Source organism: Dermochelys coriacea, chromosome 1, assembly GCF_009764565.3.
Source record: "Dermochelys coriacea isolate rDerCor1 chromosome 1, rDerCor1.pri.v4, whole genome shotgun sequence".
NCBI classification, from domain to species: Eukaryota; Metazoa; Chordata; order Testudines; family Dermochelyidae; genus Dermochelys; species Dermochelys coriacea.
Window position 1 is genome coordinate 111,215,516 of NC_050068.2, and position 60,948 is coordinate 111,276,463.

Here is a 60,948-nt window from a genome sequence, read left to right on the forward strand (position 1 = left end):
GGGGGGCGGAGAAGCAGAGCGGGACGGTGCATTCAGGGGAGGAGGCGGAGGTGAGGTGAGCTGGTGCCTGGGGTGGGCTGGGGCGGGGAGCAGCCGGTGGGTGCTCAGCACCCACCAAATATTCCCCGTGGATGCACCAACCCTGGAGTACCCATGGAGTCAGCGCCTAAGGCGCTACTTTTGGCCAGTTAAATTTAGAAGCCCTTTTAGAACCAGTTGTCCCTTGCAAAACAACTGGTTCTAAAAGGGCTTCTAAATTTAACAACTGGCTCCAGCTCACCACTGGAGGTAACTGTCCTGCACTAAGAAAAGGAGTACTTGTGCCACCTTAGAGACTAACAAATTTATTTGAGCATAAGCTTTCGTGAGCTACAGCTCACTTCATCGGATGCATTCGGTGGAAAATACAATGGGGAGATTTATATACACACACAGAGAACATGAAACAATGAGTTTTATCATACATACTATAAGGAGAGTGATCACTTAGGAGGAGCTATTACCAGCAGGAAGGACGGGGGGGGGGAAAGGAGGAAAACCTTTTGTGATGATAATCAAGGTGGGCCATTTCCAGCAGTTAACAAGAACGTCTGAGGAACAGTGGGGGGTGTGTGTGGGGGAAATAACATGGGGAAATAGTTTTACTTTGTGTAAAAAGAAAAGGAGTACGTGTGGCACCTTAGAGACTAACAAATTTATTTGAGGATAAGCTTTCATGAGCTGCAGCTCACTTCATCGGATGCATAATGACCCATCCACTCCCAGTCTCTATTCAAGCCTAAATTAATTGTATCCAGTTTGCAAATTAATTCCAATTCAGCAGTCTCTCATTGGAGTCTGTTTTTGAAGTTTTTTTGTTGAAGAATAGCCACTCTTAGGTCTGTAATCGAGTGACCGGAGAGATTGAAGTGTTCTCCAACTGGTTTTTGAATGTTATAATTCTTGACATCTGATTTGTGTCCATTTATTCTTTTACCTAGAGACTGTCCAGTTTGACCAAGGTACATGGCAGAGGGGCATTGCTGGCACATGATGGCATATATCACATTGGTAGATGCGCAGGTGAACGAGCCTCTGATAGTGTGGCTGATGTGATTAGGCCCTATGATGGTGTCCCCTGAATAGATATGTGGACAGAGTTGGCAATGGGCTTTGTTGCAAGGATAGGTTCCTGGGTTAGTGGTTCTGTTGTGTGGTTGCTGGTGAGTATTTGCTTCAGGTTGGGGGTCTGTCTGTAAGCAAGGACTGGCCTGTCTCCCAAGATCTTTGAGAGTGATGGGTCGTCCTTCAGGATAGGTTGTAGATCCTTGATGATGCGTTGAAGAAGTTTTAGTTAGGGGCTGAAGGTGATGGCTAGTGGCGTTCTGTTATTTTCTTTGTCGGGCCTGTCCTGTAGTAGGTGACTTCTGGATACTCTTCTGGCTCTGTCAATCTGTTTCTTCACTTCAGCAGGTGGGTATTGTAGTTGTAAGAATGCATGATAGAGATCTTGTAGGTGTTTGTCTCTGTCTGAGGGGTTGGAGCAAATGCGGTTGTATCGTAGAGCTTGGCTGTAGACAATGGATCGTGTGGTGTGATCTGGGTGAAAGCTGGAGGCATGTAGGCATGCAGTGCTACACTAATCAGCACTGGTGGAAATCTCAGCTGGAGTACACTGTCCAGTTCTGGGCACCACACATTAGAAAAGATGTGACCAAATTGGAGAGAGTCCAGAGAAGAGCAACAAAAATGGTAAAAGGTTTAGAAAACCTGACCTATGAGGAAATGGGCATGTTTAGTCTTGAGAAAAGAAGACTGAGGGGGGACCGGATAACAGTCTTCAAATATGTGAAGGGCTATTATAAAGAGGACAGTGATCAATTGTTCTTGTCCACTGACGATAGGACAAGAAATAATGGGCTTAATCTACAACAAGGGAGATTTAGTTTAGATATTAGGAAAAACTTTCTAACTGTAAGGATAGTTAAGCTCTGGAATAGGCTTCCAAGAGAGATGGTAGAATCCCCACAATTGGAAGTTTTTAAGAATTGGCCAAACAGACACCTGTCAGGGGTGGTCTAGATTTAATTGGTCCTGCCACTTCGCAGGGGGCTGGACTAGATGACTTCTTGAGGCCCCTGCCTGCCCTGCATTTCTATGATTCAATTATTATTGCTAGTTCCACTCCATTTACTTGCAGCATGCTATATAAATTAGACCTCAAGATGGAGCTTTTCCACTGTGGCCAGTGGAGAGCTCCAGGATTTGACTGATACCATCATTGGTCTAGAGAAGGGTGTTCTACTGAGCTACTGAAACAGCACATACCTCTTGGTATCTGTTGCCTGTATAAGCCAAATGCAAAAAAGGCTAAAAGTGTGAACAAATATTGTATTTTTAAATCTGAGATATATATTTACTCTGTTGTTCTCTTTTATTGTCTATGATGTCATCTGAAAAAGCTTGATGGGGAAAACTTGGGGAGGAAAATCTTAACAAGCAATGTAGGGTCTCAGGCCCCCATCTCCTTGTCATTTACAGTATTTTAGAGGTTGTTTGAAAGTCTTAAGAGATATACACACATCAATATGTTATTTTGCAGTTCAGACACAGACATGTTCCTCCTTGAGTTCATTAAATGTTCATTACATTGGAACCATTTTTATCACATAGTTTCACATGTACTTTTTTGGCTATTTAGAAACCTGGAGAAAATTATGGAACATGTTTCCGTTACTTTTCCTAATTTGGTGTTGGACTGGTGTATCACATAGTGTGGCTTCAGATGCCTTGCTTGGCTAAAACCTACCCCTTAAGCCCTTTGGGCTAATTTTTGCAGTGAGTAGCTGTATTTTATATGCTTTCTCTGAACCAATCAGAAAAGAATTATTGGTAGCATCAGGAAGTGACTTTATGCTGCAGTGTTATGGGGATGACCATTCATCCTTCTTCCCCACCGATCATCTAGAATTTGAGATAGGCACTTGCTCTTCCCGTCAGCCCCTCAGAATTACTGGGGGGGGGAGCAAGCGGCCCATTCACTGATGATGGTGGAGGAAGGTAGTACTCATTGCTCCTGGCCAAGATCAGTCTGAGCTGACTCAGCTGCTGAAGATTCAGGAATATTATAGCAACATTCATCAAACTCTTCCAGAAAATAGTGGTCTCCTTTTATGAAGCTGATTGATAAACTCATCTTGAAATAACCTAGATGCCTGTCTTGCAAAAGGGGAACTTTTTTCTGAAACAAAGCTCAAACTCTGAAACTGACCAGGGTGAATGGATTTGTCAGAGATGGTTTGTTACAGGGTGTAATGGGTGGAGGGGGCCCATAATGGGACAAATGGCCATGTAGCATGGGAGAGGGGGAGGGGAAATAAGATAGATATGCATTCTAGATTTTTATGTGTTTTTGCTCTAGTGAGACTGGTTTACTATGTGCTCTTACACTATATGTAGTTTACTGATGTTAGATGCTGGGGCTTGCATGTGGATTTTATTATATTTTAAGAGTACAGGGCATGAATATTTTGTAGGATGCTGGTAAAAAAAAGGCTGGTTTAATCTTCTCCTTACCACCACTCCCCTCACTAACCGCCATGTGATCACTCTCAATGATTTTAAGGTCAGATGGGACCATTGTGATCATCTAGTCTGACCTCCTGCACATTGCAGGCAACAGAACCTTGCCCACCCACACCTAGGTATAGATCCCTAACCTCTGGCTGAGTTACTGAAGTCCTCAAATCATGGTTTAAAGACTTCAAGTTACAGAGAATCCACCATTCATACTAGTTTAAACCTGCGAGTGACCCATGCCCCAAACTGCAGGGGAAGGTGAACCCCCCCCCTCACAGTCTCTGCCAATCTGACCCCGGGGGAAATTCCTTTCCGACCCCAAATATGGCGATCAGTTAGATCCTGAGTATGTGAGCAAGACCCATCAGCCAGACACCTGGGAAAGAATTCTCTGTAGTATTTCAGGGCCCACCCCATCTAGTGTCCTATCACTGGCTGCTGGATATATTTGCTGCTAGCAGTTGCAGATCAGCTACATGCCATTGTAGGCAGTTTCGTCATGCCATCCCTTCCATAAACTTATCAAGCTCAGTCTTGAAACAAATTAGGTTTTTTGCCCCCATTGCTCCCCTTGGAAGGCTGTTCCAGAACTTCACTCCTCTGATGGTTAGAAACCTTTGACTAATCTCAAGCCTAAACTTGTTGATGGCCAGTTTATAGCCATTTGTTCTGGGGTGCACATTGGCACTTAGCTTAAATAACTCCTCTCCCTTTCTAGTATTTATCCCTCTGATGTATTTATAGAGAGCAATCATATGTCCCCTCAGCCTTCTTTTAGTTAGGCTAACAAACCAAGCTCTTTGAGTCTCGTCTCATAAGGTAAGTTTTCCATTCCTCAGATCATCCTAGTAGCTCTTCTCTGCACCTGTTCCAGTTTGAATTTTTCTTTCTTAGACACGGAAGGCCAGAATTGCACACAGTATTCCAGATGAGATCTCGGCAGTGCCTTGTGTAATGGTAACAACATTTCCCTATCTCCACTGGAAATACCTCACCAGATGCATCCTAGGACCACAGATGCTGGAACAATTTGTATAGTGGAGGTGCTGAGAGCCATTGAACCAAATTTAAACCCTGTATATGATGGAAACTACTTCAATGGAGAGGATGCAGCAGCACCTATGCCTACGGCTGCATTAACCTTTTTCATGATTGCATCTCATTGGCGGCTCATAGTCATCCTGCGATCAACCAATACACCCAAGTGTTTCTCCTCCTCTGTCACTTTCAGCTAAATCCCCAGCTTATAGCAAAAATTCTTGTTGTTAGTCCTAAATGCATGACCTTTGCACTATTTAATTTCATCCCATTCCTATTACTCCAGTTTTCAAGATCATCCAGATCTTCTTGTTTGGTATTCCAGTCCTCTTCTCAAGCCTAATTCTCTTACTCCAAGTGCCCCAAACCCCTAGTTTAAAGTCATGCTTCTTGACTGCCTTCTTTTTCATGACCTTTGATATTCAATTAAAGCAAAGTTACAAGGACTCAAAAACAATGCAAAATGCACCGGAGCATGAAAAAATTGTCATAACTTTTGCTTGGGGTCCTAGCAAAAATAACTGCATATACAAATGAGGAAGATGCTATTAACACTGGAAATTCTAAATAGTAACACATATGCAGGAATTGCTTTGACAAAACCCTTTGCACTCTTATTTCTTTTCATTTGCAAGAAGGTTGTTGTGGTTTTGCTTTGTGTGTATCTAGGTCTATGTTGGGATTTTCAAAAGCAGCATAAGGGAATCAGATACCTAAATCCCATTGGATTGGATACCTAAATCCCAATGAGGTCTGAATACTTCATTCCCTTAGGTGAATATCTAATTCCCTTATGCCCTTTACAAATCCCAGCCCTAGTGAACTATAGTAGAATATAAAACAATAACATTGTACAGTAGCAGTACTGTATATGATTACATTAGTAATTCAAATATAGAAAAGCAAACATAAGATGTGCCAACAAAAATAGCAAATTACTTGTTTGGACAAGGTGAGCAGCAGTCTAGAGAGGGTTAAGGGATCCCTGCCTACCACACAGCTGGAGGCAACAAGAGAAAAAAACCTCTGGGGCTTGCAGCCAGCAACTAAAAGTTGCTTTATTTTGTGTCTTTTGTGTTCAAACAATAAATGGTGCTCTGAGCCAAGGGCCTTAAAGGGAGTTGGGTGTGGTGTTCCCTTCCCTTCCCAAGCTAGTGATACAGCCCCCCCTCCCAGCTTACACCTGTTTTTTGTTAAATACCTAGGCTCAGTTTTAACATTTCCTTAATAATTATTGATACTAAAACACGCAGTTTACTTTACTGGCTCCATCACACATTAGTCTGCAGTAGGTGCAAGTGTCTGCAGTGTTTTAAGCTTACTTGTGATAGATGACAGGGATGCTGGAACAATTTTCATAGCAGGGGTGCTGACAGCCATAGAACTAAACTGGAAGCCCTGTATATAATGGAAACCACTTCAAGCCAGGGGGTGCAGCAGCACCCCCAGTGCCCCTAGTTCCAGCACCTATGGTAGATGATCAGTTGATGCTAATGGATTTATCACTTTTCTAGCCCATATAGATTGACACATACAGAAATGCAAAAATCACCCCCTAAAAATTACTCTACCCCACTAATATCTGACTTGTACTGAAAGGAAAGTGTTCCAGAATACTATGATAGCACTTCGGCAGTATCAAGAGAAGCAGGCATGTAAGATATACACAGACAGGGGTTGGGCTTCCTGGTACACATAGATAAAATGCCCTGTGCATTGCCCAAGGAATACTTCACCAATTTCCAGACAGCTAGTAAAAGCTCCCTAATTCTTGCTGGTGATTTTTCCAGCCACGTGAACTGCAGGTTTTTATTACAGAAAATAAATACTCTTTTTTTTTTTAAATCATCCCCACTTCAACCAGATCTATCTGCAATTTTTAAAGCCCAACTAGAGAACAGGCAAAGAGAGAACTTGCTATTCTAGTTTGATGTGATTTTTTTTTATGTTACAGGGCACTTTCAGACTAGGTCATGTAATACTGAATAATAATATCAATCATGCTTAGTTCAGTTCTAAGGAGCCTCCATGGCTGCTGGCTCAAAAAATCTCCATGGATGAAATTCCCCGCTGTGCAGAGGTCCAGTATTATACAACCCATAAATTCTACTAACTCCCAATTTTGTGGCTTTAAGGGGTGCACTGGCCTTTTATCTGACCCTCTGCATGGGGTGGGGGGGGGTGGGAATGAGGAGGGGAAGATTTCATTCCATGAGCTTCTTGCTGCCAGGAAGGCTAATGCTATGTCTTCAAGGAAAAATTTTAAAATAATCACCTTCTTTAGCTATCAGGGAACACTGTGATCCATGTCACCTCTCAAAGCAGTGTCCCCGGCCTGCCCAGCCCAGCTGTCGTCTATCTGTGCTCTTTACACTGTCATCAAAGGGATTTGAATTTAGCATGCTGCCAGTGTGCCCATGTCATCATTCTCTTGGCTGGAGTCATAGAGGAGCATTCTGCCAATCTGGGAAACAAGCAACAGTCAGACCTCTAAAACATACTGCATAGCTGCTGATAGTCTCCAACATATCCAAAGGAACGTGGTGCAGTGGACTGTGGGTAAAGAAGAGCTTATTTGCATAAACTCCACCCCTTCTAAATTAGCTCTGCAACTTTCAGAAGCTTACTGCCACTTAAAAGATTGAGGTTTTATTTGGCTTTTCAGGCAGGCTGACCTTGGCTGTCAAAGAGCCAGGATCTGTGTGCAGATGGCTGTGGATAACATTTAATGAATCAAAGCCCTTAGGAAGTGCCCTTTAAAGAAAGGTCTTTTTTAATTAGAAAAGGCTTCTCTTCACGGTACTGCCCAGCTTATGAAAACAAGGCAGATATGCTGGCACATGTGAGAGTTGACTTTATTATATTAATATCTGCCTACCTACCACAGGGTGTTATGTGGCATTAACAGCAAGATTCCATTTTGCAGTTACATTCTGTTCAGCAGCTGGGCAGAAAGAAGCAAACATAACAAACCGATCCTGTCTACCAAAGCAAAGCCTGGGACACACAAATTTTACGCAGAAGTTGCTATTATTGTCCACTCTGAACATCACATTCCACTGGCACGTTTCAATGACATTGGCTGCTCATTATTATCAAGTTTCATATCGTACTACAGTAAACACTTGCTATACTTGACAGGAAAGCACGAGCAAGATAAGACTTTCCAATGAGTAACTTTAATATCCGTGGCAATGCCTGCCTTGGGTCTGTGTGCCCCTGCTATGCCACAAAGGCAATTTAACCCCAGTCCTGATGAATTCCTCCTGCAGCATTCTCAGCACCCTGTTTTCATTGACCTGCTCAGCACCTTACAGGACTGGGCCCTTTGTGAGTACTTGTAGTTGCTGCATTATAGCCCTTTGTGAACACAGGAGTAGCTATAGAGTGACATGCATGAGGAAATAACCTCTCTCTACAAACATACATCAATACTGTACACACCCAAAAGTGTAAATATCTTGACAGAAGGTTCAATCAATATTTTCCCAACATTTACACGACAGAACATAAGTGCCCAATAGTAAATTATTTAATATATTGTCCTTTCAGGACTTTCCTGCAGATAAAGGGAGCATCTACCTTTCCGCACATTACCCCTGAAACATTATTCATGTTAGCAAAGGATCAGCCTTTGCGTTTACAGCTTTAAAGCTAGAACTTAAGAGGTCATTTTTGACCTAATGAAGTCTGACATTGTCTAAAGCCATACCTAGAGGGAGTAGTAACAGCGTTTTATTAGAATGAGTAAATACAAAGGAATGTTCGTCCTCAAAATACCCTAGGTACAAACAAAATCGAGCATTTATCAAGGAGAGATTGGCGCAGGATTACATTTTTGATGATCTCTCTGCCCCTCTCATAATAAATTGATGGTTAATCTGATGATATATTTGCAGTGATCTTCAGGCCAGTGTTTAAGAAAGGGAAAAGAATCCCACCCTAACAAATACCCATCACTATCCATGCAATTACAAAGTGATAATTTAATTCAAGTGTCTTGAACATTAAAGGAAAAAAGAAAGATCTGATTATACAAATAATTGAGGCCATTAGTTTACCTGTAGAGATATTTCAGGTGTGATGCTTAAATGTATCACTTACTCTAACTATCATTGGTTTAAAAGATGAATTTAGGGGTCCTTCACTGTAACTTTCTGCTATGTATTTTGCTTGTGCTGCTGTTCTAGTGCAGTCCTGGAGTTCTGCTTCTCTGTCATTTGGTTGATCAGACCCTGGCCTCCTGGCCTTTCCTTCAGCAGCAACATTTTCATCCCTTGCTAAATCATTTGATGATAGTTTACGGTACTTCTCAAAGCCAAGCTGGGTTTTCCTCTTTTCTACAGTATTTTTATCATGTTTGGATACATCATTTGATGGGGATAATTTTTGGTAGTTATCAATGTTATGCCAAGTATTCTCCTCTAATGTTGAATCACTTTGATGCGTCATGAGATCACTTGGCAATGAAGCTTGATATTTCTCAAAGTCACACAAACTATTTTTCTTTCCTGAACGATTAGTTTCATGCTTCTCCAGTTTACTTGAGGAGGGTAACTGGTATTTCTCAGCTTTGCGATGTGGATTTTTCTTTTCTGTAGTACTAATTTCATGCTTCCTAAAATCATTTGATATTAGTGTTTGTTGCTTCTTCTCTACTGCAGTATTTTTTCCATGCGTCACCAATTTATTTGATGCGGCTAATTGGTACTTCTCAGAGCTATGATGTTTATTCTTCTCTTCCACAGTGTTAGTTTCATGCTTTCTAAAATCATTTGATTTTGGTATTTGTTGCTTCTTCTCTACTGTGGTATTTTTTCCATGCTTGACCAATTTATTTGATGAGGTTAACTGGTACTTCTCAGAACTATGATGTTTATTCTTCTCTTCCACAGTTTCAGTTTCCTGTGTCACAAAATCATCTGACAATGGTGTTTGTTGTTGCTTCTCTACCGTAACATTATTGTCATGCTTCACCAATGAACTTGATGATGTTTTTTTATTCTTCTTAGGGTTACACAAGGTATCTCTCTCTACTGCAGCTTTCTTTCCATGCTTCTGTAGTGCATTTCTTGAGAGTAACTGGTACTCTTCAAAATTATGAGGGGTACTCTTCTCTTGGACAGTTTTGTTTTCATGCTTCCCTGTACTTCTTGATGATGGCTTTTGGTAATTCTTAAAGTTACTCTGGATATTTCTTGCCTCTGCAGCATTATTTTCATGTTTCATTGATTCATGGGATGAGAACAGTTGGTATTTCTCAGTATTACAACAGGTGTTTTCATCTTCTGTCGTATTATATTCATTTTCCACTAAATCTCTTGATGGCATTTGGTATTTGATGTTACACAAGGTATTTCTCAGTCCTGGAATGTTAATTTTATTCTTTGATGAGGGTAATTGACATGTCTCAAAGCTAGAAGAAGTCTTCTCTTTTGAATTATTATCCTCATGCTTCATAAAATCACCCGATGTTGGTATTTGGCACATCTCAGAGTTACACAAGGTATTTCTCTCTGCTGCAATAGCTTTCTTCTCTACCATAGTATCATTTTCGTGCTTCAAGCCATCATGTGATGACAGCATTTGGTACTCTTCATATTTATGTAAGTTATTTCTCTCACTTGCACTATTATTTTCACGTGTCACCATTTCATTTAAGGAAAGAAACTGGTTTTTCTCAAAGTTCTCATCTCTCATCTCATTTTCATAATTCAGAGTATCATTTGAAGTTGGCAGTTGGTTCTGCTCCAGATTACACCAGGGTCTTGTTTTTACCACAGTATTATTTTCATGCTTCTCTGATTCATTTGGCAAGGGTAGTCGGTACTTTTTCCAGTTAATCAAGGGACTTATCCCTTCTGCAGTATTATTTTCACACTTCCCCAGTTCATTGGGTGAGAGTAACTGATTCTTCTCAAAAACATGAAGGATATTCTTCTCTTTGGCTGAATTATTTTCATGGTTTATGACATCACTTGATGATGGTAGTGTCTGATAATTCTCACTGTTATACAGAGCATTCTTTGCTATAATATCATCTTTATGCTTTGCTGACTCATTTGAAGAAGGTATTTGATACTTATCAGAATTATGACAAGCCTTCTTATCTTCTACACTATCGGTTTCATCTTTCACCAAATGTTTTGATGATGTGATCTGGGGCTTTTCAATAGCATGCCAGAGTCTTTGTTCTGTAGCATTGTTTTTGTGCTTTGTTAAATAATTTGATGATCGACGTGTCTCAGAATTAGGCCAGGGATTCTCTTCTGCAATGTCACTTTCATGCTTCATGAAATACTTTGATGGCATTTGATAAGTCTTCAGATGACACAAAGTACTCCTTTCCCTGGCAGTATTGTTTTCCTGACTTGCCATTTCATTTGATGAGGATAATTGGTCCTTTCCAAAATTCTCTTCTGGAATATAACACCTGTGCTTCACTAAATAACTTGACAATGAACTTTGGTCCTTTTCAATATCTGAGCAGATATGCTTTTCTTCTACAATACCACTTTTTTCCTTCTTTGAATCATTTAATGAGTGTACTTGGTATGTCTGATTCATAGTCAGATTTGATACATTAGTGCTGAAATTATCAATGTTATTTTGTGGGCTGAGCATTTGATGTGATTGTGATTCCTGGGTTATTTGTTCAGTTTGCATTTGACAATCAGACACCTTGTTTGGGTTTATCACTAGCTCCTCTTCTTGCTTAGCTGTGACTTTGCAATCATTTTTTCTAGAACTAGGAAATATTTCCTGTTTATAGTGAAATTTCTCTCTTTTTACAGCTGCTTTTGAATGTTTTCCTTTAAAATCTGATGCATTTTCTTGCCTTGGCACGAGCGGTGGCATTTTGTCAGTAACTGGTATTTTGACAGTTAACTGCATGTCATCATTTGGAGGCACTACATTCTGCGACGCCTGAGCTACTGGGGAGCAAAATGATGGAATATTTTTCAATAGTTTCTCCTCCGGGAAACATTTTTGGCTTGCAAAGAGAGGATCCTTTTCTGACTCTGAGAACTCTATTTCTGTCTCCTTTGAACTGCATGCATTCACTGTTATTTTAGGAGTCTCAACCTCTTTAATATCCTGGGGACTATGTGCACTGGATCCTTCAGCTACACCCGAATAAGGCGAGTCAGTAGATGGATTGTCTTCACTAACATTTTGAGCAGCTTTATTATTTCCTAATGTGCTATTCTCCATGTGAGATAGGCTGGGTTTAGATAAGGTAGGAATGCAGTCTGCGAGGGCTTTATTTTTACAGAAAGTAGAAGAGCTGTCTTGATTAGGAAGAAAATCAGGTCCTTGGTTTGTGGAATCTATTTTAGTCTCAGCACTATCCTTGTCGTCAGTCATGACCTTGGGCCTGACACATTGTACAGTTTGCATTTGTCCTTTGTACTCTCTGTCTTGTGCCCTATTTTTTGGCATTTCATTCTTACCAGGCTTAATATCATGTTTGCTGTCAGAGTCACTCATCTCTCTCATTTGAGTGCCATGATCAAAAGGCTGATTACTATCAGTGTTGTTGGTCAACAAACTCCAAGGCTGGCTAATTTCAGTCACAACACTGAATCTAGGCATTGGAGCAGACATACACACTAAACAATGGGACTGAGGGCTATTTAGAACTGTGGCTGTCACAGTGTGTAGCACTGTGACCTTTGGTTTGTGAATAGCTATTCTATTTGGGACCTTTGTATTATTTTTCTCACCTTTGTGCAACAGCAATGTTTTCATCTCTGTGGCTGAACAAACAGAACTAGCTTGTTCAAACTTTTCCTTCAGTTTGGAGAGAACAGAATTCTTGCTGATTATTTTTGGCAAATTGCTGCTTGGCTCTTTCTTTTTCCAGACAGAAGCTTTCTCCTTAGTTTCTTTTTCCTCTGCAGCTAAAAATTTCTTCAGAATGTTTTTCACTGTATTTTTCCCACTTAGGCCATTCCACTTGACCCGCTCATTGGGCATTATCTTTTTGTTCTCTTCTGGTGCTTGACCACTTCCTTTTTTCTCCTTATTTTTGTCTAATTTGTTAACAGTGGCATTTAGACAGCCCCTGTTTGCCCACTGCTTTTCTTTAATGATTAGTTTGCCAACTTCTCTAGTCTTCTTTATGTAAGGTTCACGATTGTTGTTCATGAACTTGGACTGCAAAAGCTGGAATCTTGTGGGGCGCTTGCTGTTGTTTGTACTTTGGCAGTCAGGATTACAAATCACCTTATTTCCTTTGCCTTCTGCCCATTTTGCCTTCTTCCTCGGCATCTGTGGATCACAGGCCGCGAGGTCTGTGATGTAAAGCAGCAGGCTGCTGAGGACAGCAAAAGCCCCTGGTTCTGTTGCCATCCTATTTAGCTTCTTCTTCAGCACCATCGGCTCTATCAGCAGCTTATCATCACAAAACTTTGTACATTTAGTGCTGCATAAAACAAAATGAATGCTCTTTTGAAGTCATCAGTATTGCCTCTACTTCCTTACTCTGTATTACTTTTATTTTATTTATTAACAGATCCATTCTTTTATAACAGAAATCTTCTAAAACTTGTTTTACAACTTAAATCAAGACAAACTTAGTATTATACACAAATATACAAATAGAAATTGGTCTGTGGAAGTCCCTACAGCTGTACTGACAAGACCCAAGACCAATCACTTTCTTCTAATCTTATTCTTTTTAATTACATATATAGTGCATTAAACAGACTAACTTAACCTACAGTTCTTAACTGAGTCATAGTTAGTTGCCTGTTAACAGCATGCAAAATATTTTAGAAGCCTTATGAAGCATCTTATGGGGTGTGTGTGTGTGTGTATGCAGGTTTTTAATAACAATCCTACATTGTGCAGCCTGCAATTTCTCCCGTGTTTTGTGACAATTGTTTTGTGATAATTGGACAGTAACTGTCAAATGTTCATGAGAATAAACAACACTAACAATGGTGAACAAAGCTCATCTGTGCCATTCCTCACTCTCTTTAAGTACTTTTGTCCCCTGATATGCAAATGTTACCAAACATTTCCACTCCTGATAAACAAGAAAGAAGATGAGAACACACTCAGTATGGAAATACAGCTGTGCCTCTGGCTTAACATAAAAACAAAACCTGAAGGCTGAAAAGTGTAGATCAGCCACAGACTCAGGTTTCACTGTAGATACAATTTAGAAATTAGCAGGAACCTTTCCAGTTAACGAGGGGTCTAATCTAATCTGGGACATTTGGCATGTGGGAAATGCCCCCTTAAATCTATTTTCTGAAAGGATCACACTAATGGCAAGTAGGACAGAACCAGAGATAGAGCACTTTATGTAATGACAGCCATGGCAATGTCGCTTGACTACTGCACCCTTTCAGTATTTAGCCTGGAGCAGGAACTCTGGCATGCTGTCTCTACAGTTCAGTTTGGAGAATTAAGCCTTCAGAGAGTTGAGGATTTAAAAAATGGTGCTGATTGGTTACTAAATAAAATACAGAACTTAGTGCAAAAGCTGCAGAGTGAAGTCAATAACATAAGACAGTGCTTTGGAAAAAACCGCAAGAGGTGTCAGCTTTCTAGCACCCATGAGAAAATGGATTACTTCACTGTGCAGTAAAATAATGTTGTGAATAGAGTCCAGCCAACATGCCAGGCAAAGATTCGGAGTATTCATTTTTATGTCCTCTTCATTTATGAGCAGAAGTGGGACAACAAATTCTGTAAACTAAACCTGATGTACATGCATAAGGTGCATAAATAGAATGAAGAGAAGTTGCAAAACTGTTCACATTTTATGTAGTATCAATCTTCAAAACTGTATTCTTATAGGGCCAGATCCTGCCACTTTTACAGACAGCAGGTTTGTACACTATTGATTTCAATGGATGGGAAATTAAAACCAAACCTATGTTGTGATTTTAATGGGGCTACCTGCAGAGTAAAGGTACTGCTCCTTGTCAAAAAGGGTGGCAAAATCTGACTTTCAGGTGGCTACATTTCAAGTATACTGAAGAGAAGGCACTTAAAAATTACATACAACAGCATGGGTTCTATTTATAATGACCTTCCGGGTATTTTAAAAGACCAAATCAGATTTTGACAACTGGCTGATGTCTGTATAACAAACAATTAGGCTCTGGGTTTCAACTGTGAATGACTACATTTCACTATAGCACAGGTACCTTCCCCATTCACAGTACATGGTAACACAGATTAAATACCCCTTCACGTAAGCAATAACACACACAAGGACAGAAATATAATGAAGCCAGTTCTGATGTCATATTGAGAGTTCCTTTGTTACAACTGGTGTTTATTTCAGAAGGATGCCCTCATTGGCTATCATTGGATTGCAGTTCCCCCTCCTATTATGGAGAAGGGCATTTAAGGTAGGAGGAGATTAAGTAACGTCACTCTTTTAAAAGGATTTTTTTTGGATTGCAATGGGCAGAGAAAGCCAAATGTTCAATGTATTTCAGTCAAGAGTTCTGATGGATTTATAATTTTGAAAACTCTGTTATGAGGACATTTGAGTTGATTGTTACCAGTTTAATTTGAATTTTTTTGTGAGAATTAAGAAAAAAAAGAAAAACTCTCTCAAGAAAAACTTGCTCTAGCCCTGCCCTATTTTTCTGTCTATCTGCCCTCTGACTGCAAGCTTGCCAGGGTAGGGGCTGTTCGTTATTCTCTCTAAAAAGTGCCTACCATACTGTGGACATTCCCATAAACATACAATAAAGTATGGGCTAACCTGGCTTCCACTAACATCAAAAGCAAAAACCCAATTGATTGCAATTGGAATAGGATCAGACCCTCTTGTTATTGGTTTGGAGTTCGTTAAAATAGCATTCATCAATCAGCTGAGGATTATGACACAATGATCATGAGGTGGTAAAAGAAACAGTAGGGAACTCTATTGAGGGTTTACCCAGAAGTCAAATCAATAGGATGTATTTTAGGGTGTTTTCGACAGGGTGCATTTTCAGAAATATTACACTGTTTTATAGGTACACAAAATAATGTTGTGTATGTCGACTGTCTGGTCTATAGTCATCAGCTAGTAACAGAAGATGAACAAGAGCTACTCTACCTATTCAGGGCATCTGACCTTTTTCCAAGATGATCTCACCCACAAACGAGCATTACAATGCATTTGTGAAAAAGTCTGCTCTCTTGGATGACCATGTACCATGAAATATAAATCCTGGGTTTGCGATATGAAGTTGTTTCTCTAAAATAAACACAGGTGTGTGGGGACATGGGGGAATGCTGAAACTTTTGTCACAGCATTAAACACCCCCAATGCATTTCCTAAGGGAGAGTCTACTGCATGAAGTCCTGCAGGAAAATCTTGACCACATTGAATGGGAGTTTTGACCTTGATTCCAATGGGGTCAAGATTTCATCTCTAATATTATCCCAACTCCTGTCCTTCACTCCTTGGACTATAACCACCTGTCATTACAGCTGAGAGGAACTGGGCAGAATGGTCCCTTAGGGTTATTGTGCATACTGGGAGGCTGTTAACACCATTTCATAAACAGTCAGAGGGTTCTCTGTTGAGAAGTGCAAGGCACTACCCCAGGCTATGAGCTAGGCCAAGGAATGAGGTAATAGCATTCTGGAACCTGGAACTCCCCCATGGCAGTGGGCAGCACTAATGCATACAGTAGAACGTCAGAGTTACAAACACCTCAGGAATAGAGGTTGTTCATAACTCTGAACAAAACGCCCTGGTTGTTCTTTCAAAAGTTTACAACTGAACATTGACTTAATACGGCTTTGAAACTTTACTATGCTGAAGAAAAATGCTGCTTTCCCTTTTATTTATTTTGTAGTAGTTTATGTTTAACACAGTACTGTACTGTGTTGTGTGTGTGTATGTCTGCTGTTGCCTGATTGCATACTTCCGGTTCCAAATGAGGTGTGTGGTTGACTGATCAGTTCGTAACTCTGGTATTTGTAACTCTGAGGTTCTACTGTACCTGGCTTCTCTTCCCTCACCGCAAAAACCATTTTTAAAAAGTATGCTGCCATCCGCCTTAGGAGATCTAGATAAGCTGTTTTCTGGATATTTTTATCCTAATTACATGATTTTAAATGTCAGAATGGGTTGATCACATGTATGTCCAGGTGATCTAAGACCAGTTTCAAAAGAACTTGTTTGTTTGCTTATTTTAAATGAACTCCCTTCACCCCACCCACTCAGCAATAATATATTTTCAAGAGGCAAGCAGGCAATTTACTTATTTATGCATAGTTGTTTGCAGTGGTGTTATAGATATGTTGGTCCCAGAACATGAAAGACACAAGGTGGGTGAAGTAGTAGTTTTTATTGGACCAATTTGTGTTGGTGAGCTTTCAAGCTACACAGAGCTCTTCTTCAGGTCTGGGAAAAGTACTCAGAATGTTGCAGCTAAATCCAAGGTGAAACAGATTGCTAAGCATAAGAAGTTAACACATTGCAAGAAACCATTCAAAATGAAGTGGGCAATTAACACCTCTGCAGTTACAGGACAAAGGTGATTTAGTAGTTTACAGATTGTCCTAATAAGACATATACTTCATGTGTCAGTATATTATTTATGCCTGTATCTGTAATTTTCACTCCATGCATCTGAAAAAGTGGGGGTTTTTTACACATGAAAGCTTATGCCCAAATAAATCTGTTAGTCTTTAAGTTGCCACCGCACTCCTTGTTGTTTTTGTGGATACAGACTAATACAGCTACCCCTCTGATACAAGCCATACACTAGTATCTCTATTGTATCCATGATTTCTGGTGTCTATCAGAGTTATGAATTTAAGCTCCCAGGCTCGCCTCTTGAAGGTATTGTGCCAGTTTCCTTTGAGGACGTAGACTGAGAGGTCACATATGGAGCTATTATTTTGTGACAAGAGTTCACTCATGGGTGATGTTTTTGTCTTTTATAATTTTTCTATATGAGTTCATTTGAAAGTGTAGTGATTGTCTTGTTTCACCCGTATAATGATTGCTAGGGCATTTGATGCACTAGATGAGGTATACCACATGTTGCCATAGGTTCTTGTAGTACCCATGGATCTTGAAAGGCGTCCTGTGGGGGATATTGAACCATTATAGCAGAGGAAATATGGCTGCAGGTTTTGCATCTGTTCTGGCAGGGTGTGGTACTGCATTGAGTTGGTGTGTCCTGGTCTGTGGGGAGCTTGTTTCTGATGCTGAGTTTGGCAAAGTTGGGGGGTTGTTTGAAGGCCAGAAAAGAGGTTTGGTAAAGATTTCTCTCAAGATGTGGTCCCTATCAAGTTTGGGTTGTAATTGTTTGATGTTACCTCATATGGCTTCCAGCGTGAGGTGATAGGTGACAACTAGGAGTGTGTGGTCAGTGGACTTTTTTTCTGTATTGAAGCAGGTTCTCTCAGGAAATTAGGATGACCCATTCCATGATGCGATCTAGTTCTCTGGTGGAGTGTCCTTACTTGGTGAAGGCGGTTTTATGTATGTTAAAGTGTATATCCTGGACTTTCTCCTCAGAGCATATTCTGTGGTATTTGAGTGCCTGGCTGGTATACCAGATTTCTTGGTGTGTTTGGGGTGGTTGCTGGATCTGTGGTGGTAAGTGTGCTGATGTGAGGGTTTCTTGTATATAGTTGTCTGTAAGGTTTCTTGCAACAAGAGTTAACTCCTTATGCTTAACTATCTGTTCCACCTTGTTGTTAGCTGTGACACACTGATTACCTTTCCTAGACCTGAAGAAGAGCTCTGTGTAAACTTGAAAGCTTGTCTCTTTCACCAACAGAAGCTGGTTCAATAATAGATATTACCTCCCCCACCTTGTCTCTCTTATGTATTCACAGGCACTTGTGTGACACTCATCACTGTACTATGTGAATGCCAAAAGCCTGATACACTAGCAGGCTGAAATGCAATCTAATCCCAGTGACTGGGTTAGCCCAGTAAAAGCCTTTGTAGCAGACATTGTCATTTCACAGACCTGAGGACAGTCAGATCCTGTGCCTATGGGGTAGAGGAGATGTGTTGAGCACCTGAGCAGGAAGAGCTGCTGGAGGTAGGGCGGGGAGAGGGAGCTCATACAAATGCATTTACTAACCCTCTGAACAACCCCTGGAGCCTGGCCCCTTCTCGCCTCTGTGCTGGGATTGTGGGGGTTTCTGGAGCCCTAGACCAGCAGTAGTGCCTATGGGTACTTTCCAGCAAACGTACACTTTAGAGGCTTGGGGAGCTCTCCTTTTTACCATCAGTAGGTGGGTGCTGGGCGTTGCCCTTCTTAGTGCTCTTCAGCCTACACTGAGCCCAGTCTCATTGGCTGGCATGCACTGGGAGCACCATGGTTTGCCAGCGCTACAAGGGAAGGCTTGTGTTAACAACAACAACAACAGTGTGTCCAGGGGTTGTTAACAACAGCAACATCAGAACTTTTACGAAATATTCATGGTAGATTTTGTAAAAACCTTTTGTAAAAAGAAACAAAATGAATGCTTGGCCCTCAACTACTTGGGTTTCCGTTTAGGCATTATTGTTTCATTGTGTTGCAGAGAGGACCAGCTGAGCAGGGAGTGCAGAACAGGGGCAGTGCAGGTTTCCCCCAGGCCGCCTTGCTGACATGGCAGGACTGCAGGGGTACAAATGGTTTCATTTTCTCAAAGAGGCACTCAGCTTTTAAGAGGCCAAGTAATGCTGTATGAGACAGTGTGAAACTGTCATCTCAATTAAAGAAGGCTTCTTGACATGACAACAAGTATTTCCCACTACTCTGTTCCATTCTTCCCCCCACTACACAGTAGGCAGCACCAGCCATTCTTGCCAGGGTCATCAAGCAAGGGCTACAACACCTCCAGCCTGGGCAGCCAATCAAAACAAGCTGTTTCACTATGAGTCACATGATTGGTCACCCCATTGACCCACATAAAGCTCCCACTGCCTGGCTAAAGGCGGCTATAGGTAGGGGAGAGAGAACACCTGACAGGAGCTATGCTGCTTCTCATGCCCACTTGCCCCTATTAGAAGGCTTTTCCTGCTTGCTCACACAGCAATTTTCAGAGAGGCAGGCCTGGCCATATGGTTTGTAACTGCTACATGTGATTTAAGTTCTGATAAATTAGGATATTTGCATCCTATTTGCACTAGCCAGTTGTATTTTCTTTTCTCTACATTGGATAATGTTAAGTTATTGTCTGGTCATGAGTACTCAGTGAGTTGGCTCTTGTTTCAGCATCTTTTTCTTAGTGTTAGCAAGTTTTAATACATTGAGTGAAGAGAGTGTTCAATAGTAACACTGGTTCAAAGTTTGTTGGGAAAGGTGGTTGGTGTTTGGTTACTAGGAAATGAAGGTTAGTCTGTACCACAAGATAAACCCACTTATAGAAGTTTCCAGGAGTTGACTATCAGCAACTCTAACTTATTGTTAGTTGAATCTTGGCTTGAGTCAGATGGCCATGACAGGGGAGCAAAATGGTTGTTTTAGTCTTGGGACCACACGTAGTATTTTGAGGTCACCTGGCTTTGCATGTAATTTGGTTCAAAGAATAGTCTACAGTAAGGGAAGGCAACAACTGTGTTCCTTTGCGGTAGTGGTTACTCTTATTAACACTGATGTTTAAACCTTGTTACATCTTTAATAAAGTGGTGGTCAATGGCCTGTTTTCCTCTATAACTATAGAAACAATGCTTTGCTAGTATTTGCCTGCTTTATAGCTTCTGTCTATCTGAACCATCTTTGCAAAATTAGATTCGCTTTTCTGTCTCTGAAATTAAGTTTGGTCCTTCTCCATCATGAATGTAAGGTAAGATGAATAACGGGATAGCTGTGATACATTCTAGAAGAACAATATGGACAATTGTTATCTTTAAAAACACAGCAACCATATGTTTAGTTCAACCTTTCAAAGGCTAATGATGAGGCATGCTGTCTTTGTGGAATGATGATTTCTTTTCCACTGGAGATTTTTTCCTGGGTAAAGGAAAAGTTAGATGTACAAGAGAAAATCCTACCTTATGAGAGCTACATTCTTCTCTCTTCTTAATTGTTGAATTTATTATGGGAAATGTTAGAGGCATCATAAACTAGAAAGAATGTTTTCAGAAAGTCTTGATGTTTTCTTATATAAAGTCATAAGTTACAAACAAATATCGTTCTTTGTTTAAACTTTAACATATGTTCAAAATGAGAAAGCAGCAGATAGCAAAGATGCAAAGAGAGAGCACGCTAAAACAAGAACTCAACGTTGTTTTTTGTGTAGCCCACATTTTAATAAAAAGATTGGCATGTGGCCCATCTCCCCTACTAACCACAGTGACATGGATCACCTGCTCCCCTTTCTATCATATAACATCCCAATGGCAATTGCTTATATGGAAAAGCAATAGGAAAGTATTTATGTATTTTTAGCTGCCTTTTTAAATGCAAGTCAGCAGGTGGAAATAGAGAGGCGAAAACAGGACCACGTGACCGGTCAGCTCTCTGTGGACCACAGTTTAAGAATCTTTGTGCTAAAACATGGAATCAATCACATGGGGCTAAATTCTGCTCTCAATTACTCCAGAATTAATACTGGTATAATTCCACTAATGGAAGTTATTCCAGATTTATGCCAGTATTACAGATCAGAATATGATTCATTAAGTTCTACTGTAGCAGCCGTGTTAGTCTGTATTCACAAAAAGAAAAGGAGTACTTGTGGCACCTTAGAGACTAACAAATTTATTAGAGCATAAGCTTTCGTGAGCTACAGCTCACTTCATCGGATGCTCACGAAAGCTTATGCTCTAATAAATTTGTTAGTCTCTAAGGTGCCACAAGTACTCCTTTTCTTTTTTATTAAGTTCTACTATTAGTTTTATTCAGATCAGATACTAATTTTTAACTTTGCCATATAGTTAGTTGGTTTTCTGTTTTAAAAGCCAAAGTAACTGTTTTCTCTCCAGGCCTCTTTGTGAGAGAAATCTCAGTCACATGAAACACATTACAGCCTGACTGGTGACGTACTCCAGCTCTTTAATGGCCTCAGACAAAAATTCTGATACTGATACAGCAACATATAAGTACGATCTAAAAATGAAGAAATGATGCTTATGAAGAGCATAAGATTAATTTATTTACAAATATTTTAGCCAGTTGACTTTTTAAAAGAGTTTTGAAGAGTCTAGAGTGAAAAAAAACATAATAATGCAGAAATGTTAAACACAATGATGCTTTGCTGTACCTTGGAAGTGTTGCTAGTGTTGGCCTTTCCTTTCTGGAAGCTTCTCACCTAACAATACCATATATATATGGTAACAATATATACCATAGTGCTGACAAAGGGTTAACATTTCATTAATGAATAATCTGTGACACATTAGAGTTGCAAATATTACAGAGACATTAGATGGGAGGTGGAGGAAAGAGGGAGGTGGAAGAATTGTTAAAAGTTTAAAATCTACAGGGAATGGAACACCCTCACAAAAGGATCATACTATTAGTTCAGCAGAAAAGCATTAGTTTTAAAAATTAATTATATATGTGTTCAAGAGACTACTGATAATAGCTTTTTAGGGGTGGCATAGTAAGGTAGGCAGAATTTTGATAATAAGAGGGTTTTAGTTATTTATATATTTTTATTTAAAATGATTTCACTGACCTGGATTGTACTTTAAGAGCAAGTTTGATACTCAAAAATCCCTGTATCTATGAAAAACTGAACATTTACAGTGTTCAGTTACTCTTGAATGACTCAGCTAACTGCACTTATACACATTCCACATAGCCTTTTAGAAGTAAACCTCACCAGCCTAGAACAGTGTTATTATAATTAGTCAGTTATCTACAGTGTTTGACAGAGTCTTTATAGAAAGAGAAAAATGGCAGAAACTGCTTTACTTTTCCTCTGTGGATCGTCGGTAAAGAGACTCGCCCAAGTATTCTAACCTCTCCCTCTGTTCAAGATCCTGGTACAAGCCTTTGGGAACCTTGTTCAGGCCGTAAAGCAATCCATACAAGCAGCCTGCAATAGATCCAGTAGCTGCGCTCTCACCTGTAAAATTAAACACAATCGTGTGCAGTTCTGTTGTTGTGAAAAATACACTCTCCTTTGCAGATATATCACTACACAGAGAAGGAAGCTTTAAGCCACTGTAGGAGAGATTTTTACTTATATGTGACAGGTTTCAGAGTAGCAGCTGTGTTAGTCTGTATTCGCAAAAAGAAAAGGAGTACTTGTGGCACCTTAGAGACTAACAAATTTATTTGAGCATAAGCTTTCGTGAGCTACAGCTCACTTCGAAAGCTTATGCTCAAACAAATTTGTTAGTCTCTAAGGTGCCACAAGTACTCCTTTTCTTTTTACTTATATGTGGTGTGCCAAAGAGACTCTCAGAATGGTAGCTCTAGGGAGTTCACCAACCAACTGGAATTTCAAGTCCCCACCTTTGCCAGCAGTAATGGGTCATACTGCATAATGTACTCCTGGGGGAATTCTGCTGCAAAAAGTTGAAAATTCTGCACACAATATTTTAAAATTCTGCATATTTTATGTGTTAAAATAATCATGCCGGTTTCAATTATTTTGGTAATTTATTTAAACTACAATACAATGGATGGAGAACGGGAATAGGGAGCATTGGAGGAAATCCCCAAACCCCCTCTGTCTAATAGCAATGTAGCGAGCGTTGACCCTTTACTTCTAGTTATTAGTCAACAAATATATGCAGCCATATGCTCAGTGTTACATCATAGGCAACGGAAGACCAAGCAAGGGCTGGGTATTCAAACTCACAATTTATATTGGCTACTGACCAGCTTCAGAAAGGTCAGTAGCAATCAGTTCATGGAGCACATTTTGCTAGGAAATTTTAAAAATTTAGACCAGTTTTACTCTCTGAAACACCATAAGCATTTATAAGGCCACACTGTCCTTTACAATAAGGCTCCTTTACACCACTCTGGCAATGTAAAGGAGCCTTCACATTTTTACACCTGTTTTACACTCTTGGGGGAATTCACTAAGAACAATGGGAACAATTCATTAAGCAGGCAGGTTGCTACTGCTCTGCCTGACGGGATAGAGCCTGCCCCATGCCTACCTCCTCAGAATCACCCCAAAGCCCTGCCCCTCCATGCCAAGCATGCTGCAATACTGATTGAAAGGGATAGAGTGTCTCTCTCTCTCTCTCTCATACACACATAACTGCCCAGCCCCCCCCAGTGGTGATTTACATCTCTACCGGATGCTCCAGGAGGCCAAACCGACCTGCCTGCACTGCCGGGGAGGGGCGCATGACTGCTCTTGTGCCTTCCCTTTACTTCCCCATCAGAAATCATTTTCCTGCAGGGGAGTAAAGAAATTTGCGGGGGCCATGAATTCTGTGCATGCGCAGTGGTGCAGAATTCCCTCAGGAGTAATAACGCTGTGTCTGAGAAGAAAGACCTCTTCTCTGCATCTTCAGGGCTGGTCTGCAGACCACTGCAAGAAAGTTCACAAAAGCAGGTAGGCCATGCTTATATGTCTCTTGCCTATTGGCAAAAAAAGTAAGAGCTTGTCTTCACTGCTGTGGTAGCACTAGCTATAATTCAAGTTTTGCCCCTACCCCAACTCCCATCCACACGCACAAATCTCTAGATTAAGTTAAGTGGTCCTTTAAACTCCAGCTAGCTAGCCCCCTCCAGGGGCATGGGTTGAAGCTTCAGTGCTGCTGACCCTTGATCTAATAATGCAGTGGGTATGCTGTAGCTTAAATGACAACTCCTCATCAGCTGTTAAATCAGTCACTCTGCTACTCAAACCATGCTGCGTGGCTCAAATGTTATTTTGCAGTGTAGGTGCTCTCACTGAGCTAGGCTAGCTCACGTGGAGTAATGCATGTGTACTAACTCACACTAACAGCTGCAGTGAAGACAAGCCTTAACCGTGAGCTTAATATGTACTGACACATTCATTGTAATACCAAATGAACACTTGGGTTGGCCCCAATATTCCATTTAGTGCAGACGTGGTGGGGCAGAATCCCTGCCTTGCTCGTGTGCTAAGTGGCAAAAAGGGATTGGAAACCTGTCGCTCCCTTGCTATGGATACCCCCTTCACAGGGGAGTCTCCAGTAGGCAACAAGCTAACAGTACTGTCTCCTGCTGCTGTAGAGAGTGTACAAAAAACCTAATATTTTCTGCCCGTGCTCCCTCTACCTCTAGCTCACTGATTATGTTGGTTCACAAGCAAGGAAACCTGTGTGCCATTAGAATCATGCTGGGAGGGCAACAAGTCCTTTTGCCAAATGGACAAAAGTCAATTCAGTAAGCAGCAATGCTCTCCGGCTGCTTAAAGGGCAGCACATTGCATCATTTCGATTGGAAGGGACTTTTCGTGGGGCATCTAGCTAATGCGCTGCCTCACAAATACAGGATCAGCAGATTTTATTTTACAATGATTTTTAAATGGTGAAAGCAATATTCTTTACATTTAAAAGGTAATAGTTAATCCAATGAAAACAATATATTTGATATTGTTTCAGAGAAAGAGAATGTGGTTAATACAAATAAAAAGCAATGATATTTGATCAGATGAGCAGCTGATAAGAGAGCTATTGGTGGGGGAGGAGCCAGGGAACAGAGAAAAGCCAGATCCTCCAACCCCGAAGTCCCTGACTTACTGTTCTTTTCCTTTTGGGAGGAAGCCTCTGCAACAAAACATCCCCCTTCTCTTAAATGGCTCTCAGGGTGCAACAAACCATCGCAGTTAACCCAGTGCTAGAAAGGAAGAGTAGCTACAGAAGAAACCACTAGATTGCAAGATCTTTAGGGCAGGGAATGTATCTTATTATTGTAATTAATCATTTAAAATCACATAATGGCTGTGTGTATGTATCCAGGGTATCTTGTGTTGAGATTAACTCTCACAAAGCTAAGTAGGTGTGGGCTGGGTCAGCAGCGTAGACAGAGAGTCTCCATGGAATGCCTAGGTTGATTGTTGATGGCATCCTGCTGGGCAAATCTGCAGTGTTGGTGATTCAGCATGAAGGTAGGGGGCAGGGCACAGTGATGTTGAAGGAGCTATCTTTGGCATGAGTTGCAACACAAAGATATTAACCACTTGTGTCCCTTAAAGAGTACTTGGTGTTTTTTATAAAAGTAAGGATGTTAAACCAGTGTCCCAGACAAACTACTGCTTAAGTAATACATACTACCTGCCTGAAAACTCCCTGCAGTTTTAATTGCATTCAGTATTCTTTTTCTTCCCGCATCTTATACCCTTGTGTTGTTTTTCTGTGTGTGGTTCTATAGCAGCCATCCCAGACAGAGGTAGCTGTTTATAAGTGGTCATAAAGTAAACCATATACATAGATATTCTTAATTTACTTCACAAGCATGTTGTGAGGCTTAATTCACTAATGTTTGTAAAGCACTTTCCGAGTCCTGAAAGGAAGGTGCTATTGACATAATAACAACACTGATCATGTGACACTGATAAGGAATTAATAATAGGCAATATGGCAGATTTAGTCAGGAACTTTACTGCTGAGATGTCTTTTTCAACAGGAGTGAAATTTGTGACTTAAAGGTTGCATCTCATACAATAATGACCATTTTGCCATTTAAACTCTAGGGGATTCAAACACTCGATATTATAAAGGAACAACAGGATTACTCACCCCCGTGGAACATTGCTCGGTTGCAAAGTTCTGTCCAGTCACCACCACATCCTAAAAGAGCATCATATGCAATCATGGGAGCATCATGGCCTCTTCTTCCACCCCGGCCTTCAGAACTCCACCTCCTGTAAGTCTAAAAGAATAGCTGTCGAGTTGGTCGCAAAGTGTTGCAAGTGCTCACCACTTTTCACATGCAGAGTGATATAGTGTTAGACACTTTTACCCTGAGATGGTTGATAAGGATCTGCATTCAGGGGAAGCTCACTCCTATGTATTTGTGACATTTCGTATGGAGCAACGGAGGGGCGTCTCTGATCTTCCCATTTACAAATGCAACCACAATATTAATTTGTGTTGATATTTTTTCAAAGCCTCCTAACACTGACAAATTCCCTGGTTCCTCTGCTGAATAATCCCCCCTGAAGCAGCCCTGACTCTCAGGGACAGACAGAGGCTTTAATGCCAACAGTCATGTAGGCCAGAAGGAAACAAAATACTTGTAACTACTCTGCAGGCTGGATCAAGAGCAAAGGTCTCTGGGATTCAAGTGAGCCAGGAATTTCAAGAAGCTCATCAAGTCAGAGTCTCATTTCACATCTTAAAAGTTCACACTCATAGAAATTAGAGGTGGAAAAAGACTTATTAGGTTGTCTTGGTCTCCTCTCAGACAATGAGGAATTGTTCTCCATTCCCCCAACCACATATTCTCAAATGTTTTGTCCAGCCCAGTTTTAAATATGTCTTTACTGTGTCCTTTTCCACATTTGTTCAAATGTCTCCACTTCTAGATATTTTATTTCAAATAATTCTTTCTCACCTTGTCCTGCCAGGCTTCCCTTCCTCTCAAAGACTGCTCTGAACAACAATAGTGAAAATGATCTTCAAATACAAGAGGCAGAATACTTCCTCAGCAACAAAAACCCTGGGCATTGTGCACTGGCCCATCAAACAGGCCCTAAAATAGGTACATCCAGACTTCACCTTTTTTACCTGCCCCAATTTCCAAACTACACCCAAAGTGCATGTGTTATGCTTGAAGTAAAAACATTATTTTGATTAACGATTGGCCTGCAAGCCTGTTTTTTAATCCCTTCACATATAAAATACAATATAGCAACTTGAGTTGTACCTCCTTCAACTAGGGCTATATTTGGCCCCGAGCTTCTTGACACATGAGGCCTTTCCTTGAATTTCAGTCTATTCCCTTTATGGTTTACTGAGGACTGTGTTGGAACTGCAAGCTATCGTGTTAAGAGCAGTGTCGGTGTATTTGTCTGTCTGTCTCTAGTCCCATGTGCAGACTAGTGGGCTCTGTAGCACAGTGTGGGAGCATTCAGCAGAGTCAGTGTGCAAACTGCCAGCTAGAGTAAGGTGAGATGAGCTGTACCTCTCTGCTTAGGGAGCAGCCAGTTTTGTTTCTCTCTGTTTTGGAGTTCTTGTGTGATCTGAGAAATAAAGTAGTGTTACATTGCAGCCTTCCAGCAGGACTATTATACGTTTAATCTTACTTCTCTGTTTGTATGCTATGAAAATAACTTTCACTTAAGCTTTATATATTTATATACTGTGCACCTACACATATACCAAAGGGGGAGGGGTCTCAGGCTAGACTGTAGCATCACTTTCTCCTTACTTTCATGTTTGCAAACAATAGGAAGTGCCTATCTGCTTCTGCTGTCATCTTACACAAGTATACTGTAAGGCCTTAGTTCTGCATCCCTTATTCATGTGAAGTAGCATTGATTTACACATAAAGTCCCATTGGGATTACTTGTATCAGTGCTATTCTGGATCAGGGCTGCAGACATATGTCTCAAGTATCCTTTACTTTGAGAGTTGTCACTCATTTTACTCCTGACGATACCTCCAGATTTGGTGTCTCCCAGCTTTGTTGAAAATTGTTTATCTCAGAAATAAAGAATCTTGAAACTGAGGCTATAGAAAGTTATTGACACTCAGGGAATGAAACTCCAACATTTTAAGCTTCTTGTATGAACGCTTTTTCAGTCGCCCTCATTTTGGGTCTTTATCACACATTGCTTCCAACATTTGAGTCCATAGCTTGAGAGTGATGATTGAAGAATCAAGTCTGAAAATGAGAGTGAGCTGCAGTGTCTGTCTATTTGTGCAGTTTATTTAACACACAGTTGAAGAGTCAAACTCATATTTACTGCAAGATGATTTGTTCTGATTGTTCCCACTACCTGCTTCTTATCCGTACAGTCAGGCAGAGTTAACTTATCTTTCATTGCCCCAAATTTCTGGGTATCTAGACGTGGCAGTCAAATTTTATAGAAACTACTGTATATTCCTTTTCAGAGTAGCAGCCGTGTTAGTCTGTATTCGCAAAAAGAAAAGGAGTACTTGTGGCACCTTAGAGACTAACAAATTTATTAGAGCATAAGCTTTCGTGAGCTACAGCTCACTTCATCGGATGCATTTGGTGGAAAAATGCATTTCCACCAAATGCATCCGATGAAGTGAGCTGTAGCTCACGAAAGCTTATGCGCTAATAAATTTGTTAGTCTCTAAGGTGCCACAAGTACTCCTTTTCTTTTTGTATATTCCTTGTTAATCTGAAGAGTATTTATTTTTACAAATAAAAATAGTCTTTTCAAGTATATTCCAATAACTAAAATCTGGCTATGTCTGCCTAATATTAAAAGTTTCTGCAGTTTTTGTGTGCATGCTTAAATGGGGGCTTTGCATGGACTGACGATGCACACATGATTTTAGAGACCTGTTTGAAAATTTAGCCCTAGGCATTTCTCTTTATTGTTGCAATACAGAAGGAGTTCCACACGCAACTGACAAACTGAAAGGAATGCAGGGAAAAGCACCAAAAAGGATCAAAGTGCAGTTCTACTTTGAAAAGAGGCTGTGAAAGTGGCACAGTGGGGGTTCCATGTATTTTCCACTCAGGGGATGCAGATCCAATGTGCTCAGTTTACAAATAAAAAGATGTATTTTCCAACTGTCAATCCTGCAGACAGCCAAGGCGCTGCAAGTCAAGCAAGGGTCTTTCCTTCCTGTGCATCATCAATAATAAAAGCTCTACCTGTCAAAGTGGTCACACAGGTGTAAGTAGAATTTGGTCTTGTCAACTGTCTAAATGGGCCATCTTAATTATCACTACAAAAGTTTTTTTTCTCCTGCTGATAATAGCTCATCTTAACTAATTAGCCTCTTACTTCACTTTTTCATGTTCTCTGTATGTCTATATATATCTTCTTACTATATATTCCATTCTATGCATCCAATGAAGTAGCCCACGAAAGCTTATGCTCAAATAAATTTGTAGTCTCTAAGGTGCCACAAGTACTCCTGTCCTTGTAACTGGAATTTAGTCAACTATTCTGTTGATAATGAATGAGGAGGAATGTTGTTCAGCTCAGCCTCCCATATAGTAGTTGTATTTACACTAGTAGTAGGAAAAACTAGTAAAAACTTATTGTCACTAAAGTAAGAAAATATGACTGAATACACACAGGGAGCAGAGCTGTTAAGTGAGCAGGTGCCGTCTTATTATCTACTATTGGTATTTCATTATCATCCATGGATGCCCTCTATCATATTTCAGAGCATGGAAAAGTTTACAGAGCACCCCAGATTAGTCACTTTTCAGAACAGAACCATGCTCCAAGCGACTGGAAGAAGTGATATATGGGGAAAGTTGAAAAGAATTTCATATTTATTACCAGGCTGCTAAGTAAATTGGAAACATGAGAACTATCTTCAAATACTGGAAAGTCATAAACACCAAGGAAGAAAAGGAATTTATTTAGCTTGGTTCAAGGAGCAATAACTAAAAGTAATGGGATTAAATTAAAAACAATGTAGACTACAAAATAAAATATCCTGGGAAGTGATGAAACACCATCTCTTGAGATACTTAAAAGAAGACTGGACAAAACCAATGTAGGAATCGACTCTGTATTGATCAGGGAATGGACTAGGATGGGGATTTTCAAAGAGCCTTGAGAGAGTTATGTGCCAAACTCCCATGGGAATTTCAATGAAAGCTGATCACCCATTTCCTTTAAGGACCCTTGAAAATTCCAGCCTAGATCTCTGAGTAGGTCTTTTCCATCTTTAATAGCCATGAGTCATTGCAATTTGCTTCTCAATTTCACCCTTTCTCTAGATTTTAAACATCTGGCCAGTTTGACTTCCCTGCTTATTGTATTTCTCCCTGTAATGGTTTATACTGCCTTTAAAGAAAAGAGAAATCATGTTGGGGGATGGGAGAGCAGGGTCCAGGCTACTCTGTTCCCCTTTCGTCCTGATTCCTCTTTTCCTTAAAGTGCCAGTATATGCTGTTTCACTCCCATTCCATGACTATCGCTTAGAACCTTATTCCAGATTCAGTTGTAACCATTTCTTGTATTAACTCACATATTAAGTAAAGATGGAATAATTTTTCTTGTTAGTAAATAAGCAAAAAACCTTTTCAGAAGAACCCCCATCCTATGGGGCAGCAAAGACATTTAACAACCATCTCAGATTATCTCTTTGGAAATGTGTCTATTAGTAATGAGATTTTCTGAGCTCTTCTTGAAGTTGCATTTACAGATTTTTACCTTTTCTCTCTCCTCAGCATCATAATTATCAGGAAAGACAGGTTTATTCTGATTATCTTCAGTGATTTCTCTCTCCTCCAAATAAAACTGCCATTTGGCTTCAAAGTAAAACCAGTGCTCCTGATATTCTGAATGCAAAACAAACTAATGGTGTAATATTTCATCTTGACAAGACTTCAGGTGCACTTAAATAGTTTTTAAAGAAAGAACAAAGCAGGGTTTTCCCAGTAAAACTCTGTATTCTACAGGAATATAACTTTAACAATTCACATACTCAAGCAGGATCAAACTGCATGTTCTATTTGATTATATCAATGGAACAGGTCACGGAAAGGCAGGAAAAATTAACATGAAAAGAGAGAGAGAAAATTAAAAACAGTAAGAACTGTAGAATTATCTTAAAAACATCCAACAAACTAGAAATACAACATGATATGACATAGAGACAGTGCAACCTTCTTCTGAAACACTATAAAGAAAAAAGATAAATGTGAATTACGGGGAAGAAAAATTAGTCTATGCCTTTGTTTGCTGGTGTTCCTTTATAGCAAATCACAAATACCTAAAACGTTTATTTTTGTTTGGTTGAGTTTCTTTAAAATGAAATAATTGGGTGGAGGGTGGGAATGTGCTTTTTTACCTTAGAAATATGAGGCCTGTCAAGTCTTATCTTCCCTGGTTTTGCTGGGGGACTCAGAGATGTGGAATAGAGAGCTTTTCTCCCAATTGTTTGAATTAAACAGGTGTTGAAGATACCAAACAAAATACAAAATGTTTTACACGGCCTGAATATAAGTCACTTTCCATCTCAATTATTCAGCTTTTATATGTGTGATTTCTCTAGTGTCATGAACCTACTAGTTCTTTAGTCATCCACAGAATCTTCCATGAAAAACTGGGTAAACAAAGACCAGAACTTGCACTACAAACAAAACAGGAGGAGAAAACCTTCCGCCCATCTCTATATATCACCCTACTTTTTTCTCTGGTCAGTGAGAAAACACAGTGAGTCTTGAAAACTGCAAACAGCATGCTTAACTTTCTACATATGAGTAGTCCCATTATCTTCTACTGAAGTCCTTGATTCAGCAAAGCGCTTAAATATCTGCTTACCTTTCAAGCAGGTGCTTAAATCCAGTCTTATTAAATAAAACACTTAAACATGCAATTAAGTCTTATTGATATCAACAGGTGTACTGTACTCATGTGTAAAATCAAGCACGTGCATATTTATTTGCAGGATTGAGACCATGAGGGGAAAGGTGGAAAAAAAAGGGATAGGAGGCAAAGATGACTAGAGTTAAGAATTTAAAAAGCAGTGAGATGGAGAAAGCCATTGGAAAGTTGGCACTTCTGTATAGGAGTACGATTGCAGGTGGGTTCAGCATCACTGCTGCTCCAAACTAAATACGAACCAAGTCTGACTTCTGTTTTTTAATACCTTCCTTTTCAACCATGGTGACAATCAGGGTACAGACTTCCCAGGGGGGGAAACAGAGGGTCGGAACCCAAACCAATAAGCAACTGAATCAAATGACTGCATACAATGTTATTGTATTATGAAAGTGTATCAAGTAAGATACCATATAAAAACTGATGACATGCAGGTCATGCATATCACTGTGTGATGCATGTAGCAATGGTGTGTAAAGAGATAAGTACATGCTCTGGAAATATGTTCCTAAAATATGTTGTGGAGAGAGTTGATAAGCAAGTCTGCCTTAGACAGAGGAATGTGGATTTACATGTCTGGATCAAGCTTTGTAAGGCAGAGGCCAATGAAAGTACATTTACATGTAAGATAAACAAAGCTAACTAGCAGAAAACAGCCTAGTGAGCACATTGGGAAACAGAGTCTGCATCCCTAGGAATTTTTCCTGGCTCTTGAGGTAAAGACATTGGACTTTGGGGAAATATAAAAGGAGCACAAAAAGATATTCTAGTTATCCATCACTTAGGGAACAAAGAGGACAGCACCCTAAGATTCTGTGAAAGTGGGGTCCTCTGACCTGGAGGGCTAGAGTTGCCGGTAACCTGATTTAAGTGAGAAAATTGGTTAGGCAAAGATAACCTGCTAAAATTAAGTTTTAATCACTAGAAAGCATGTTTTATTTTGTTTTGTTTGCAACCACACCTGCCTCCCTTTTCTCTAGCTTAGTATCACCTAAATCTCTATTCTTTATTTATAAACGTATTCTTAATTTTACTATAAACCATCTCAGTGCTGTTATTTTGAAGTAGAGTGAGTGCTTGGTGAACTTAACAGGCTGGTGTGTGCACTGTCTGTTTGGAGGCAGTGAATTTAGTAATTTCTGTAAGTGTCCAGTGAGAGGGACTGGGAGCTGCAGAGAGACGTCGTGGGGGAAAGTTGGGAACTGGGGTTCACTGATTGATTGTTACCTGCAAGGCAAGGTTCAGACTGGCAGAGTCTCAAGGAGTTTGCTGGTGAGGAAGAGAGACTGGTGTGGCAGGGAGCTGACACACAATCTGATCTCCAGCAAAGCTCACTCTTGCTGAGGCAAAAGGAGAAACACAGTGGCTTCTGGCTCTAGGTTCCTTGAGGAGAGTGTCACAAACACTCAGACCTGACAGAAAATTAGCAACTGTGCACACACACTAGTCACTTTTATAAATGAAGCAATTTGGTTGTTTCTTTTTCTTTTCTTTTTTCCTCTTCCAAAAAGGCTAAGCAAGTGCTCCTCATTAGGGATTAATATCCTGAAAACACTTCATCTTCATATATCAAAAAACAAAAGCTGTTTTTGTATACTCTGGTATTTTCTACATGCTGGTAGCTCTTCCACCCTGCACTTTCCAGCAGAGGGGGTGAAAGTATAATGATAGTAGAGACTACAGCACTCCTGATGCTGCAGCAGTTGCCACAGATCGCTGGGGGGCAGGAGGGAATCCAACCCCCCCATGGAGTTCCCTTGCACCCACACCAGGACCCAGGGTTGCTGCAAAGGGCAGGATTTTGCCAAGGTGCAGGACCTGGAGGAGCCCAACACAGAGAGAGTGCAGTTGGCTTTTACTGACACTGGTGGTGTCATACCGAACATACCACGGGATACTTTCATTCTGTTACAGGAAGCCCAAGCAGCAGTTGATTAGTATCTTAAAAGAAATTCTATGTTTGAAAAAGCAGAGTGAAAATGTCTACCTACCCCTTAAAAAACAGGAGAGTATTTTAAGAGAAAAATAGTCCTGGTTTAAATAAACCACCATACACAATTGATTTGATCATCATGTGATTTTAAAACTGGCTTAAAAACTCAAAAGACCTAGCAATTATCTCTGCTTTTCTGTTGCACTCATCAGCATAGTACCCTGGTGCTAAAAACATAAATGATTCCCCCCCCAACACTACTGTAACGTAGGAAAGTATTATTATCCCCATTTTACAGATGGAAGACGTGAGGAACAAAGAAGTTAAGTGATTTTCCTAGTCCGATGGAAAATCTGTAGCAAAGCCAGAAATTAATCCCAGACCTCCCAAAGTCCTGTACCTGAACCACAAAACCATCCTTCCTGTCTTTTGGCCCAATTTTTCAACCCTTATGGGTGTTGAGTACTTACTTACATACCAGGAGTAGTCATACGGAAGTCAATGGAGTACACATGAGAGTAAGTGTAACTTAGTGAGAGCAACGCACCTTGTGTGATTAAATGGGTCTCATTGTTTTTGTGATTGAAACAAAAAAAGACTTCTTTGAAATGGTTTTCTAAAAATGTAGGGCTCTGTTCAGCAGAAATTCTCTTCAGTGCATCTCAACAGCCAAGGGACTTGAGCCTGAGGTGGGAGATTTTTTTCCCCTTCCAAAATAGCCCCAAGCTCCACAATGCCATTATTATACAGTGCATTCTTCAGGAGTCCCACATACCTTTACACATCTGTGGGTTCACCCTGGTGGAGTGACAGGACTCTTCTGTAAAGTCAGTCAAAGAGAGACCTCTATATACTAATCCTGCACCTGCTGCTCTTAGGTCTAGTTTATAAAAAAACCAACAACAATCTTAGAGCAGAAGAGGCTACAGTAAAAGAATTCTGTGTGTTCCAGAAAAGCTTCTTGTTTGTCCACAATTTTTTGAGCTGCAACTTTATCTCGCAAATAAATCTTTGTTCTTGGACACTCCAAGTAAAGATTTATATGTAGTCTAATCACCCCATTCCCCAGGCCCTTGTAACCTTTTAGAACAAATGGAAAAAACATTTCATAGGTAACACTTTTACATCAAAGTGACTTTGGAAGTGTATTAAGTTAAATCAAATTAAGGACCCTTTAATTCTGAGCAAAAGCATCTACACAGGAATTTAATGTGGTTTAACTAATCCACTTTAAATTCACTCATTGAGCTACTTACAATTAATTTTCCCAAGCGTCCTCCTGTAGACAAGCTCCTATAGACATCTGTTCACATTAGGACAACAATACTACAATACGGTAATCCTAGGCAAACAGGCACTAAAAAGCTGTTATGTATAAGATGCATTAACATTATTTATCTCAGGGGTCCTGTTTCACTGAGCTGTTTTGAACAATGAGTACAACAGAACATATCCCAAATGTTTGCACGGAATAGCAACAGCCAGATTTGAACATACAGACAAAGGATGAATTAACCGTTCTCTAAATATATGCATCTCCAGCTGCATTATGGCTTCCACTGGCAAAATGAGGAGTGTCTATTGAATTTCTAATGGAAAAAGTTGTACTGATCACGTGGGTCTCTTCTACTGTACTATTTGACGGAATGCAACTGAAACAGCTGAAATCTCAGCATACATGCTTTGCAAATGATTTGCTGACCAACATTCTTCCTACCTTGTAATGACATCGGAAGACTCCCTACAAAATAAATCTGTGCTGTTTAGCATTATCATTATTGTTTTGTCTGTTTATATAGTGCTATTAGTGTGCTAGGCAACTTGCAAGCCATATGAAAACAAGGTTCCTACCCTGAAGAGCTTGCAGTCTAATGTTCAGACAATGTGGAAAGACAGCATGTAAGCGCAGGAGATGATGTAAACTAACAAAAGTGGCGCAATTGAGCAGTGATGTTTAATGGGTGTCTTTATAGGTGATTGTTTTTAAAAAAAAACAGTTTTAGTTTAGGTGTTACCTGCCATGTGTCGAATGGTCTTTTTGCAATATTCTTCAGCCATTGGGACCACCTTCATCATTTCCCTTCCCCACTGCACAAGTGGTTTTCCTTGTATTGCATATGATACAAATAGAGCTGTACAAAAGGACCCTAAAAAGCCTAGAATTAACATATAATATTAATAATTACTAATATGTGATCTACATTTCTACTGTAATAGTAATAATAAAGACATCTTTGGCATAGCCTCAGTAAAATCATTACTAGCTGTGTCAGATCTTTAGGATGGTTTAACAAATCTGTCTGACCTATGTCTTTCTGTTTAACAGGCTGACACTTGGTCTGTCAGGACTCTTGGCTGAAGCATGCTGCTCACCTAATGACGACTTATTTGACATATCAGGGAGATTCTGGTCTCAGTGGTATAACATGACAGCAAATAATGCAGACGTCCAAAATAAATATCATGTATTCATATGATACTTAAAAATCTTTTAACTCAAGTCACATAGAACAACTGACATGGACCAAGTAATTCAGTTATACTCTAAATCACTTTGTTTACAAAATCATTCAGCTTGCAGACTGATTACGATTTTAGATGTAATACTGTTTCTTGCTCATTTTACTCTGAGTAACTAAGTCATTTCTTTATAGACATTGTGCACACTACTATGTTCTGTACTTCAGGTTTCTTCCTATTTTGTTTTGGGATCTAACTGCCCTCAATAGGAAGCTGTGCAAGTAGTCTATGGTGTATATCTGCAGGTTGTGGATCATGGAAGTTCACTGTGTTCAAGATAATATTTTCTTTTAAGAGACACTCGCAATATTGGCTGAGCCAGAAAATTACTTGCTTGTTTTCTTATATCTGCTTGTGAAATTTTTGAGCTTTTTTCAAACACAGCCAAAAATACCGAGTGCAAACTTTAAAATAAAGCTAAGAAACCAGCTCCGTAATTGTAGACACTAAAGCCTCAATGCAAAGCACTGGAACATGTGCTTAACTTCAAGCATATGAGTCAATGGTACTGCTCACCTGCTTAAAGTTAAGCACTGGCCTAAGTGTCTTGCTGGATCCGGGCCTTATTCCTTATAGGAATATCCCCAACATTTTGGCCATTCAATCTTTTTAGCACCTAAAGGTGTCAGACTATGCCATAATTCTGCTTCTCCCCACAGAATGCATTTTCCTGGGAGCATGGTCAAAGAGCAAAGGTGCAATAAGAAGCATGCCACTCACTGGTGGGGATTGTGTATTTGTTAAAGACATGGTCAACATGAAACATCCAAATAAAACAGTACAAAATGCAACTAGTTGCATTAAGTTAGGAATACAATAATAAAGCCCTCATATGTGATTTGATTTGATATTTCATTGGTGGCACTAGATTTATTAAATACGAAACTGTGCTATAGGGAAAAAGTTTGCTGATAGAGTAATGCTGGTCTTCAAGGAATTGTCAGGAGTAAAAAGCAAATTATTTTACAAAGTTACATCTCCAAATGAAACCATTACACCTGCTCCATGTCACAGTTCATCGTGTGTTTCTCTACTACTGTTTAAGTGGCACAGAAATATAAAAACGAACCTTCAGAACACATACAAATGACATATTTTGATTTCTTCCTAAAACATGTGGATTTGGAAACATCTTGATATCCAATTTGCTTCTCTTCACATCAATAGCTAACATAATCTGACAGGGTAAGACCCCATAACAGAAAAACAGTATCTTCTGAAGGATAAACCTACGTGTTCACAGGGTCATCTAGATAAAAGTGAAATTGTTACATAGTCATTTGAGCAGGATAGTAACATGCAAATTCTTCAGTCATTACAAGTGATGTTTAAGGGGGTTTTTCACCCTACAGCTAGAGTTGCTATGTATTGAACAAATACCTCATGGATGGCAAGGCTCAAGCCAGAACCTAGGGGTCTCCAGATACAGCAGTAGTTCAACCAAGTGAGCTAACAAGAGCTGTGCTAGTCTGTTCTAAATTGATCATTAGTCATATATATCACAGGCAAATAATTTTATTTCAGTGGATGTTACCTGTAGGGTGATTATGAGTCATTCGTCCACATTCGATGCTCACTTCAATAAGAGTTTCTAGCCTCTCAGGCTTCCAGTATTTCATCCCTAAACACATGGCTTTTGTAGCAGCTCCAAATCCAGAACCTATATTAAAAAATGTTACAGGCTTTTAAAAGGAAATAATTATACGCAAAATGTAGAATGCCATTGGAAACAAGCATATTTTGTTAATTCAAATAACATTTAGGGAACGGTAAGCTATCAGTGAAACTGTACTGCAGCTTTCATAGCCTCACACATGGATTTGTGCCTCCACATGTGAGAACCTCATTACAATTGACATTAAAAGTCCTGTAAGGAACACTGTAGGTGCACAAAAATAAGTGTTCTGCCTTTTCCCTCATTTAACTCAAAAACTTCTGCAATCATTGATCAGTTTTGGTTGACACTTGAGTTGCTTTGCTTTTTCCTGACGCCAATATTGAATGTAGAGGTAGGAGAAACAGGCAAGCTCATAAAACATTGTGGAAAGCAAATCTTTCAAATTGTTGGTTTATAGGGCCTGATTTTTCAGAGTACTTTTATAGCACTGAACATGCTCAGCCACAGCTCCCGTTACTTAAATGAGCACTTCTCCAAATTAGACCCCAGGAGTCTCATACTGGGCACCCAGAATTTTAGGAACACACAATTAATAAATACTGTGAAAGTTCTGGTTTAAGTGGTTTGTCCAGCATAAACTGGCCAGCAGATTCATCAGTTTGGGGAGCACTAAAAAGGCCAAACGCTTGAGTTTAGTTCTATATTTTTTTCCTTGGGCAGGCTTTAACCAGAACATGCAAAAGGCTCAAAGTCATACACCACACATAGTAAGAGACCTTTCCGCTTTTTGCAGGCTGGGAAAGGAGAAGACATAATTTTCCCTTCTGCTACTGTAAATCCCACACTAGAGCTTCCCTGACCACTGGTCTCTTGTGTCTGCAGCTCTTACCTAAGAGGCAGGAAACCTTATATCTTGCTTCCTATAGGTCACATCCTAGCTTTCAGTTATGTGCCCTGCCATTCCAGCTCCCACTTTTAAAGGGCCCAAGGTCTGTAACAGGATGCATGCAGGAAGCCTAAGACCCAGTGCCATGTTACATCGATCATCACATAGGAACTCTATTGCAGAGGGAAGGATAGAATCCCCCAGGGCAGCATTCAACTGCCCTAACCATGAGACTATCCATTCTCTTCTGCTGCAGTCTCCTGCCTCGTTCACTACACACCTTCTTCTGCAACAAATGAGACAGGGGTGCTACAGACAACAGCCTCAGTCACTGCACAACATTGATTTATCCCCAGGTCACAATTCATCCTTTGCACTGAAAGAGGCAGGGGATCCTGTGGTAAAAGATAGCATGTAACCATATAATTAAACACCACATCATAATATATATGCACAAAGTTTGCATGGGCAATCTGAATTCTGGCATTTCCTAACTTTTGAGTGCTTTACTTTGCCACCTTAATGTTCTTCTAACATGGGGTTTTTTATATATAATTTCCTAAGTTCTAAAAAAAGCGAAGTCCATCATGTCTAATCATATTGACCCCATCACCAGATCTGAAACCTTTAGAACCACAGGAAACTGTTTTACCACTTGAAGTAGCAGATAACAGTAGTAGGTTGTAATCCTCTATGTGGACCAGTCACTGAAGTGGATGAGGCAAACACTTTGCCGGTGAGTTTCATAGCTTTTTTATAGACAAGAGCAATGTTGAGACTCAAATATGCTGGGTTCTCTTCCAGGATTTGGAAGGGAATATATGCTCTAGTGCAGCGATTCTCAAAGCCAGTCAGCTGCTTGTTCAGGGAAAGCCCCTGGTGTGCCGGACCGGTTTGTTTGTCTGCTACATCCACAGGTTCGGCCGATCGCAGCTCCCACTGGCCATGGTTCGCCCCTCCAGTCCAATGGGAGCTGCGGGAAGGGTGGCCAGCATGTCTCTTGGCCTTCGCCACTTCCCACAGCCCCCATTGGCCTGGAGCGGCGAACTGCGGACAGTAGGAGCCGCGATTGGCCGAACCTGCGGACGCGGTAGGTAAACAAACCGGCACAGCCTGCCAGGGGCTTTCCCTAAACAAGCGGCAGACCAGCTTTGAGAACCACTGCTCTAATGGTTTTAGACTCTTTTTCTCTGTCCCATAGGGTTGTATCCTTTTGTTCCAGTCCCACTTTGCCCACCATTTCTGGTCCCCCTCTGTTTTTCATTCTTCTACATTCAAGTCAGGCTGTTTCCTTTTTCTCCTTCAAGTTGACATGGGCACCAGTCAGGGGAACATTGAGACCACGGGGGAGAGAGTCTCCCTCATCTCCCTTCCATTCCCCAGTGCCATGATGGCCTCTAGCAGGTGAGAGGTGTAACTGTAGGAAAAGACCTCCTCAGTGCCTGTAGCCCTGGCCTAGAGCATGCTCAGTGCAGAGAGAAACTTGGAGAATTTAGCTGCCAAACCCTAACAAGACTCTCCATTTGGGTGTATTGGCAGAGTAACAGCAAAAGGTACATCTCTGATACAAGGGTGACCCACCTGTCAAATTTTAAGTCTTTGGTCCAGAGCATGGAGGGCCCAGAGCTACTCAATTAAATGGTTAGGAGAATTTTTTTTAATACTGGCAAAACAACATATTTCCCCATAACCTCTTAGAAACAGCTAAACCATGTTTGTTGAAGCCTTAAAAAATATTCAGCCCAGGGCAAATGCCCAGCATGGAAAATTTCAGCCTGAACAATTAAAGTTTAGCAAGGTTCTGTGTCACTGAAAACAGGGTCTTATAGTGGAAAACATTAGGCAACATTAACTACAAGTGTCACTGCCAGTTCAGCCTATAATACTAGAATCACTTCATCCTTTAATGTAATTCCGCTACCTCTGAAACAGAATATGACCATTATTTGACAGTGTACAGAAACAGTACACAACAGTTTATCACAATAAGTGACTAGGATGACTGTATCCAGAGGAAATTGAGCACACAAAATTTATGTAGGCAATATGTAGTTACCCACTCTGCAATTTGCCCCAGGACATGGAGGCCAACATAGCAACTTTTAAAAAAGTGAGACACTCTAGAATGACCACAAGAAAACCAAGAATTTGGTTCTAACCTCATCTGAAAGATTAATCTCATCACCAGACTTTCAGTTCTACTGGAATCTTCTAATCTCATGAAGAAACTTATAGGCTTGGGTATAGGGAATCCCTCACCTCAATTAAATTGTGCTCTGCTCTCAAGATTAAAAAAAATCCTTCTTGAAATATACAGATCTGCATTTCTGAGAATAGTTTGGCAAAACACAAAATGGAGCAGTGGGGGCAAAAAGCTTAACTGGCTTAAAGACCGAGCTTGATAAGTTATGGAGGGGATGGTATGATGAGACTGCCTACAATGGCATGTCGTTGATCTGTGACTGTTAACAGCAAATATTTCCAATGGCTAGTGATGGGACACTAGATGGATTGGGCTCTGAGTTACTACAGAGAATTATTTCGTAGGTGTCTGACTGGTGGGTCTTGCCCACTTTCTCAGGGTCTAACTGATCACCATATTTGAGGTTGGAAAAGAATTTTCCTCTGTGTCAGATTGGCAGAGACCTTGGAGGTGTTTTGACTTCCTCTGCAGCATGGGGTGTGGGTCACTTGCAGGTTTACACTAGTGTAAGGTTGATTCTCTGTTACGTGATGTCTTTAAACCATGATTTGAGGACTTCAGTAACTCAGCCAGAGGTTAGGGGTCTATTACAGGAGTGGGTGGGCAAGGTCCTTTGGCCTGCAGTGTGCAGGAGGTCAGACTAGATGATCAGGATCGTCCCTTCTATACATTTTCATTTTAGAGAATTCTAGCTTAAGGCATCCTAAGAACCATACTTCCAGCATGAGAAGAAAAAGAAGGAGAAGGCTGAGAAGAATAGATAGGAACCCAAAGAGCTAATTAAATTATGTAACGGCGGTACTCTGTTTCTAGAGGTATATATAGCTTTCTCAGGGTCACCCATGCAGTCTCCGGCTGATTGAATTTCCTCAGACTCGGCTTAAAATCAGCTAGAGCATGCATAGTGCCCATCACGGGGGCATTGCCCAGTCCCTGACACACTGGAAGTGGAAATGGTCTGGAGTTGCCAGGATTATTTTCCTTCCCTCCCAGAAGCTGTGTTGAGGAACTGAGCATGTGAGAGCAGAGCTATTTATGTTGAAGAGATTTGGCTGCAGAAGGGCAAAAATAAACAATGATGGCATTGCACTGTGTTTTGGTCCTGATATTGCATCAATATTTGATGCTGTTGAGTGGTGTTGATGCAGTGTCATATCACAGCGATACAGTATCATATCAACCCAGTGAGATTTACATTACTACATTTTAGTGACTGTGACTATTTCATTTGTTGATAAAGTGGCTCTCCGGTTCTTCAAGGTTAAACTGTATGTATATGTGTGTATATGTTACTAAATGTATAGCTTATTTAACCTTGAAGACCTGGAGAGTCACAAATTAAATAGTCAGAGAAAGCCTCAAATGTATATGATGTATATACACCAATCTCTCGCTATGTGAGAGAGAACAGTGCTAAAGGATGGTCGGGTTATCAGTGAAGAAAAAAATTGGTCTTGGGAGTTTAATGCTGTAGCTATCTGAATGAAGATAATCAGCTCTTTTGTTTTCCTCCAGTGAAGAGTTACACTGAAAAGTTTATCTATCTATAGGGTGACCAGACATCCCATTTAAAGGGACAGTCCGGTATTTAAGTCCTCCTGCAGATGTCCTGACTTTTTCTTAAAAAGGGCAAATTGTCCAGTATTTTCTGTCTCACGCTCATCAGTACTGGCAGGTCCTGTTGCTGGCCAGATCCCTGGTCGCCAGCTGCCTGCCCACCACTGGTGAGTGGCGGGGGTCCAGTGGCCAACGATGGGGGTGCGTATGCAAGGCTGGTGGTGGGGCAAAGCTGCAGTATACGGGGGTGGCCACTCCCACTGCTGGGCCCTCAGCGCAGCCCCCACTGCGGGTCGGCTCTTGACCAGCAGGGTCCTGTCCCCCAACCTGTTTCTGGACGGCACTGGCTGCGCACTGCGAGCTGTGGTGGCTGGGGATTGAGGGCGGGCGCCAGGTAGCGGCTGGCTACATGTCGCCTCTGCTGCCCACCCATTGGCCCTTTACATGCTTCCCCTCTCGCTGTCCTCTCCCTGCTTTGCCCCTTCACCCTCCCCACCCCAGCCCCGCTGCTCCTCCATATCTCCCTAGGCAGGACGCATCCCATTCCCAGCGATGTGCTGAGAACCAGCCCCTGGAGGAGCACTCAGCTCATCAGCAGCCTGATCGGCAGGCTCCTTCCTTCCCCCACTGCCTCTGGCCCCAGGAAAGCCCAAGACCCTCCAGCCCTCAGCACTGGCCAGGAGGAGCCGAGCCCTGGTGCACAAGGCATCCTAAAGGGCATAGCCACTTCTTGCCCATGCTGTAGCCGGGGAACAGGAGGCAGCTGGATTATATCAGTGGCCAGCAGCAACCTGGAGGTGTTAGCTGCCTCTCGACACTGTGTGGGCTGGAAGAGACAAGCTACATTCCGCCACAGGGGAGCAGGGAGGGAGGGAAGAGATGAGCTCTGCAAAGACACAGGCCAGGTCATCCCTTCTCCCCACCTCCCCTGTGGCTGGAAGCAGCTCCCATCCTTTCCCTCCCGCACAGTGCCAAAAGGCTGCCGCTGGCCACATTCTGGTATGAACCCTGGCAGAAATCTGGAGAGGGGAGGCATGTGACCCCTGCTTGCCCCACCCATGTGTTGCCTCGGGAAGATGCAGCGCCAGTTATCAGGAGAGGCGGGTCTGTCCTGGGGGCCCAGCCAGGCATGGAGCGTGGAGAGTGCCAGGCAGGAAGGGTTGGTCAGTCACTCCCCTCATGTGAGAGAGGTATATGGGAGTGTACCTCTCCCCATGTGAACCCTAAAACCTTAGGGGTAAGAAGATAAATAAAAATAATCCAACTACGCAGTATTTCTTTTTAACAGGGGCTCAGTCAACTTGATGTTAATTTGAACATTTGTACTGCATAGTTGTGATTGATTGCCATTGAACTCACTTGAATACAAGTAATTTTACCAGTTGTCCCGTATTCAGCATAGGGAAATATGATCACCCTATCTATCTATCTCAACTGCAAGCTCAACAATTTGTCTTTTTCAATGGGATCATTAAAAATATAAAAAACTAGAGAAACAAAAATGGAAACATGGTGGAAAATATTCTTTAAAATAAACATGAAATTCAGTGACAAAAATCTGGACCCAGAAGCATACAGCCGAGAATAAAGTTTTTTTAAATAGATGTTAAGCAGGCCAGAGTTGATTTACAAAAGGACATAGTGGCCTAGAAAAGGAATTTCTTACATATCACTTGCCATCTTTGGACAAACATAGCATTGTTACAGTACTAATATCTTATTTGTGGCAGGGGAAAAATAATCTATTTCTAGATATTTAACTTTAAAATAAATGTGTTATTAACAATCAATATATAACAGATAGAAAATACTGTACCCTTTTCATTAAATGGTGTGTGCCAAGCTAGGAGATAGTTATCTGGTTTTAACTGTGAGCAACCTTCAATGGTAGCGGGGTCTGACCATTTCCCTGGAAGTTTGTCAATAATCTCAACATAACGTTTTACCAAATCACGATACAGATCTTCTAAACACCAGTAATCTGTTCAGAATAAAGAATAAAGGACCATTATAAGTGGGTAAAAGAAGAGGGGAATCATGCAACCCAATCATGCATTTTTCAAATATTACTATTTTTCATTTCTAATTTATGTGAAGAATTGTTAAACATAAATGAATACAAACATATTTATACAAGCCATTAAAACAGTCCTGGAGAGGGTACATCTGCATCTCCGTCCAAATTGCAATGAATAATATAAACAAGCAAAAGCAGAAAACACTAGAGAGACATATTTTTATTTATTTAGTTAGTTATTATTTTAATTCCCTCCAGTGACTGTTGCTTCAGGGCCCATTTAGGCCCTCATTGAACAAGGTACTTAAACATGTCCCTCATTTTAAGGGTGTGAGAAGTCCCTTTGACTTTAATGTGGCTATTCAAGTGCTTAAAAGTATGTACATGCTTTAATATCTTGAAAAACCAGAGCCTCTGAGTTTATATGTGGACACTAGTCCAGTTCAAGACTGAATTACCCTGTTTAAAAAATTACCACTCACTAGTTTTCAGTTCTGCTGGTTCATGCGTAATTAAGCCCAGGGGCAAATTAGCAGTTTTTAATATTTTTTATTAATTGTATATTTTATATAATTATTGATCATTTATTTAGATTTGCAGGCATTTCAGTGCAGAGGTCCATGTCTTCCTATATTTCTTCAGTTTCCAACACAATGAACTCTTGATCCTCAGTGGGTGTTACCATGATATAAATTATGATGATGAAGATGGTTAATAATAATAGTAAATCTCTATACTCTTTGTAATTTTCTTACCAAATGCAGGGGCGGCCCTAGACTAGCTGCCAGCAACTGGTGCCCTAGGCGAACCATGCAATTGGTGTCCCCTACCCACAAGTCCCAAGGGCAGATCTAGGCTGAGGTTTTTGGTAAACTGGGAAACGTTTTGTCCCTTTTTTCCTTTTAATGTTTTTAAGCGTTTTTATTTAAACATTGGCTTAATTATTCGGTTTGTCCGTCTGTCCAACCAATGTTTCTGAGATCAGATAAAATAGAGACAGAAATTTTCAGAATAGATTAGTAAACAACAGCTAGATGATATTTCAGTCCGATTTCAAATAGAAATGCATTCAAATGTTAATTATAATTTTTTATTACAAATCCAAAACCATCCATTACACTATCCTGCTTTAACTGCCATTACCACCACATCCAATATAGAAAGAAATAAGAAAACTCTTCAATGAACTTTAACCTGTATTTACAAAACACTCTGAATAAAAAATGCTCTGGGCTCTTAAAACATGACTTTTCTTGGTTTAAGTTTTGAAAATTCAGTCACTAGTTCTTTTAGATCCAGTTTTCCAGCTATTTCATGTTCTATTGACATTGTGGCAAGTCCAACAAGTCTCTCTTGCACCATTGTTGAACGCAGATATGTTTTATCAATTTTAACTTGAGAAGCTATGTTCCCCACTAGCTACGGAAACTGGCAAAGTTAAAAGGATGCGTAGAGCTATAAAAATGTTTGGAAAATTGTCTATGAGTTTATTTTCACAAAAAAACTTCAGTACTTCTTCGGGAGTGGAATGTGTCTTAAGTCGTCTTGTAAAAGCCTGAAGCTCACTACACAAATCTGTAGCATCAATGTCTTTTGAATTTTCATGAGTCAATGCCAACTCCAGTTTTATACAAAATTCTCTTATCTGTTTAGCTGTTTTCTTTTGCAAGCTGTGGATATCATATAGACAGCCAAATACTGACTGCTGCATCTGTTGAAATCTTTCGTCAACCGAGTGAACAGCAGTATCAAGGACTGTGAAGTAGAAATTCACATTGAACCTTTGTTTTGGGTTCTGAATGGGAGTGTCTCATCCTTCATAAGAAAACTGCTCTTTCTTTTGCCGAATGCGAACTGGCTCTGGTTCAAATTCTGTCGGAAAGGCTATTTCTTCAGCAAGCTCAAGAGAATCTACCAGTGTTCTTTCGAACCCTTCATCACTTCTGAATTCCTCCAGAATATTTTTAGTTTGCTACAGTTTTTGAGTAGCAGAATGTATGTTCAAGTTCTTTTCCTGAAGCTGCGTACTAGTGAGGTTAATCTCGAAAAGGATATTATACCACAAAATGAGTGAAGTCACAAATTTGAACTTGGAAAGGCCATTTGCAAGAGCTTCTGCATCTGAATGTGCCGTATTGCCATATGATCCAGAAATTTCAATTAGGGCATCATAAATGTTTCCAAGTTCATAGCGAAGAGGCTTCAAAGTATCAATGCGACTCTCCCATCTTGTCTGACTAAGTGGTTTCACAGTTAGAGAATTCACATGGCAAGTCAGAATCTCCCAATGGCATGTTGAGCTGAGAAAAACACATAAACATGTTGCACCAGGTCAAAGAGACTGCTTGCCTCCAAACAGCATCTAGCAGCATCATTGACAACCAAATTCAGAGAATGTGCACTGCAAGGAACAAAAAAGGCCCTAGGATTGATTTCCATCATTCTCCTTTGCAAACCTTTGTCTTTACCCTGCAAATTACTCCCATTATCATAGCCTTGGCCCATATAAATTTTCAACAGATAACGACATTATTTCAAGTTCTTGTAGAATAGTTTAAGTCATAAATGCTCCAGTTGTCTCCTTCAGTGGTATGAAACCCAAAAAGTGTTCCCTATGAGCACTTCAACATTATCTTCATCAGCAGACTTTTCCATATCCACAAAACGAATGATCATCGTCATTTGTTCAACATGACTCACATCTGGTGTACAGTCCAGTATTATTGAAAAGTATTTTGCATAATGGCAGCTTCTACAATTTTCTTTTTAATGGCATTTGCTAGGATTTGAATCAGTTCATTCTGCATATTTTTTCCTAAGTAATGAATCTGTGTTTCATGATCAGTTATTTTACATAGGTGCTCCTTCATGACTGGGTCAAACAAAGCTAGATATTCAACAAATTTTAAAAAGTTTCCATTACCTGGAGTGTAATTTTTCATTTCAACTGCAGCTGTGGAATGCTAAATTTTGCCCACTAAGAATACTCACTAAACAATCACACACTCTAATACTGGTTGCCAATATTCTTCTTTTCCCTTGATCACACGTACATTTTCTTCATCGATAGTTTTTCCTTTTTTCAATTGTAATTCAAGTTCTTTCCAATTCTGAAAATATTCCAAATGTTCTGTACTCTTTCATCTGAAGAGAGAATTGAAGATGTTTTTCCAGTCCTTCGAACCATTTTCAGTAAGTGATGTACCAATTGCTTGGCTTCTAAACAACTTGCAGCAAAAGCAAAACACAGAGTCCTTTGACACTGAATATTGTAACCAGTTTCAATGAATTTCTTCCCCATTAATGAGTTTCCTCTTGTAATGTTGAGCAAAGAATTTTCTTTTATTTCCATCCTTAGGGAAGGGAAATTCATGAACTGGTTTGGGTCCATGTTCCACGAGAATTTGCTGCATTGTCATCACATCTTGGTCATGAAGCTGGGTCCCCTACTGTAACTTGTTTGTAACTTCCTCATCCTTTCTTCCTTCTACTTCATTTACTTCAATTTCTGCATGTTCTCTTAAGGTGAATAAATTTTCTCCACTTCCATATCAGTCTGATGCTGTGAGCTGCCTTCATCTAGAAGTAAGTTTCCATCATCTTGAGTTTCCAAACTGCTTTTTTGTGGATCTGAGCTACCCTCATCTCGAAGTAATATACCTTCATCTTGATGTTCCAAACTGCTTCCATGTGGATGTGAGCTAGCCTCTTCTCCAAGTAAAATTCCCTCATCTGGATGCTGTGAACTGCTTCCATCTTTATTTGGATTAAAGTGATGATACTTCAGGAAGGATCCCTATTGTTTTGCTTGGTCCTTTTCTTTCTCAGCCTTTCATTTACGATACTCAGCTTCTGAGGGTTTTCTTTTTCCTTTTTCTGACATGGGGCATTTGAATATTGCTATGTACTGTGCTCCTGACTGCAAGCATTATAGCATTAAGGATGGCTGACACACCCACCACATGGCTGGCAATTTAAACCACATTGCAGCCATCCCAACATGTCTTTTCACTGCTTAAAGGTTCAATGATTAGTAACATACACTCACTTACCTATTAAAACAGTCAGTTACAGCATTTACATGGAAATAAAATGACCTTTTTTGACGTTATAACCCGACACCGGTTGTTTGGAAAGTAATCCGCTTCCTCGCAGTTACCCGCTTGGAGTATGACGTCATCACTTTCATAATCTATTAAGCATTAATGCTGTTACTTTTCTTTTATGGACCTTATTTATTACATGTGAACTAGTTATAACAAAGAAAAGTTCATAATTATACAGCCCGATAATAACGCTAAGGTTTAATAACACTTAAAGATACTCACATTTTGAATTTATAATGCTGAAAAATGTTATTCTTTATTCTTTGGCACCAAGAAACACAATTTTCCACAGGTATTCGCTCTACTCTTAACCATCTACCTGCGACATGTGTTAAAATGACCATTTGACATATATCAACTCACAATATCTCCGCTCTACATGAATTTCCGGCTATGCGATCTTGATGTATATTCGAGTTAGGTGTCATTAACATTGCAGCTCTTGCTGCTGGCAGATGTGTTTCATTGTGGCTGAGTTATTGCTTATCAAAATTGCGGAGTGGGTCATCTTGACCCTACATCACAAATTGAAAAAAAATATCACTAAAATATTTATTTTTGCAGTAAATAAAGGATCTGACATATTAATAAATTCTCAGAAATGTAGAGAAATGAATTATAATTCATATTTCCTCCGTACGTGCACAGGAATTGAAATAATGACATCTTCATTATTTTATTTGTATTTTTTTCATCTTTTTCTTTTTTTTTTAATTTGATTTTTCTCCCCTCGAATTTGGCAACCCATTTAACTTGGCACCCTAGGCGACTGCCTAGTTCACCTATATAGACGGACCGCCCTGAGCAAATGATTCTCTGAAACATGGTCATTAACTACATTTACTTGTTGGTTATTTCTACTGTGCTGAAACCTGAGGTCTTCACTGAGAGCCCTTAGTCATGTTGAATAATACATTGCTTCTTCAGTAGGGCTACCTGTTGGAGTAAATTACTAAGTGCACCAACACCTCATCAGCTCATTCCAATTGGGCTTAAAAGAATGCACCTGGACCTTTGAGGGAAGAGAGACCTGGTGAGTCAGAACTGCCTGGGTCAGTTAGGAAAGGGCTGATGAGATCTGCCAGAGACTGGTGCAGAGGCAGGGGCTGCAGGAGGTCCCTTTAGGAAGCTGTAGATGGTTCCTGGGGGAAAGCTGGAGAGCAACAAGGGGGGTTTACTGGCTAACTTCCCCAAGCCAGAGAGTCAGGGCTGGAGACCAGAAAGCAGCAGAGGGCAGTGCCTGCTGGCTCTATGCTGGAGAGCTGAAGTGGAAAGCCAGAGAGGGCTGAAGGCAGGGGAGCAGCTGATGAGCTTACTCACTGACATCTCCACATTGGAGAGCTGGATCCAGGGGAACTGTGAGAGAGCCAGGGGGACAGAGGGATGCTCTCCTGGTGAAGATGCACTCCCAGCAGAGAGGCTGTGGGGATTCCTGCTGGAAAGAGTGGGGTTGCACTCCATCCGGCCAGGGCAGAGGGATTGAAAATTACTGACTGGGAGCCTCAGTGTGGTGGAAGATACCAGAGTGTTGTATGGAAAGATTCACAGCAGAGATGCTGGTGAGCTGCCCACTGGGAAGAGTGGGGTGTTAAGGACAATGTACACTGGGTGTAGGAAACTGATTATGTTTGGGACTTTTGTTGGAGATTTTTTGAATGATGTTTTGGTAATAAACTGGCCCCAAGGAGGGCTGTTATTCAAGTAAGAGAGCCTGAAATTGAGTTACTGGGAACTCTGAATGGGGAAACTGAGGCAGGAGTACCTGTTGGGCTGCAGGATGGTGCTCTATGACAGGAACAAATAGTGAAAATCTCATGCCTCAGGCATCCTGTGGGGAAAGCTCATCTAATAACCCCTCTATTTCAGTCATTGTCCAGTTCTTCAGAATAATGGAAGAGAATCGATTTAAGGTAAGGTATGCAGGCTCATAATCCAGGGATGTTCTTTAAATGACCATATATGCAGTAAAACAAGGTTTAAAAAGAGCAGTTTCCCTTCTTCCATCTGTAGTGTATCATATAAAACATATCCTTCAACCCACAGGGAATCCAAGAGGAGCAAGGACATCTTCAAGCCACCCTCCGCCCCCCATTTCAGACTTAGCCAGATGCCAGTTTATGTAGGTAGGAAACAAGAGGCAGAAATGTATCAGTTGGGTAGGCACATGCTTCCTTGAAGATTATGAATTGCACATTAGCTACCTGGAGCTAATGGAAGGGCTTTCGCCATCAGAAGGTGGATTAAGAACCAGGCCTGTTCTTGTATCCTTTTAAAAAGAACACTGTAGCACAAACTGCTTGGAGATGAAATCCCAGAGATTGGCAAATATTTGCCTACTACTATAAAAGCTGTCTTCAATACCAAATCTATCTTCAATACTCTGGCCTAGAACATCCTAGGACTTCCTCAGTTGTAGTACCACGATGGGTCTGTATCTGCAAACTCACAGGAGAAGTTTTCATGTTGTTATCTCAGCAATTGAGCCCACTAGAGATAGATGCTTGTTTTTCTTCAAAACTGAAGCCTGATTATTTAAATGCTTGTTCATGTCAGGAAGGACATGACTGGTTTCAGTCATATCTGTATGGTTTCTCCTGCTCTTGGTAATATCAAGAGGTATCTTAATCCTTCTTCCATGCAATAAAGCACACACTGAAGGAGCTCCTGGGATTGCTTCAACCTTTGTTCCTGGATGAGACTTTCTGCTTGGATGTTTGGCCAAATTCATGGGACCTAGGCTTTAGCTGAGTCAGTCTGAGTATCAGCGGCCATTGCTGCTTGTTGCATATCCTTTCTCAGGTGCTCTGGCTGGCAAGATTGCAGTTCTGTGGTCATGCAAATGGAGAGGCTGACTGCTGTAGGAAATGTAGATTTGAATTGTGGTTTTACCATCTATGCTTTTGACAGCAGTAATTAATGGGACTCAAATAGCACTTGAATGTTGAAACTCTATGCTTTGCCTTAACAAAGTGAAGAGTAAAAAAGAATCATTGTGATTTTTTTTCCTTAGAGGGATGTTACTGGAAGGAAAAAAAATCAAGATTTTAAACACCAAAAAAGGTCCTGTTTATGGAACAACTGAAAGGCAAAGTGCTGATGACTGTTGTGGTGAATACATTACAGAAGAAAAGGCACTTGTCTGTCACTTCCCAGTCTTTATTAAAATCCTGACTTCCTGGTATAATCTCTCTGGGGAAAAAATCACACTTACACCTTGCTTTGTTAGAGAAGATGTGAAGGAGTATAAGAATAATACAGTAACATAACTGATAACAGTTACCATTCTTCATGATTCCCCATTCCCCACTCACTTGCTCTATGTCAGCAACATAGATGCTTGAATGAATACTGCCATTATAATGGAAAAGCCATTCAACTTCAGTACTGATTTTGTGTCCATTTGATGCAAATCTTTCAGCTTTTAGAATCACACTACAAACTCTAGGCCCTATCCTGCCAACTGACTCACATGGGGGATGCTAACTTCAGTATAGCTGTGTGGGAACAAAAGACCACCAGCACTGAGAAGCTGACAGGTCCTTCCATAGTAAGGTTTTCACAACACAGACCATGTCTGCTCTTGTGTTTTATACAGTGCTTAGAGGAATGGGGCAGACTCCCAGTTGGAACCTCTGGATGCTACTATAATATAAATATTTAATAACAAAACACACACACAAAAGGTGAGGTGAAAGAAGAGGAAATACTGAAATGTTCTTGCAGCTGCCACAAAGGATCACTATGTGTGTTATTAACCAATACAGCTCATGGGATTTTTTTCCCCCCGTTTTTACTTTTTTGGGATCGGGGTCTTCCAAATCTCTGATAAAGTTTCCCCCTTCTATGTACATACAGCCCTTATGCTCCTCAGTCTGCATCAAGGCCACCATCTTGGATGAGGAGGGCAGGAGCCTTCAGATGCTGACAATGCTGCTCCTTAAGCTTCAAATAAGAGAAAATGATCCATTTAGCAGCAGCTTCACTAAGTCACAGGTACAAGTAGTAGCTGAATAGGTCCAATAGACCTGATTCCACTTACTTGAGTTTTACTCCATTGATTTCAATGCTTTGACACCACTGTGAAATGAGAACTGGGTCCAATATCTTTAATTTGCTTTCAGCCCACCATGGTGTTACAGACTGCTCTAGTTCTGTTTTTCTTCAGGTAATACAATAAAAGTTCATTCATCATGCTTGTGTTCTTCCCAGGCATGTGGCTATGGGCTGAAGAGTCTTCACTAAAATTCCCCTCTCCAGTCTGCAGCTATCTCAGTAGTCCAGTCATGCATTTTGTTATATTTTCTCCAGGCAGTGTGTACGGCATTCAAAGCGCAGGATAAACACAGTCGGACATTGATCCTGGGCAAATGAGTTGAGTGGATGATATGAACCCCTCAATTAATCAATAAATTAAAGGAGGGTAATGTAATTAAAGCCAAGCAATATGGGTTTATAGGAAATAGATCCTGTCAGACTAACTCAGTATGTTGTTGGTTGAGATTACAAGTTTGGTTGATAAAGGTAATAGTGTTAATGTCACATACTTAGACTTCTGTAAGGCATTTGACCTGGTTCCACACAACATTGTGGTTAAAAAACTAGAATGATAGACAATAAACATGGCACATATTAAATGGTTTAAAAGCTGGCTAACTGATAGGTCTCAAAATGTAATTGTAAATGGGAAGTTGTCATTGAACGGGAGTATTTCTAGTGGGGTCCCACAGGGATTGGTTCTTGGCCTACGCTTTTTAACATTTTTGTCAATGACCTAGAAGAAACATAAAATCATCACTGATAAAGTTTGCAGAGGACACAAAAATTGGGGGAGTGGTAAGTAAGGAAGAGGACAGTTCACTGATACAGAGCAATCTGGGTTGCTTCATAAGCTGGGTGTAGGCACACAATATGTATTTTAATAAAATTATATGTAGCTATATACATATAATAGACTGTAGGTCTGGAAGGGACCTCAGTAGGTCATCTAATCATCTCCTGCACTGAGACAGGATTAAGTATCATCTCTCTAAGCCATCCCAGACAGATATTTATCTAACCTGTTCTTAAAAACCTCCAGCGATGGAGATTCCACAAGCTCCTTAAGAAATTATCAGAAGGATAGCTGTGTTTGTCACTTTTACAGATCCAGACTAAGAGTCCTGTAGCACTTTATAGACTAACAGATGTATTGGAGCATAAGCTTTCATGGGTGAATACCCACTTCATCGGATGCATGTGACAAAGTGAGTATTTACCCACGAAAGCTTATGCGCCAATACGTCTGTTAGTCCATAAGGTGCCACAAGACTCTTTGCCACTTTCCCTAGGAAATATATTCCATTGCTTAACAACCCTGACAGGAAGTTTTTCCTAAAGTCTAAACTAAATCTCCCATGCTGCAATTTGAGCCCATTGCCTCTAGTCCTGTCCTCAAGTGAACAAAGGAGAACAGTTTATCACCCTCCTCTTTATAACAACCTATTACCTATTATTGTAATAACCGTAACCTATTATTAAGGACTCTAATCATGTTGCCCCTCAGTCTATTCTTCTCCATACTAAACAAACAAAATTTTTTCAATCTTTCCTCATCATCATGGTTTCTAGACCTTTAATAATTTTTGTTGCTCTATTTTCGACTTTCTCCAGTTTATTCACATCTTTCCCAAAGTGTGGTGTCCAGAACTGGATATAGTACTACAGTCAAGGCCTTATCAGTGCCGAGCAGAGTGGAAGAAAGACTTCTGTTTTACTTCCAACATTCCTGCTAATACATCCCAGAATTATGTTTGCTTTTTTTGCAACAGTATTACATTGTTGACTCATATTTAGTTTGTGAGCCACTATAACCCCTAGATCCTTTTCTGCAGTACTTCTTCCTAGGCAATCATTTTCCATTTTGTACTTGTGCAATTAATTACTCCTTCTTAACTGTATAACTTTGCATTTGTCCAAATTGAATTTTATCCTGTTTATTTCAGACCATTCCTCCAGTTTGTCAAGATCATTTTGAATTCTAATCCCTTCCTCCAAAGTGCTTGCAACCCCGCCCAGCTTGGTATCATCCGCAGATTTTATAAGTGTACTCTCTATTCCATTATCCAAATCATTTACAAAGATATTGAACAGAACGAGACCCAGGACAGCTCCCTGTGGGATCTCACTTCTCTTCCACCTTGATTGAGAACCATTGATAACTATTTTCTGAATAGGTTTTCCAACCAGTTGTGCACCCACCTTATAGTAGGTTCATCTAGGCTGTGTTTCCGTAGTTTGCTTATGAGAAGACCATGTGAGACAGTATCAAAAGCCTTACTAAAGTTGAGATATATCACATTTATTACTTCCCCCTATCCACAAGTCCCCCTATCCCCTGTCAAAGAAGGATATAAGGTTGGTTTGACATGATTTGTTCTTGACAAATCCATGTTGACTTTTACTTTTCACCTTACTATCTTCTAGAGCTTACAGACTGATTGTTTGATTATTTACTCCATTATCTTTCGAGGTACGGAGGTTAAGCTGACTGGTCAATAATTCCTTGTGTTGTCCTTATTCCCCTTTTTATATAGAGGTACTATATTTGTCCTGTCCAGTTCTTGGGTACCGATCCTGTCCTCCACGGGTTCTCAAAGATAATCGCTAATGGATCAGAGATCTCTTCAGCCAGTTCCTTAAGTAACCTAGGGTGTATTTAGTCAGGCCCTGCCAACCTGAAGACTAGTTCTTAAATCCTTAAGTTCTAATTCGTCTAGTTCTTAAGTTGTTCTTTTCCTATTTTGGTCTCAGATCCTACCCCATTTACACTGAAGTTTGCTGTGTTAGTAATCCGACCACTGTGAACCTTTTTGGTGAAAACTGAAACAAAAAAGGCATTTAACATCTCAGTCATTGCTGCATTTTTTATTGTTGTTTTTCCCTTTGAGTAATAGGCCTACCGTCTCCTTGGTCTTCCTCTTGCTAATGTATCTGTAGATTTTTTTTACCCTTTACGTCCCTAGCTAGTTTCATCTCATTTTGTGCCTTGACTGTTCTAATTGGCCATTTAGGAACAAAAAATGTAGGCCATATTTGCATGGGAAGCAGTGACTGAAAAAGATTTGGGGGTCATGATGGATAATCAGCTGAACATGAGCTCCCAGTGCGACGCTGTGGCCAAAAAGGTTAATACAATCCTTGGAAGCATAAACAGGGGAATATTGAGTAAGAGTAGAGAGGTTAATTTTACCTCTGTATTTAGCATTCGTGCAACAAATGCAGGAATATTACTTCCAGTTCTAGTGTGCACAATTCAAGAAGAATGTTGATTAAATTGGAGAGAGTTTGTAGAAGAGCCATCAGAATGGTTAAATGATTAGAAAGTATATTTTATAGTGATAGACTCAAGGAACTCAATCTAAGTAGCTTAACAAAGAGATGGTTACGGAGTGACATAATTACAGTCTAAGAGTACCTACATGGGGAACAAATATTTGATAATGGGCTCTTCAGTCTAGCAGAGGAAGATATGACACCATCCCATGCTGGAAATTAAAGCTAGACAAATTCAGACTGGAAATAAGGCATAAATTTTTAACCGTGAGGGTGATTAACCCTTAGAACAATTTACCCAACATTGAGGTGGATTTTCCATCACTGCCAAATTTTAAATCAAGATTGGATGTTTTTCTAAAAGATCTTGTCTGGGAATTATTTTGGGGAAGTTATACTGTGTTTGTGGTGATTTGTTGTTGTTTTTTAGGAATAGCTGTGCTTCTGTTGTATTTCAATAATAAAATTTACTATTACACTACAGCATAATGAACAGGATTACAAGCAGGACTTGTCAGGCCTAGCAGATATCATTTATACTTTTATAGAGCTTAAGAAGCAGAAAACGTGATGTGCATTTAATCATTGACCATATTCAGAAATATGTTAGACTGACATCTTGTCCTTATCTTTAGTGTATTAGCTATCCCTCAAACCATTGGTTAGCCAGTAGCCAAACATGAAGTATCCAACATTCTCTTCAACTGATCTCTGGACACTAAATTTAGAACAGTTCAGCAGCAGGCAGATAAAACATGAAATATGAGCACAAGTGAAATTGCATTAACTTAGATGATACATACATGTATCTATACATGCTATATATGCTATATATTTAGTTATATATTATTATATATTATATTATTACTTAATGTTAAGGGAAACAGACTAATTTTAAGAGACGTATAAATATTTGCTTCATTTTGAATAAAAAGATCTCGCTAAACACTGTTACTATGTGCTTAATGGTGAGTTTTTGATGACAAGGGCTTGCTAATCTTAAAAACTTTAGCTCAATGGGCAAAAAGTAGACATAAAAACCATTGCTTCCTATAAAAGAAAATTAATACCTTAAGAAAATGCAGAAGTACTTGTTCAAACTTGTGTGATTTTAGAGAAGGATGCATATAAATAGCAGTGACTGTTGTAATATATTTTAGGTGAAAATATAGTAATTTAAAATGGCTCTCTGTAGATCAAAGATACACATTTTTCTAACCAGGTTACTCCTTAATGAATTTAAGGTGGCCCAGTGACATCATGATGTACTGTATTAATGATTAGTCTATATACATTTTTTTCTGCACAAGAGTGTCATTCTTTTAAAAGGTTTATTCCCAGAGGGCAGTACTGTTCCCTGAAGCTTAGGGCATAGAAAATACTTATTTAACCAACTTTTCACTTTGATAGGTACCAAGTGCCCCACTGTATTAGTATTTAATTTGTATTAGCTTTAAACCTTAGAAAAAATATAGGGAGACACTCTAAACCTAAGAAATCAAACCTTGTTATTTTTTGTGACTGTCAGAACATTACTTTCACCTGGGAGACATGTTGTGGGCTTATAGTTGTTATTCAGTAAAGCTGTGTCTTTAGACTCTGAATAGTTTCTCCCAAGCTCACTGCTCCCATATCATTTAGTGCCTATTTTAAGAAAGCTAGCAGCTCCACAGCTTTGTTCCTTCCCAATCTAGGTTCGCAAGTCAGCCATTACTTACCTGTGATGACAGCCTCCGCTGTAGCCATGTGCATGAGAGTATTGTCACTCACTGGCCATTTGTCTCCAGACAGCACCAGGTTCTCAAGTCCTCCAATTTCCTTTAGTTCCTCTTGGATCTTTGCACCTAAAGCATTGTTTTCTCGGGTGAAATTTCGATAACCAAGAGCATCGCCTACCCCTGCCAGCAAGACAGCAGCTTTAAATTTCTCCATTACAAGGGACTTTGACACTTCTCACTTTCCTTTTGTCTAAAACAGCCACTGAATCTGGATCTTTCTTTGTTCCTTTGCCTTCAGCTGAGCTCAACTGACACTTTATATTAGCCATTGTGTCACTGCACAGATCTCTCTGTATAAGGCAAGGCTTGCCTTTTCTGGCTTTTCAGGTGCCACCTCTTGTCCCAAATCCAATGAAGAGAAAATATTTCTTAATCCAAATATATTTTACTGGGGTTAGTTAATTGTAAAAACATGTGTGTACAACATGCAAGAAGTGAAATGCAAAGATCAAAATAATTCCTGCAATGCAGCATAAAGCAAGCCAGAAATACTTTGACTGTCCACTTTAAGTAACTCTACACCCAGATAATCAAATGTGTGGTAGGAGTGTTAATTTTTTTAACGGCTTGTAAATGAACATGTTTTTCTTTGGTTCTGTAATATTTTAGACTTAGTTTCTCTTTGTGGAACTGATTAAGAAACAGAAACACAGTCTGCTGTTACAAAAGGATGTACAGAGCCCCTCCCCAAATGCAATAGATTCAAGGTTGGAAAATTATGTAGAAAGAGCCCACTAAAATTCAGTAGAGCTTTCACATTTCTAACTGTATCCAATGGCAAAGTTTTATTATCTGGAGGCACAGATGGGTTTGTTACTGAATTTAGACACGTGACCCAGAAAACACTGGCTCCAAATTAAGCTGGCTGATCCATTTAAAAAAAAAACAAAACACCACACACACACTTTTTTGCTCTTCCCCTTTACAATAGGAATGATTAACTAATTCATTGTGTCCTTGGATAAAATCAAGTAAAATAATAATTTATACCACACTGTGGACTGGGTCCTTGGATAAAAGCAAGCAAAATGACTTATACCACACCTACTAGTATTCTCCTCTCTAGAAAGGAATGTACTTTTCATACCAGCATGTCCATAGATTGCATTTTAGCTGTGACAGGAGATTAGCATTATATGTTTTGGAATGAATATTAAGTGATGATCATGGGGTCTAGGAAAATTGTTTATCCAGAAAATGTCCAACTTGATGGATAATCTTATATTTTGATAAAAACTCTTGTACTCAGTGTTTTGGTTCACTCTGTGGCTATATATATATATATATATGAGACCAGCCCTTCTGTGGCATGATTTGGGGAGGGAGACTCCAGCCTTTGTACCCAATACCTTGCGCCTGAGCACAACTATTTCTGTCCACTCTGTCTACACTGCAATGAAAAAACACAACACTGAGTCCCATCCCACAGCATGACAGCAGTCAAGAGTCCACAGACTCAAAGAAGCCCAGGGACCCCTGCTTCTCATCCAGATGGCCTCTGTCAATGTCCCCATGGCCCTCTGGCACAGCTAGTCCTCCCTTAATAGTGGCTGATCCCCAGCACAGCACCACCCAGCGGACAGGGCCCATCTTGTCCCCTGACAATATTGAGCAGCGGAGGGAGCACAGCAGCTCCTGGTGGAGTGGGCAGAGGAAACACAAATACCATCTATTGAGAGTCAACCCTCAAGGAAGGGAGGATGGCAACCCCAGAGGTGGCAGCAATGGGGGAGGGTCAGCAGAGGGAGTAGGATTGGGGACCCTGACAGCCATGCCACTGGGAGGTTGGCAGCACTATACCAGTTACAGGGGTTAAAGGGACACAGTGACACTGGGCTGAGGTGCCATGATAGAGAAGAAGGAGAAGGGGGCACTGCAAGGGACTTGGCACCTAGATCAAGGCCTGCTGGCAGAAAGTTGTCTTCCCCTGGGGCTAGAGAGGTCAGACCTATGGCCTCAAATGTCCTTGAAGATGGCCTCAAGGCCCTCCCCAACACCACTAAGAAGGCATCCTCCCCACCAGCCACCAAGGTAAGCTCCACCTCAGCACTGACTGGAGGGCCAGGAGAAGAGCGACAGGAGCAGAGTTGTCCCCCCTCCACTGCCAGTGCATCCCCGGCCAGCTCCACCCACTGGACCAAGGTGGCTCAGCAGTGCCCCCCCCGATGCTGTATGGGAAGCCTCTTCCCCCTCTTTCAGGTCACAAATGAGGTGCTGGGCTTACAGCTTACATCTGTTGTGCTGACCACCCCACCCCCATTACCAGTACCCAGTCCTCATTGGTGTTGTCTAAGGGTGGGCCAGCAGGAGTAGGCTCAGCAGGCAGGGATGATAGGATGGGGATTAGAGGAAGCACAGATGGGACAACTGCATGAGGGACAGTCTCCACCTTGGATGGACCCACTCCCATGCTCCCTGACATTGCCTCAACTCCCCCGCCATGGACCCCACCCTGATGGCTGGTGGTGGCGCTGGCCCCGGAACCCGAGCGGGGTTGTTAGCTGGGGAGGAGCAGGGACCAGGTGGGCATGGTGGGGCCTGCACTCTCCCAGGACACAGGGAGGGCCTTGCACCGTTCCTTGCCAGACTAAGCAACAGTCCTTCTGGAGGTGCCTCAGAGCTTGGAAGAGGAAGCACCAAGTCTCCCAGGGTGTATTTGATTTAAATCACTAGTCAGGAAGACACGATTTAATCATGGATTTCTACATAAAAGTGCATTCTTGTTGGTTGTTATAACCTTAATACATATTCTTCACAACTCAGAGATAGATGTAGGTTTCATTTTTAGAAGGTACACACTAGACATTTTTAAAAAGTGATTTATTTAGAAAACTTTTCAGATTAATTTTACAACTATATTAGAAAATGAATGATTGTTTGGTTATTTAATTTACCAAAGGTAATTGAAGCAGATATTTATGAAGTCATTGGGAGGTGAACTATCTCCAATTCAACAGGTTAATCATTAATATTTGGAGGATTTTCTTGCTGTATTAGGAGGAGAACATCACCAGACAAACATTTAAATTGTTTTATTTAACTAAAATAACAACGTTAAGTAGTCTG

At 40.5% G+C, this 60,948-nt stretch overlaps 1 protein-coding gene across 2 annotated transcripts; it reads right to left on the bottom strand.

Annotated features, from left to right (window-relative positions):
* Positions 1–6,770: 6,770 nt before the first annotated feature.
* ADPRHL1 (ADP-ribosylhydrolase like 1) lies at positions 6,771–59,932 on the bottom strand. 2 transcript variants are annotated; one of them, XM_043506540.1, is made up of 8 exons: positions 57,823–59,932; positions 44,487–44,651; positions 37,941–38,066; positions 35,902–36,042; positions 30,781–30,908; positions 26,201–26,333; positions 22,440–22,593; positions 6,771–13,024 (listed from the first exon to the last, which is right to left on the bottom strand). In XM_043506540.1, exons 1-8 carry the CDS (start codon positions 58,034–58,036, stop codon positions 8,671–8,673), a joined length of 5,415 nt encoding a protein of 1,804 aa, XP_043362475.1. In that variant the 5' UTR covers positions 58,037–59,932; the 3' UTR covers positions 6,771–8,670. The 2 variants fall into 2 exon arrangements, with proteins under 2 accessions (XP_043362475.1, XP_038242969.1); XM_038387041.2 differs by lacking the exon at positions 6,771–13,024 and having other exon boundaries at positions 21,656–22,593; positions 57,823–59,910.
* Positions 59,933–60,948: the final 1,016 nt, after the last annotated feature.

Excerpts from the sequence above, each read along its gene's own strand:
- ADPRHL1 (XM_043506540.1), bottom strand. The coding sequence starts at position 58,036 with ATGGAGAAATTTAAAGCTGCTGTCTTGCTGGCAGGGGTAGGCGATGCT. Across the intron at positions 38,067-44,486 it reads CACACCATTTAATGAAAAGG|GTTCTGGATTTGGAGCTGCT; the intron begins GTACAGTATTTT and ends TTTTTAATATAG. Across the intron at positions 30,909-35,901 it reads GACCATTCGACACATGGCAG|AATATCAGGAGCACTGGTTT; the intron begins GTAACACCTAAA and ends TTTTGCATTCAG.